We start from the raw sequence: 72,089 nt of genomic DNA on the forward strand, positions 1-72,089 counted from the left end.
TGACTGGCTGATTAGTTGGGTGGTTGACTGGTTGGTTGGCTGGCTACTTGGTAGATGAGTGGGTTGCCTGTGTGGCTGAATGGCAGCTTGGTTTATATCTAGCTAGCTAACTGGTTGTTTGATCAACTTTTGCAATTTTCCATTCAAAAATTTCCAAAAATTTATATTGACACAATTTTACTAAATCACAAAATCCCAGGAAAAACAAATTAAGCTTAAGTAGATGATTATAATCCCCCTCAGCAGCAAATTATAACAACTTCAAGGTGTGAAGTCAATCCCAGTTTTATTATTGGCCTAGCCCTAGGAGTATTCTCCAGTGCCGCACACGAGATATGATTGAGAGATTGAGCAGAATATTGTAAAGTTCATCACTTGTCTTTCTACCCTTATACACTAAGTTCTTCAAGTCTCTGATCATTTTGTCATTGGATATAGGTGTCTTTAAGCATGCCTTTAAAAAGTACCACTTAGGGGTGCCTGGGTGGCTCAGTCGTTAAGCGTCTGCCTTCGGCTCAGGTCATGATCCCAGGGTCCTGGGATCGAGCCCCACATCGGGCTCCCTGCTCTGTGGGAAGCCTGCTTCTCCCTCTCTCACTCCCCCTGCTTGTGTTCCCTCTCTCGCTGTGTCTCTCTCTGTCAAATAAATAAAATCTTTAAAAAAAAAAAAAGTACCACTTAAATACCTTAAGAAGAATACTGAAGCTTCACTAACACACTTTAGTTAATAGATAACACCTTACTATAGACCAACCAGCCCTGGGCAAATATAGTGTAAAGAAAGAAATTCACCTAAGAGAAGGAAATCGCACAAAATTCAACTGACTTTTCACTTTGTTTTAAGACATTCTAGGTCATAGTCATTTATGGTTGCTAAAACAGCTTACATGATAATCTATGACCATTCTTCAAAAAGTTGGGAAAAAATAAATTGTTGCGTGTACCTCATTGTCAATAGTGAGTTTTGAACATAAGAACCTGTGAGTGTTGGAAATGAATGCATATGCCAAGGCCCCTTAAAGAATATAAACAGATCTCAACTATGGTGCATAGTTACCCAAATAAATAAAAAGGGAGTTGTTACTTACATGTTTCCTAAAGCCCTGTGTTTTCTTTGGTGCTTGGCATTGTGGCTAAGTTTGAAAAAGAGCTCTCCTATATATGCTCCACATTTCTCAAAAATAAGGAGAAACGGGGATTAACCAGTATTTCAGGTAATTCATTCTCATTTTTTATTCCAACGTGGTTTTTGAGTAACTTTAATAGTAAATATTAGATATGTGATTTAAAAAATGAAAGTAATTAAAATTGATCAATTTAATTTATTGGTCATTTATTTAAAAATAAATGTTCATATACTGATTATAAAATCACTTGAAATATGGCTGGCATCAGCAGTGGAAAATAGCTTTTGAATCATTTAGAAATTTGGAGCTGTACAATACAAGTCATTGATGGGAAATTCAGCAGCCATGGGAAAGTAAATGGGGACTTACTAATAAGCAAAATTTTAGAGAGCCTAATTAAGGCTTGAAAATCATTGATAATCGTTCTAAGAGTTCGTTTCAGGTTTCTTAATAGCAAGTCTATGATTTACATAAACTGCCCTTAATAATTTTTAAAAACTTCAAAGTGTATATTCCAAAAGATATTATTATGATATAAAGGTACAAAAATGAAATGAATTTGGGAAGCAATGGTTACTGCAGTCCTTTTCAGAGCCTTTAACATGTCAATGTGCATTATAACTCTCCAAGAGGGAGTGAGGAGTCATATAGCATACATTATGTCCCAAACCCTTTTGACCACTACATCAGTTATCTATTGCCACAATAATTCTGGATGGCAAACCATATCAAATTCAGTGGCTATACACCATCAACATTTATCCTGACAGATCTACAGTTTGGCTGAAATAGCTCTGCTTCCAGCCGCACGTCTGTGGATCTGGGTACTCCACACTTCTCTCACCTTCTTCAGCCCAGCAGCTTAGCCAGAACATTCTCAGGGAGTAGCAGAGGACAAAAGGGGCAATGAAAAGGTGTGGCATCTCTTAAGTTGTAGTCTGAGAATTGTCACACTGTCTATCTAATCTAAAGTCAACTGGACAAAGCAAGTCACAGGGCCAGGCCCAAAGTAAAGGGGCGATGGAATACGCTCTGTCCACGATGAGGCCATTGCAAGCAAGTGGATCCAGAGAGGGCTAAAAGACCTGGACCAGTAATTCAATCTATCACAACCATAAAACCCTTTGTTTATAGGTCATTTAATGGCATTAGTGTTGTACGGAACACTTGCAGAAACATTGCAATATCTCATTGGTGTTTATGCAATGCTCCTGTGAGTAGACACATAATTACGTAAGACAGTAACACCCTGAGATGCAGCAGTCTGAGAGTTTGAAAACATCATAATCTACATTAGCATCCCCTGGGAGATTCCTAGCAAAGAAACAGTCTTTCTGTTGATGGGACTTTAAAATCCCTCCCACTGTCACAGCTCACTAATAATTCAACCTCTAGAGTGAATGTGAGCACAGTGAGTTCAGTGTGGGAAGAGAGCACTTCTTCCAGAATACTGAGCACTTCCAGAGCATTTCAGCCAGAATACTGTTAAGCTTTTTGGAGGGAGGCAGATCCTCCTATAGGAGTGAAAGATTAGAAGTCAGTTCTCAGAGCCTGTGCTTTGGGTAAGTGTAGAGCCAAAGACCAAGCTGACAGCAGGTGGATTATAGAGAGAAGTGACATCCCAGCCGAGGCCAGGGTCCTCAGAAGAAAGCCATGCCAGGTCAGCACGGAGACCTCTCTGAACACTCCCTTAATGAGGAAGAATAAACACGGGAACCCACTGCATGCCCTTGCTACCCACACCTCTCTACACGTGTGGAGCACAACCGACTTCATTCACCTCAGTATGTATGGTCTGTCAACTCATTCATTCCTTTTGCTGCTTTTATAAGACCAGAATCAATGAATCTCCCCAGAAATTCTTGAACTAGATGAAAGTTTATCTGATAAGCACAGTCAGAAATCGGTGTCCAGGGTGGGACAAAACCAGGCCAGCAGCAGCTTCCCCACACGCTACCAGTAACACGGAAGTGGTTTCTCTCGAACCCCCAGACCCGTTTCCAGCTGAGAGAAAAGGAACAGATGTTCGAGGGATGAGGTTTAAGTCTGACTTCTGGCTCCCCTAGTGCTCTCTAAGGCAGGTGACATCATCAAAAGAACTCATGGTTTAGGATAAGAACTATATGGGATTCTATTTCTGGATTATGCCTCTACTTCACTGCCTATCATTTATTCTAACTTTTACCTCAGCTTTGTATTAGTGAAATGGGATTAAACCCATCCTACATATCGTCCAAAATTGTTATAAGTATGTGATGACATTTTTAAAGTATATATAAAATAAAAGTGCCGCCACAATACGAGATGAGGCCACATACCCTCCCTCAGTGTCTATGAAGATTGGCAAACATAAACAAGGGCGCAATTCAATCTCATATGGTGATATTTTCCTGAATAGCGGTCTGTAACACAGGCCTTTCAACTACCAATGCCTAGTAAAACACAATGCAATATATTGGGCTAGGAAAAAAAGTTGGTTTCTTCGCTTTTCCAATATGTCAACAACAACAACAAAAAGAGATTTATTCAGCCCTCATGTAGACTACATAAGTAGATAGAGTTTGATTGTCATCATTCTCAATCACTGGAACAAAGAATTGAAGTGGTAAAAATTATTATTGCAGAGAGCCCTGCCTTTTTAAAATGGATGCCTCCAGGTGCGAACTACAAGACAAGCGTCCCCCCCCCCCCCCACCAAGTCCCTTGAGTTTACTTGGAAAAGACTCAGAATCTGGTCAGGGATAAGAAAGTTGTACAGGGAGGGGCGCCTGGGTGGCTCAGTCATTAAGTGTCCGCCTTCGGCTCAGGTCATGATCCCAGGGTTCTGGGATCGAGCACCACATCGGGCTCCCTGCTCACCAAGAAGCCTGCTTCTCCCTCTCCCACTCCCCCTGCTTGTGTTCCCTCTCTCACTGTGTCTCTCTCTGTCAAATAAATAAATAAAATCTTTAAAAAAAAATGCTTGTTAAAAAAAATAAAGTTGTACAGGGAAATAAACTTCAAGAATTTAATCTGGAGAACATGTAAGGTGTATGAACTCAGTACACTGTGTTTTTATAGTAACAGAGAAATAGTAAATGCTTTTCAACAAGGATATTGCAGTGGAAGTTTCAATAACAGGTAAGAATTAGCCCAAGAGATGGATTAGGTGGGTTTTTTTTCCTTTTTCCTCAAAGGTGCCCTATAAAATCTCACGTGTCACATTTGCTAATAATCACACACCCTTCTAGGATCTCGGCTGCTAAATCTCCCACTTTGAACTCTCTTTAAGTTCTCTTTAAATTCAATTTCCCATACTCCTCCCCTTGGCTTTTCTGCAAGAGATTTTAGAACACATACTCATTTTGAGGCAATATCTTTTCGCATAAAACGCTAAGGTAAGTTCCAGTTCTAAAATTTATAATCAGTGACTCCATACTTGCTTTTAAACATTCTGATCTGTTGAATTTTGGAGCCAATTTCTTTAATCTTTCAAGGTTTTTTATTTTTCTAATTTAATATGTACATACATGACATTTCACCATGGCACTCTGACCACTCAGATTCTAGAAGGAAGGAGGATTCTGAAAGGTGCTGTAATCACCATTAATCATCATAGGGACCACTTACTGAGCACTTACTACCTGCCAGGCATGGTTTAAGTGCATTTGCATATGCCATCACAATGAAGCCTCCCAGCATTCCTAGGAGAGAAGTACTTACAGTCATTTTACAGAAGGGGCAAGGGAGGATTGGAGACATTAACAAACCTGCCCAAGGTCAAACACCTAATAGTAAATTATGAGGCTGGGATGGAATCAGGACTATCTGTCTTCATAACCCTGTGAGGCTCTCTTGGGTAAGAAGAAGTGATCCAGGTCCAACTTTATAAATGTCACCTTATTTGCTAAGTAGCAACTGATCAGATTTGATCGATGGGAAAGCATGAAGCTCATGGTCACTATAAGCCGCTTTGTTGGTTCAAGTTTACAGTTTGGGAGGTACTAAAGAGATTTAATCAGGCTAAGCCAAAGTTCTAAAAAGAAACCAGCTCCTTGATGATATTGTAAGTTTCATCTCCCTCCTTCCCTCCCACCTTTCGATTGAATCTTTGGGCCATCAATAAACATTTGTTGAAATAAAAAGCAAGTCAGAATTCTATTCCCTCACTCTTTAGCTGAAAACACCTACAAATGTTCACAGGAACATGACTGATTACCAGTCACTAGAAACAATAGCTCCTCGAAGAGCAGAGACGTTTTAACATTGTATTCGCTAGGGCTTCCCAAGCTCCTAGAACATCTCAGGGCACGCAGAAGGTGCTCAGTAAAGGTGCTGATTGAATGAAGTGGCTTTCAGTGTTAAGAGTAAGCCTCCTGTTTGGGGCTGCGGCCGTTTCTTTCTCCTGACACTCCCTTTGGAAGTGGAGGTAGGTAGGGTTTGGCTCCAGACCTGTCTTAGACCGCGCTCCCGATCCAGACCCTCCCACTCCTCCCCACCTTCCCCCGGATGGACCGCTGCCCGCGGCTTTGCATCGAGGACCCGTCTGCTAGGTGTCCGGTCCCGCACAGAAGGGCGTTCGGGCCGCTTGCCGCCGTGTCATCCCAGGGGGAGGACAGTGAGCCCTCAGGTGACGTTTCAGCTGGCCGGAGCTCGGAGCTCGAAGCCACAGGCGCCTAGAGTGGGCGCGCCCGGGGTACTGCGGTCCGCGCTGGGGGGCTGTCCCCGCCGGCTCCACCCGCTGCTCCTCCCAAAGGGAGGGTTCGCTACAGGGGTCCGATCTCTGTGAGCATCTTCTCTCCAGCCCCGGAAGGTACAGAGTGTGCTTCTGTGGAGGCGCCTGCGGGGAGGAGCGGGGCGGGGGGCGACTAGTTTCATACTCGGTGAAGAAAATGGAAACAAAAGTGGGAAAAGAAAGGCAGTATGGCTTTCAGGGAGGCAGCAGCCTCAGCTCAGAAAGATGGAGCGCACGGAGCTCGTCTCCGGGAGTAAAAAGGGTGGAATAGAGTTGGCAACGGGAGGCATTGATCACTGGGTTGTTTTCCTAACCCGGAGTTCAGGATCCCTTTTCTAAACTAGAAAAGCCAAGTACAGTTCCACACCCTTGGTAGATCTCCCTCTCTGCCTCTGCCTGTGTCCATGTTCGCTCACCCGTTGGGACGGCCTTCTGTGACGCCCCCTCCCCACTTGGCTAACTTTATATTACTCATAGATCACAGGAGGTGTGCAGGGGCATCTGAACTCCTCTGATGGCCTCCCAGGTAGCAGGGAACTGGGGTGAGAGGGAAGGAGGCTGCCTAGGCTTTTACACATCAGTCTGGGGCTTCTTAGAGCCTTTGAGAAATGCTTTCTTAAAGTTCTTTCTTTAGCAATGAGAGAGCAATGTGCTTTCTTATGCTTCTTAATAAGGTTTTGCCCCAAAGTCTGGTATCTTCATTTGTAGTAGAATCTTCTTATTAAAATGCCCCTGAAGCTACTACTAAAGAATCAGGCAGAAACATGGAATTGTTTCCACTTGAGGTATGCACAGAAATTTCACCGAATTTAGCTCAGTGCAGATTTGGGGGTGGGGTGTTTTTGGTGAATGTTTTCTAACTTTTTAATACTGCGTTTTCTACTTAAATATATTTGTTAGTATAATATAGTGGGTGGAGATATGGGGAGGGTGTGCTGACTGGCTGGATATGACTGGGTTGGGTTGGTAACCCATTATTTGTATTTCATTTGGATCATGACATCTGTTTAATGTCACCATTGAATTGGCCTTTTGCAGAGCAGACTGGCCTCATCTATCGTCTCATGCCATGACAAGATAATTACAAGAGCAATATTATTTGACTCTTAGCCTAGCACTGGTTGTTAAACTGTCCAAAGCAATCCAATTCCAAGAAAAGAGTTTTTCAAGCCTAGGGAATAAAGTTCCATCAATACACAGGCCACCTAATGTTTCTGAAATATTAATATAGATTGTTAAACAGAGATCAAGTTGGGAAAGAAAACCAGCAGGCACTTTAAAGAGGAGCCAGGCATAGTCCTGTGGGACCAAGATGCTGTGAGAGAACCAATTTCATTTTTAGCATCAGCTTAGCTTTTCCCAAATACCAGAAATGGATTTGGGGGAGAGATCTATTGCAGTTTAGTGCTAAGTCCAGTATCAGTCAAGAAGTGAGCCTGGAGCACTTAACACAAGTGATGAGCTAAATGTATAAGGTGCAGCGGTTATCCCTTCGGACACTCCAAACTTCCCAGCTTACTAGGTTAGTCCCAGAGTAGGATACAGGGCTTTCTCTCAACAGGACCTTTGGAAGCCCATTGGACCTGATGGGTGGGGCAGTGCCTGGTCAGAGGCCCTAGGTGCCTTGGGAAGGATAGTCACATTTCCCACGCCACAAAGGACAAAAGATGGAAAATCCTCCTGTGCCCTGAAGACATTGCCTTTCTCCATGACACCCTCTCCAGAACTATGACACTGCCTTCTGTAATCCACCAGGAAGGAACCAAATCTGTCACTTACCTTCTGTCTCATATTTGTTCACCCCCAAAACTTTGTACATTTATCTTTAACATTCCAATCCTCAGAAGTGAAATGAAATAAATATAGATGGGGAAAATTGAGGAAAGCTGGAGATGGGGAAAGATCAGGCTGGGGCAGGGGGAGCCTTCTTTGTGCTTCAGGGGAGGAGAAAAGAAAAGAAAGAACTTTTGTCAAGAGCCTACTCTGTGTTAAGCAATGTCTGGATGCTTCATTTCATTAAATCTTCTCAAGAAATATGTAAGGTGGAGAGTGCCAGTCCTATTCACCAATGGGGAAACCATCACTGGGGAAAATGAGGCTTTGAGAGGTTGAGTGACTAGTGGAAGTCACAGAGTTAGAAAGTGACAGGACTAAGATTGGGCCTTAATCTGCCTGATTCCTCCAGAGAGGTAAGCGTGCTTTACCTGTGAGGGCTGGTGAGAAAAGCCCGAGTGGCTCTCTTCTCCCTGTCTATCCACCCCCTGGCTTTCTTTGGGAGGAGGAGCTTAGGCTAAATCTGCCAAAAGCTATGCCCCAGGGACATGTATGGACACAGGGTCTCTTACAGAGGTAGTGGACCCCAGAGGCTGCTCTACTCCCCTCTTTTCCCCATCCTTTATCTCCATCCCTGCTCTCATTCCTCTTAACCCCAAACTCAAATGCTGAGGTTCCCAAGCATTGGCACATGCCCTTTCTCTCCCTGTGGTCCCACATTCTCACCTCATGCTGTGTTTCTTCTTTCTGTCCCACACCAAAATATTAGGGATGTTATAAAGATCCCTACAAATAAAGCAGGAAATTTACATTTAAGGATCCAAATGAGGCATGGCTTCAAAGTCTGCTGAATCCAGGGCCTGCCATTTCCAAGCAGCTGGATTCCCTGATGAGGGTGGGGAGGGGGAGGGGGTGATGAATGGGAATGCTGAGCCAGATTTGGGGGAAAGGGCAGGAGGAAAAGCAAAAGGAGACAGAGAGGAAGAGAATGATTCTTATCTAGGCAAAACTGTATGACTATAGAGAAGTGTTTAGACATTAGATTTGACTGTAAAATGAGTGCTGACAAAAAATGAGTGCTGGCAAAATGACAGTCCTTTTACAGTTTCCTAGGGCTTGCAGCTAATTACCATGCAGCACAGTAACAACTGTGTTATTTCATTAAATACACATCAGAGTAACTTTGATACATTTTATTTAATTAAAATAAAAAATAAAATTCTTAACTCTATGTCCTCAAGTCTTTTTTAAATGTTTTTATTTAAATTCCAGTTAGTTAACATACAGTGTAATATTAGTTTTAGGTGTACAATATAGGGATTCAACACTTCCATTCAACACCTGGTGCTCATCACAAGTGCATTCCTGAATCCCCATCACCTATTTCATCCATCCCCCAGCCACCTCCCTTCTGGTAACCATCAGTTTGCTCTCTATAGTTAAGAGTCTGTTTCTTGGTTTATCTCTCTCTCTCTCTCTTTTTTTTCCCTCCATATATATAGCTCACTTCTTCTTTATCCATTCATCTATCGATGGACACTTGGGCTATTTCCATAATTTGGCTGTTGTAGATAATGCTGCTATAAACATCAGGGTGCATGTATCCCTTTGAATTAGTACTTTTGTATTCTTTAGGTAAATAGCTAGTAGCACAGTTGCTGGAGGGTAAGGTAGTTCTCTTTTTAACTTTTTGAGGAACCTCCATACCGTTTTCCAGAGTGGCTGCACCAGTTTGCATTCCCACCAACAGTACAAGAGGGCTCCCCTTTCTCCACATCCTCACCAACACCTGTTGTTTCTTATTGTTTGATTTTAGCCATCTGACAGGTGTGAGGTGATAGCTTATTGTAGTTTTGATTTGCATTTCCCTGATGATGAGTGATGTTGAGCAACTTTTCATATATCTGTATGTCTTCTTTGGAAAAATGTCTATTCACATCTTCTTCCCATTTTTTAATTGGATTATTCATGTTTGGGGGTGTTGAGTTTTATAAGTTCTTTATAGATTTTGGATACTAACCCTTTACCAGGTATGTCATTTGCAATATCTTCTCCCATTCCATGGATTTCTTTTAGTTTTGTTTATTGCTTCCTTTGCTGTGATTGTTTCCTTTGCTTTTTGTTTTGATGTAGTCCCAACATTTTATTTTTGCTTCTGTTTTCCTTGCCTCAAGAGACATATCTAGGAAGAAATTGCTGCAGCCTGTGCTCTCTTCTAGGATTTGTTATGGTTTCAGGTCTCACATTTAGGTCTTTAATCCGTTTTGAATTTATTTTTGTGTATGGGTAAGAAAGTGGTCCAGTTTCATTCTTTTGCATTTTGCTGTCCAGTTTTCCCAACATCATTTGTTGAAAAGACTGTCTTTTTCCCATTGGATATTCCTTCTTGGTTTGTTGAAGATTAATTGACCATGTAGTTTTGGGTTCATCTCTGTGCTTTCTATTCTGCTCCATGGATCCGTGTGTATATTTTTTGCCACTACCATACCGTTTTGATCACTACAGCTTTGTAATATAATTTGAAGTCTGTCTGGTATTGTGATGCTTCTGGCTTTGCTTTTCTTTTTCAAGATTTCTTTGGCTATTTGGGGTCTTTTGTGGTTCCTTACAAATTTTAAGATTCTTTGTTCTAGTTCTGTGGAAAATGCTGTTGGTCTATATACTGATATCTAATAGAATTGCTCATGAATCCAAGTATCTATCATGATCATCCATTGCAATAAACACACACATGCACACACACGATAGTGTGTTTATTTTGTGACTCTAACATTCTGAGAGAACTAGATGGGAACCATGCTTCTTAAGAAGAAGTTTTATCCTTAGGGATTTATATTAAGCATCTAAAGCACTGGTGAAACTTTTGCCACAATGAACTCTAGTCTCATACATTTAGCAGCTCATTGACACAATTTTCAAGTGTGTAAGTTAAGTATTATTGGGTTGTAAAGTCATCAAAAACATGAAGTCTCATCAACTGGTTCCCACCTTGTTCTAAATATATCCCATGTCCCAAACCTTCTAAAAAACTGAGCTACTCATTTTACAATGCTGTGATCACTCAAGTTCATTAAGAAGGAACTTAGTTCTGGGTTTTTTTAAGCCTATGACCTTGCAAATAAACTTGCATTAAAAAATGCCTTTTGATCTTGAAAATGTATAAAAATATCATGTATTGCCACTCTTTTTTAAAACTGTAGGTGAGGGAGGCTTGGGTGGCTCAGTCGTTAAGCATCTGCCTTTGGCTCAGATCATGATCCCAGGGTCCTGGGATCAAGTCCCAAATCGGGCTCCCTGCTCAGCAGGAAGCCTGCTTCTCCCTCTCCCACTCCCCCTGTTTGTATTCCCTCTCTTGCTGTCTCTCTCTCTCTGTCAAATAAATAAATAAAATCTTTCTAAATAAATAAATAAATAAATAAATAAATAAAAGTCTAAGTGAGTGTTTTCCTCCAACAAAATTATTCAGAAATTTAAAAGAGAAGCTACTCTCTTTGGTGGAGATCATTTCATAAAACACATATAAAAACATCTTTTCAAATACAAATATCATAAAATTAACTATTAAAGCATTTCATTGTATAAATTCTACCTAAAATACTTTATATTTTCAAAATCTAGAAGGGAATTTATTCAGTTTGTTCTTTATAAAGAGCTTCTATATGAGATAAGAGTAATTTTCTCAAAGTGTTTCTTGGTACTTTTCAAACAGCAATGACAAGGATAATCCATTAACCCAATGTCCCACAGGCTCTTTGGAGTAGTTTGGATCCCTAAAGGGAAGGGAACATTTCAGGAGAACTATGTCTATTGCTTCACCCATCTTTTCAGCAGAGGTCAAAGACTGACCACACAACCTTGGAGGCAGACAGAAATAGGTTTTTGGCCCTACCACTCATTACCAGGGTGAACTGAGCAATGTCCTCGTCCTCTTAGCCTCTGTATCCCCATTTGCAAAATGAAGATAGTAGTAGTATCTACTATGAATGTGATTGTAAGAATTGAGATAATATACATAAGGAGCTGAGTACAATATCTGACACATTACACATATTCTATAAATTTGTTTATTATTATAATTGACACTTCTCTGTGTTGGTTTTCATGTCTTCCCCTTTTTCATGAAAATCTAGGCAGTAATTTTAAATTTGGGGTGTATTTCTGTACATATGATCTTGGACCCTCTTCGACCATTGTAAATGCTTATTTTTAACAAGTACTTTATGTTTATTTTTCTCACTGGAGTCACAGGTGTGTTTGTGGGTATGACTGCACATGCGTGTATGTGTAAATATCCATCTAGCTCTTGGAGACATGAAGCCTGGTCTCTTCACTGACTGATAAAATTAGTCATGGGTAAATATTTATTATGGCCATTCTTGGAGAGAAATCCAGTGCGTTATTCATTATATTTAAAAAAAGTTATAGACCTAATGATAGCAACTTGTGCCCAAAACAATCAGCTGTTATAAGCAAAATAAAATAAAATAATAAAATAAAATGGAGTTGTGGTCTTCACCCAGCCTATCCTGACCCTCACTGGTACTTAAGAGTCAAAAGTGAGAGACAGACTGGTCAAGGGTGAAGGGTAAAATCTTTCTGTTCTGTCTCCACCTATGACAAATGCTGTTGGTTGATTATTTTCTTCTCCTTGCATTGGGTTTGTGTGGCTGTGTGCATCAGGTGAGTCTATGTCCATCCCTAGCCTCGGGGTGGCCAGGGGGGAAATCTAGATTATTTTAGACTAATCACTGTAATTGTGCTCCACTTACTACTTATTAGTTTAGCAATGAGCAAGTGGCACAGTTCCAGCCATTGGTACTTGTGGGGAAGTCTGCAGGACAGGCTGCTTGGAAAGGAGTGCATGTTCTCCAACACTGTCCACAAAAAAGGGGTGGTTTCTTTTCTGGTCTTTGTGGTTATGTGAAGATGTGGTGTTTGGAGCTGCTGCCTCCTTCTTGTATCCCTGAGGGGACCAGCCTTGGAAAAAAGCTTACCTGATGAGGGGGCTGCAGTGGAGAAAGATGGAAAGGACTTAGAACCTGATGTCACCATTAGGTCATCGAAATAAACAATCTAAGATCTACCACCGTGAATCTGGACTTATCTGCTATGTTTAAGCTGTTTAGGGTTGGTTCTTCTCAAACTAGAAGTTGAAGGCATCCCAAATGATTTACAAACCAGCCAAGGAAAACCAAACCAGAAATGTCTTGCAAGAAGCTGTTCCTTGGGAGAGTGAATAGGTTAAATATTCTGCTAGCATCTATAACTGTCTTTGTTCAAAGAATGCATATTATCCCTAATGATTTTTAACCTTATATTAATGCCTTTAAAAAAAAGATTATCTCTCTCTAGGCTTTAATCTCTTGTTTCCTTTTATTTGACTTTATTATTGGCTTGCAAATATCTTATAAAAAATACATATAATCTTTTGTATTACATAGAATTTTTAAAATAATTTTTATTTTTACATGTTTTGTATCAGTTAATTGTAGTCTCTTTTATATATTTATTTATTTAGATTTTATCATGTTTCCTTTTTATCTCTTTTTATATTTTTGTTTATTTTTCCTGTGTACTATTTTGATCTCTTTTGCTTTCAGTATAGTTTATCTTTTAAATATGTATGTGTTCCTACTTTCAAAAGAAGCATGATGTAGTGGAAAAAACACAAAATTTTGTGTCAAACTTTGATTTAAATACTGGCTCTGCCATCTGCTTTTTGTGGGGCTTTGGCAAACTCCTCACCTACAGAAAAGGAATGGCAGGGGGCACAGAATGTATTTACTGAGGAACCAACCCCAAACTGAGTGTAAGGATTAGGATGGCATGCTAGAGGCCCTGAACATTTGTAATTACATACCTATCAAAATTGGAAGAGGAAGAGGGAAAGAAGATGGGAGGTTTCTTGTGTGATACATGTGAGTCAAAGGATAATGTACCCAAGCTGACAAAGCAAGCATTTAAAATATAAAAATACTAAAATGTACAAAGCTAAAAACTAAAAGTACAATATATTGACCCAAAATGGAATAAAGAGGAGAGGCCAGATACTTAAAGGCAAAGAGAAGAGCAAGTGTGAGGATGCAAAGATGGAGCAGTTTGTGGCAGGTTCCAGGAGCTGAACCAACAGTGTGAGGAGCAGGTGCAAAAGCTGAGGCAGGAGAGAGAAGCCAAGTCTGTCATCTAGCCTCACTGAGGCGGTGTGCCTCAAGCCTGGGGGCAAGGTGGAGGCATTAAAGGGTATGTAAGCAGACAAATTATATCATCTGTTTAGTACTGGCTTCAGAGGGAGCAAGACAAGAAGCGAGGAAGCCAATTATGAAGTTATTATAGTAACAGAGACAAAAGGGTACTTAGAGTGTCCAAAATCAGGGTAGTAGCAATGAGGCTAGAGAAACGTAGTTGCATCTGGGGAAAGGAACAGAATGGAGAGAATCTGCTACCTAATTAAATAGCAGTTGAGAATGAAGGCAGAGACAATGCCGGTGTGCAGCTCGGCCAACTGGGCAGAAGTGGTGCCATCCTTGCAAACTGGGAACTATGGAGGATGATAAGTTTAGTTCTTAATGTATATTACTTGAGGTGCCTGTGGGAAATCCAAGGGTGATATTCAGGAATAAAGACAGAATTCTAGGATGGAAACAGGCACTGCAACGTGCTAACAGTGCACGATCCAAGGCCAGACTGTTTGGTCAGTTCCTGACTCTGCCCTTATCTGTAAAATAGGATTAATAATAGTTCTACCTCATAGGTTTACTGTGATGATTAAACCACTTAATACGAATGAAATTCTTAAAGAGCTTGGCATGTACTAAGAGCTCAGCCCATATCATCTTCATCAACACCATGATTATCATTTTAGCAGCAATATACACACACACGTGCACACACACACAAAATCGTTGAAATCAGGAATAGATAAGACCTTGCAGAGGAGGAGGATGGGTAAGAGGTAAGAGGTAGCGGCTTAGGACCAAACATTAAGGAGTGTCAACACTTTAAGGACTGGCAAGGGAAGAGAAACCAGCAAAGGAGACTGAGCAGAACATCCAGACAGTAACAAGAAAACTAAGCAAGTGTGATGTTAAGGAAGTCAAGAGAAAAGAGTGTTTTAAGGAGGAATTATGCAATGATGTTAGCTGTTGCCAGGAAATCAACTAAAATAAGAATTCACTATATGTAGTCAACCATCAGATTATATAAGCTTGACAAGAACAGTTTCATTGGAGTGAAGAGACAAAAGCTAGACTGTGATGATCTCAAATTCACTTTTTGGGGGGCATCTGGGTAGCCAGTGGTCAGTTAAGGGTCGGCCTTCGGCTCAGGTTGTGATCTCAGTGTCCTGGGATCGATTCCCACATTGGGCTCCCCACTCAGCGGGAAGCCTGCTTCTTCCTCTCCCTCTGCCTGCCACTCCCCCTGCTTGTGCTCTCTCTCTCTGTCAAATAAATAAATAAAATCTTTTTAAAAAATAACAAAAAATTCTCTTTTTGAAACAATTAGGAGAAGGCTTGCTTCCGAAAGTTCAGAGTAGCAGACGGAAGGATAATAAAAGAGAAGAGGGTTCTAGTTACAGGAAGGACGGTTGTCATGCATATTCTGCTGGCTTGGATGGCGCTTTGAGACATAATTCTCTACTCATGACATCCTCTATGAACAAACATCTAAGCATGAGGACCCAGGAGCAAGAAAAGTCCTTTTCCGGGGAGGGGGGGTCACTAACGTCATGGCTGGCACCAGCTACATACACCTTGAGGAAGACCACTCTCACCACAAAGTACCTTTTGAGATGTTACATTTGTAACCTGCCTTGGTACTGTTACATTTCTGAGCAGTCACCCTGAGTAGAGTTGGGGAGAGGTGAGCTGATGTGAGCCATTAACTAAGGCTTAACTTAGGAGGCAGCTTTGAGGTGGGCTATGAAAGACTGAAGAGGAATTCTGTGGTGGGAGAGGAAGCTGCCCTAACCGAAGGAAGCAGTGGGGCTATGAGAAGGAGAACCCAAAGAAGACCCATCTGAATGGAACACAAAGACGGTGGGGAGCAAGTTGCCTCAGGGGCCGTGAAATTACAGTCCGGAATGTGGAATTAGATGCAAGGTATATGGGAAGTTGTCAGGGGGATCAAGGGTTGGAGAGAGAAACTGTCTGTTCATTCAGTCAAAAAGCAGATGTTGAACATATGTCACGTGTTTACAGTAACTTACAGTTTGCGGGAAGAGGAATGTGAACATAGCACTAAAAATCATGAGATCCATACAAAACCTGAGAACATAGAGGCAAGTGAGACTCACGATCCTGGAAAAAAAATGGAGGCTACTTCTCCAAGAAGGTGAGGCATTCCTAAAAAGAGGAGTTCTCCACATCATCAAGGAGGGACAGGTACTTTCATGCAGAGAGAACATGAGCAAAGGCGTAGATAGAAAATTAACAGTAACTACAGCAATCACCAGCACTTATTTCACACTTACTGTGTGCCAGGTACTCCCCCTATACCATCTCATTTCCTCAAAACAGCATTAGGAGATGGGCTCTATTATTCTCATTAAATGGGTAGGAAACTGAAGTTACAAGAGGTTGAGTAATTTGCCCACTTCTCAGTCCTGGCAGGGTAGAAGCTGGATGCAGCCCCAGCGTCCCCAGTCTTATACCCACACTTCTTTGGCCAGGTCCCCTTTGAGGACAAGGACTTTCCCAGAGGCCAGACCCCAGTTTTGAGGAAAACAGCTCTGGTCACAAGCTGATGCCCAGGATTAGAATGTCTTTTTTTTATGGCCACCCTCTTCTTTGTTCTTGAAACTCTTACCTCTGCAGGGAAGTGTTTAGCAGAAAAATACCAATCATTTTTATCTCAACTCCAGTAAATAGAACATCTACAAAATCTCCTCTACAGGCCCTTTCTTTCCACAGCAATCTCCCAGATACATAGGAGAAGGAATTATAGAATATGGAGATGGGGTAGGAGAAGTGCTCCTTTCCATCTACAAACACTTATTTAATTGACGAGTCCTTTTTTTGCCCTCTGAAATCTTTTTTTTAAGATTTATTTATTTTAGAGAGAGAGAGAAAGAACACAAGTGGGAGGGGCAGGGAGAGGGAGAGAGAACCTCAAGCGGGCTCCATGCTGAGTGTGGAACCTGACACAGGGCTTGATCTGATGACCGTGAGATCACGACCTGAGCCAAAACCAAAAGTGAGACACTTAATGGACTGTGCCTACAAGCACCCGGCCCTCTGAAATCTTAAAGCAACACAGGGTACTCATGTGGGGGCAAGTCTGAGTGAGAGAGGAGGCAGAGAAGGTGCCAGAAAAAGGAAGGCAAAAGCACAAAATTTGGGGAAAAGAGTGGGCCATTATATCAACAGATATACTCCTATCATTGGAAATTCAGTGGGCTAAGAGGACGCTAAGGAAATATATTAAATAAACTAATAGTTGTCAATTTCATTTTCTGCACCAATACTTTAAAGACTCTGGGCATAGAACCGTGAGGAGAATTAAATTATTAACTAATATTTATGAGCATTTACTCTACATCTGGCATGGGGCTTTAAATGCATTATTTCATTCAATTCTCAAAACAACCTTAGGAGGTAGGTACTATTATTATTCTCCAATTTACAGATGAAGATTCTAAGGCATAGAAAAGTGAAATGACCTGCCCAAGGTCACAGATAGTGTCAGAGCCAGGATTCAGTCTCAGGCACTCAGGCTCCAGAGCTTACACTCTTAATCGTGAGACAAGCCTCTAAGTCCTCTTGTCTTTTGTGACATTATTTTAATATTTTAGTGGCTTCGGGAATGTTTCCTAGGCTGTGGCTGGGTTCATACTAAGCGTTCTTTCCCATAAGCACTCCTTATCATGGGGCACCATTCAATTCACTCAAGAGAGAGAGGGTCATGTCCTAAAAAGCCTGGGATGAAAATCAAATGTGTCGACCCAAAAAAAATTTTTAAAAAGGTGCTACGTTCACACGAGACTACTTAAATAAAGCTAGCAGATTTTCAGCAACTTTTTTTTCCCCAGGATACGGGCTCAGGTGCCTGAAATGGGGAGGTTAGGTGCCCATGATTATTTTTTTAAGATTTTATTTATTTATTTATTTATTTATTTATTTATTTATTTATTTGAAAGCGAGAGAGCACGAGGCGGGGCGGGGGGGGGGGAGAAGAGCAGAGGGAGAGAATCTCAAGGAGACTCCCCGCTGAGCACGGAGCTCAACGCAGGGCTCGATCCCACTATCCTGAGACCGTGACCTGAGCCGAAATCAAGAGTCAGACACTCAACTGACTGAGCCACCCAGGCGCCCCAGTTATTTCTTTATTATTAAATAAAACATCTTTGTTTTTTGTCTTCAGTATAGAATAGTAAGTGATAGATATATGAATTGGTAACTTTTTATTTGGACCACAGCTTAGAACAGTCTGTACTTTTGAATTAAAAATAATAACAATAGGGGTGCCTGGGTGGCTCAGTAGTCAAGCATCTGCCTTCGGCTCAGGTCATGGTCCCAGGGTTCTGGGATTGAGCCCCGCAGTGGCTCCCTGCTCCTCAGGGAGCCTGCTTCTCCCTCTCCCACTCCCCTTGCTCGTGTTCCCTCTCTTGCTGTGTCTCTCTCTGTCAAATAAATAAATAAAATCTTTAAAATAATAATAATAATAATAATAAACAAGCAGATGAATCATTATCTTTGATGACCAAGTTAAGGATTAGCAGTTAGGAAGACCCTTGTTTTTTTTTACTGTAGTAGATTTCTGATTGTCAAACTAAAATGTCTCTTATTTTATGAGCATTTGACCTATTTGAAAGAAGTGTAAATTATCTAACGGTTTCTTTTGTTAAATTCACAGCCCCATCTTGACATCTACTCAAATACATGGTAACTTTTTATCATAAAACCTGCAGCAGAAACGAATACTAAATATTTCATGCATCCCTTCTGGGATTGTACCATCTGAATGAATATATCTTCTCTTTGATGTTTTGGAAATTAGTTTTATGTGAGCCGTACCTGTAGGTGGACCACTGGATATTGACAGAATAAAGGATTCTTCCACATTGTCATTGCTGTTATATATCTCACTCCCACTTTTTAGGACAACCAGGGTTTGATTCAACCCTGAAAATCCCAATATAGATGGTGTTTTATTGGCAGTAATGTCTAGTCCTTAGAAAGATTATATCAGAAAGTTCTCTTTCTCTCCCTCTCTCTCAATCTCTCTCTCTCCATCTCTCTTTCTCTCTCTATCACACACACACACACACACACACACACACACACACACATACACCCATACAAAAGCAGCTTCAATCTCAGCCTGCCCTGACCTGACCTGGCAACCAGATGCTCCCAGGTAAGCATGAGAACAGTCCAGATTCAATAGAGTATATTGGCCTTCCTTTGGTCCATCTCACTCATGCCCAAAGGAGAGTCTGTGGTGCTGAGGAAAAGTCATATATCTAGAAATTGTATTTAACAAAGGTCCCTAGCTGGTTGAGTAAAGCTTGCTAGTGTGCTTTTAGAATGCTTACTTTCTCATTAGTTTATAGGTAAACTACAAAACAATAAACTATTACAAAATAATAAAACTGTAAAACCATAATCAGTAATAAATGGAAATGATCAAATTTAACAAAAATCTGTCCCAAACATGAGTCACTATGTTCATACATTTTTCAGAAATTTTCTTCTTTAACCCTATTTAAGATTATGCCTCATATCATTCTTAGAGATAATATGAAGTAGATCAGAATTATATTAACTAAAGGGTATTAAACTGGTGATAATATAAATGATTATTGTATAAATTATTATCAAGGATTTTTTTCTAGTCGGCTTTCTAAGGCCGAGTTCTGTTTAGCAGAAATAGGAGCCAACAATGCAAGCCACATCTGTAACTTTAAGTTCTCTAGTAGCCACATTTAAAAGGTAAAAAGAAACAGGTGAAATTAATTTTAATAATATATTTTATAATAATATACTTTCTTTAACCCATTATATAAAAAATTATCATTTCCATATATAATCGCTATGAACTAGTTATTGAGGAGCTATTTTCTATTTTTGCACACTTTGTCTTAAAAATTCAGTGTATTTGACACTTAATAGTGCATCTCAATTCAAACAAGCCATATTTCAAGTGCTCAGCAGTCACATGTGGCCAGTGGCTACCTTGGTTTTGGGGAAAGTACAATTTCACATGTAAACTGTGCTATATTATGTGATAGGAAAAAATGATGGAAAAAAACATGACTCCTGCCCTATAAGGGCAAAATGCAGGAATTCTTTCAGGCTGAAGAACTTCCTGAAGGGGTACAGGACTACTGGCCTAAATGTGCCTTTCTGCAATTTAGAGACCCTCTCCTTCCCAAGACACTTGACTTCCATCTGTCAGAAAATGGACAAAATATGCCAATTTCATTAAAACAAAGTACTCTACTACCATCAGCCAGGAAACTGTTTTAATAAATATATAAACCTATGATGTCTACAAAGTAAATAAACCACCCTCCCTTAGATGTGGCACCCTTGAGCAGTGCACGACCTGCAAAATTGTAGCAGGAGCACTGTTGGTTCTCTTGGCCCAATTCTAGCCATGGCACCTTCTCCTCTCCCCATTCTCTCCCTGCCCACACTCCAACCAACATCAGAAGAACAGGACTCTCTAACACTGCTTCAGAAAGCCCACTGTCCTCTCACTCTGATTATAGTACAAGTTATGAAGAAGGGTACCTGACCTCCTTTATCTGTAGCCCCCCCACCCCACCCCCAACACGCTGTAGGCCAACGGACGACCTATACTTCTAAAGAACTGTCTTGAATTCCCATCACCTCTTCCAGATTCCAAAAGCTAGGCAAAACCGGGACATTCCCCCTTAATGCAGCCTGTTTTCTGAGGAAGTTCAGATGGCAATCCTTAATTCTGTACCATGCATTCAGTACAACACTTCATTTTCTCAGGGGTGTACACATTATAAGCAATATTTGCACTATGGATATGAAAGTCGACATTCTCAGTTAAATTAGTTTCAAGCATCATCAAGCATTAGTGGAGGGGCATCTTTCTCGAGCTGCTGAAAGGTTGTCTTTGGGTACGCCCCCCACCCCGACAGGCTGTTCAGTTGCACTTTCTTCCTTCACATTTCTCCATGCCTTTGCCACCTAACGCTAGACTCTCCGCGAAGCTGATTCTTAGAGTGTTTTTTTTTCTTGCCTACTCAATTTGTGGGTATAATTATTGAGTTTACCACACATTAGAAGCACTTACATTCAGTTTATATTTATTTCCAGAAATAAACATAATATGGCCAAGACTGAATGGTAGCATGATAGAGTATCCTCATCATCTAGAAAACTTCACCGTGGTTCCACTGACTGGTAATAATAGCCTTGTTTCTAAATAAGTGAGTCGTCTTCACTCAAAGCTGAGGGAACAGCATGACATTTTGAGTTTCTCAGTCAACACTTTGTTGTATTTTTTTAACATAAGGGTAAGCGAAATTGATTTACCCATTAGGCATAGAAGCCACAAAGCCTTAGGGCCCACAAAATTTGGAGAGGCCAATAAAAATATTTTAATTTTTTCTAAATTCAAAAGGGAAAAATAAATAGAATCCAACCTGGATTGTATCTGTATTTATACCAATGCAATTATAAGATATAATGCTTAAGTTTTTATGGAGGAAGGGGCTTATGAAAGCAAAACTATCTAGGACGAATGAAAGTATTGACACGCCCTACTCTGGCTGGTACCACAACTCCCGTGAACAATCTCATGGATACTCTGTTCTTCCTAAGCAAAGAGTATATTTCCTTCAAAATTTATTTCCAACTATTGTTTAATAAAAAAAAAAAAGCCTTCTCTAGCAAAATGATAAGCTGGAGTTTTCCAAAGAATCTAAAGAGTTTAGAAAAAGGAGGCCTAGATGTGAGAGTCTGGACTCTTTAACCGGTTTTGAAATCTGCAAAGAACATTCTCTTCCAGCTAATACAGTTCAAGGTCAAAGGAGATTTTGAACGTGCTAATTAAAATGTTAGATAATGCTTGAGCAGAGGAAGACTCATTTTTATTCACACATTTTGAGAGTGATTCATGAATGAGTGGGATAACATGTCAAACTGTATCCCAGACCTTAATCACTTACCAAAAGTTAAGCATTTACTTACATCAAACCAAATTTACTAATATAACTTCATAATAGAAGTGAAATTAAACTTAAAACAAAATCAGTAAGTCAGGTAGGTATTAGCATTATGGTCTCTCTAAGCCTAAGATCACTTTTGATGTGGAATGTGTGAGTAGCTGAAGAAGAAATGTGTGTGGCAAGGGGCCAGCAAGTGTATGAGGCAAGAACTCTAGCGAAGGAGGCAAATCCCTTAAATTAAAAGTAAAACAAATGTGAGCAGCAGGCCTTGGCTTCCAGCCAGCGCTCCTTACCTTAGCAAGGCCTGAGCAGTCCAGACGTAGGGGCTGAAAGGTGCCCGTACAGAAGCAGCTACCAGAAAGTGAGCTGAAGCAGGACCCCAGGGCTCAAAGACCCTAGGTTCATCAATAAACATGAGTAGCTGGGGAAAGCTGTCAAAAAGCTACAGGTGAAGCTTCATGAAAGATGACAGCTTGGCCGGCCTGCAGCAGCCAGACCTAAGGCAGCATTTTGGAACAACAGCACGGGCAGCTGGGGGCTTGAAGGACTGAGCTGTGGAGGAGCCGGGCTACACAAGCAGTGCCCACAGCAACCAGGCTCCTTCACACCATTCATCCCCACCAGTGGCTTCAGCTCCTAGGGCAATGGAGCCAACCACAGATGCCCCAAACCCATGCAGAATTGGCGTCCACCAGCCTATAAGTGGTTTTTACTTAGGCTAAAAAAACTCAGACATTAAAAGGTTGAGACTTGTGCAAAATCACACAGTTAGCTAAAGCCCCTGGGTGGCTCAGTTGGTTAAGTGTCTGACTCCTGATTTAGGCTCAGGTCATGATCTCAGGGTCGTGGGTTCGGCTCAGGTCATGATCTCAGGATCATGGGTTCGAGCCCCGCATCAGGCTCCACGCTCAGCACAGAGTCTGCTTATCCCTCTCCTTTTACTCCTCCCCCCACTCTCTCTCTCAAATAAATAAATAAAATCTTAAAAAAAAGAAAAAAAAAGGTTGAGACTTGTGCAAAATCACATATTTTCCTAAGGCTATAGATTCTGACCTGTGACAGAGATGATATTTTATAATCATTGTCATTTGTAGAGATAATTAAAGATTATGCAACCAAAACATGTAGGACAAAGGTATTTGTTAGGCAATTAATAAAAATATTATGTTACTTTCCTGGATTTTGTGTTTAGAGTATTTTTAGCTTTTTAAAATTTGTAGTGTGTCATGTCTTTTCTCATTCTAAAGAAACATCTGCACTGAAATGTGTATTTGTAACTTTGTTTTTACTTAAACAGCACCCCTCCCCATTGAATAAGCTAAAGGACCCACAAATCTGCATCTGTTCCTGACCATCTGCATACCCACCACTAGATGTGAGATCCAATTCCTTCATCATTCCAATGAAGAGAACCTTCTTTGTGGTTAGTTGGGAAAAGAATCCAAATGAAGGATGGTGTGAATGTTTGAGGTAAAAAGTGAAATGCCTTTGTATCAATCAAGGATGACCATAAAGTTCGATTGGTTAGGCTGCATTGATTACAGTGTTAAGCTACTACTTACCCAAAGGAGACAGGTGACAGGTAGAAAGGAAGTGGTGTGTATGTTCAAAACACACTCCCAGCCAATCTGGCCATATTTGTTCATCATCATCACCAACTCATGGTATAATCTTCATTAGGATAAACTCTGTTAGTCCCTTCTCTCCAGCTTCTCCTTGTCACTTAGAGGTATATGGGAAGCTGAGAAGTGAGAGTAACCCCTATAAGGTTTTCTTTCTAGCTGTGAGAGGTGACCAAGCCTGATTTCCCATGCTTAGATCAGGTCATTGTAGCTGCTGTCTAGACAATCAATAGATAGAGACAGGGTCATGGGAGTGATCCCTTTTCTTCTGGTTCTCTTTACTGTCTGAAGTGTTTTGAGCTAAAAACTGATACTATGTGATTAACATAACATAATAAAATTTAAAAAATGTAAAAAAAAACCTGATACTATATTTTGTTAAAGTGATTAAATAAGGAGGCCATTCGACTGAGGTGGTCCTAATGCCTTGGTAGCTTATGTAATAAAAGCAAACCCTAAGCTGAAGTCAATGCACTTGAATCCAAGGAAGTAACACTTCAGAACAAACCAATCACAAACAGCAAACGAGGCTTTCCCAAGTAAGACAACCATAAGCTACAGCCAATCAAATAACTTTCTTGCGTTGCTTCTGTATCTTCTCTATAAAAACCTTTCCCCTTGCCCCTGTCAGTGGGGCTCTTCTAACCACTTTCAGTTTGATGTTACTTGATTCCAATGGATGTCTGCTCAAATAAACTCTTGAAAAAAATTTTAATGTGCCTCGGTTTATACCTTTGAACAGTTTCTAAAGCCACTCACTGTAGACTAAAGTTTAAAAAGTGGAGGGGCACCTGGGTGGCTCAGTCAGTTAAGTGGCTGCCTTCGACTCAGGTCATAATCCCAGGGTCCTGGGATCAAGCCCCACATCGGGCTCTCTGCTCAGCAAGGAGTCTGCTTCTCCCTCTCCCTCTGCCACTCCCCCTGCTTGTGCTCTCTCTCTCTGTCAAATAAAGAAATAAAATCTTTTAAATAAATAAATAAATAACAAATAGTGGAGCCTTGGCGCACCTGGGTGGCTCAGTCAGTTAAGTGTCCAACTCTTGATTTAGGCTCAGGTCATGATCTCAGGGTCTGAAATTGAGCCCTGGTTTGGGCTCTGCACTGGGTGTGGAGCCTGCTTAAGATTCTCTCTCTCCCTCTCTCCACCTCACCATCAGTATCTTGCTTTCTTCTCTCTCTCATCTCTCTTCAAAAAAAAAAAAAAAAAAAAAGTGGAGCCTTAAGCTCAGCCCTGCCTTGGTTCACAGCTCCTACTCCTACAACTCTTGTCACTCTGTTCCCGTCCTCAGGGATCCTCATAGGGAGGCTCTATTACATTTGATGATGATGATGATGATGATGACAACTAGTTTAATTGAACACTTACTAGAACACATTGTGCTCAACACTTTTTCATATGATCACATTAATCATCACAACCATACTTTGTGATAGGTACTGTTATTATTACTGTTTTACCGGGGGTGGACTGAGACTTAGAGAAATTACTTAACCAAAGTTACAGATTGCAAGTGACAGAATTCAGTACATTTTTATAAAGCATAAACCCTTATATATTAGAATAATTCCAGGAGGTGGAAATCTTATTGATCTTGTTCTTTGCTATAGACATCATAAAGTTTGTTGAATGAATAAGTGACATGAAATAGAGCATGCCTGGAGTTAATTAAAATACAGATTCCCCGGGACACCCGGGTGGCTCAGTCAGTTAAGCTCTTGATTTCTGTTCAGGTCATGATCTCAGGGTCCTGGAACTGAGCCCTACAACAGCTTCCTTGCTTAGCAGGGAGTCTGCTTGAGAATTCTCTCTCCCTCTCCCTCTACCCCTACCCCATTCACACTCTCTTTCTCTCTCTCTAAAATAAATAAATAAATCTTCAAAAAATTAAAATAAAATAGAGATTCTCCAAAGAGAGGTTTTAATAGAATGGAAAGAGATAGGTGAATTGGGTGAAAAATAAAGAACCCCGATGAGTTGGGCCATAACTTAGAAAGCAATTCTATACAACTTGGACCTGTAGGTGTGGGGGGGGAGGGGCAGGGGTATAATAGGTAAATGTAAGTGTTATATTTTGTGCTTTATGGCTATTAAAACATCCTTATTGATTTTGCTAGTTATTAGCAGCAGAACTTTTTCCCATATAATTTTTTTTTTGATATTTAACCTGAAAGGAGTAACAAGACAAACAGCCATAAAGCTGGCTCATCAGATTCACTTAATCCCATCAACATGATTATGTTCATTGAAATATAGTCGAGGATTATTATTTTAGGATTCACTTTTTAAAATAATCGAAATTGTGGGAAATATCATTGCAATGTATGTAAACTCATCATCTGTTCTTTTGATTTATTCTCTACATCATGCTCTTCTTTGCCATGTACGTTTTCCTATCACTTTTCAGACTTCTTAACACTCTCTCTTTTTCTTAAAAAAAAATCCAGTTTCCTTTATATCCATTCCTCCTTTTGCTTGTCCTAGTCATCATGAATAAATTGTGTATGTATGAAGATGTCAGTGTACATAGACGAACAATGTGAATCAGAATATATTAAACTGACACTGTCAGTCTTCTCTCAACACCAACCTCACAAGCATAAATTTCATCCCCTTTTTTTGTTAAGAAGAAAATCTTCCTACAAAAAGATGTCTTCAACTATTTAGGCCCAGATTTCTGGGGTTATATTTTACATAAGTGTCACAACTTGCAATTTAATAAATGAGAAAGAGTTTTACACCTAGACGTTTCAAGGGGAAATTACTTTCATTTAATACCTGGGTGGATGGATTTACCCTCGAGGTACCACATGAGAACAGATAGAGACAATACAGATAGTTTTCTGCAAAGGAGTATTTATTAAGTTAATCTTTTTAAAAATTTTACTGTTATTTCTTTTGAGAGAGAGAGAATGCAAGCACTTTGGGGGGGGGGACAGAGGGAGAGGGAGAGAGAATCTTAAGCAGGCTCCAAGCCAGTGCAGAGCCCCATGCAGAACCTCAACCTCAGGACCCTGAGATCATGACCTGAGCCAAAATCAAGAGTCAGACGCTTAACCAACTGAGCCACCCAGGTGCCCTGAAGTTAATCTTATTTAAGTACTGGTTTCCCTTTTTCATTTTTTTAAATTTTTATTTAAATTCCAGTTGGTTAACATATAATGTAATATTACATTCAGGTGTACATTTTAGTGATCCAATACTTAGGTACAACACCGGCTGCTCATCACAAGTGCTCTTCTTCATCCCCATCACCTATTTTATTGATCCTCCCACCAACCTCCCCTCTGGTAACCATCAGTTTGTCCTCTATAGTGAAGAGACTGTTTCTTGGTTTGCCTCTCTTTTCTTCCCCCTATGATCATTTGTTTCTTAAATTCCACAGATGAGTGAAATGCACCCTGATGTTTATAACAACATTATCTACAATAGCCAAATTATGGAAAGAGCCCAAATGTCCATCAACTGATGAATGGATAAAGAAGTTGTGGTGTGTGTATATATATGTATATATATATATATATACATATATACACAAAGAAATATTACTCAGCCATAAAAAAGAATGAAATTTTGCCATTTGCAACAACGTGGTTGGAGCTAGAGTTTTAATACTAAGCAAACTAAGTCAGTCAGAGAAAGCACTGGTTTTCATGATAAAATTAGAGGGACTTGTCCTGGATGAAAATGGCCCTCAGATATAATGAAATCTTACTTAAGAATTGAGAGATTCTCTGTCTAAAAGATTCTAAAAAAAAAAAAAGCTTCTGAGTCCATATTAACAATATTTAAAATATGAACATAATTTAAATAAATAATGCTTAAAACTCTTTCAACAGCTAATATTTACCAACCATCAGTGAATTAATACTTCATTTTTGTATATTTAACTAATGAGCAGTTTTCTATTCAGGATTCGGTAAGAATATGGCATAAGGATGAGAAATAGGGATAAGGAAGATGAGAATATGGTACTTGCTGAGCCTGAAGAAGCACCAAATATTGCCGGTCAGGAGCTTTTCATATTTAGTTTTCTCACGTTCATATACCTGGAGGGAGAGCAGGCCACTGCCTGCCACAGCTAACAGGACAAGGTAAAGGACAACAAGGTTATTTTCCTTGACATGGGCTTATTATTCAACTGATGCATTTCTCAAATTTGAAATTAGGTGAATTGGTAAAGCAAGAAATCTCTTATAAATATGATAGGAGGATTCATAAAATTTTAATTGTATAGAATTTTTACAGATTCAGCGATTTGAATTCCAACATTTACAGAAGATGCTACACAAAGGTTTTGGTTGACATTGAAAGAAAAACACTAACTGCCAAAGTAACAGGGCTCTTCACCTTGTCAGGTTTTTAATGACATGAGCAAAGGTTTTAGATTAAAGGTTACAGTTTACTTTCAGGGTTCTTTCCACACATAGTATTCTTTTATGGATAACTTCTTTTCTCACTCTCTGACATTCCTGTCTTCCTCAGAGAACTTGAGAACTGGGATAAATAAAGGAAGAGGTACAGAGAGATGGAAAGGTGAGGCTGAAGGGATTTGGGCTGCGATTTTAATAGCCCAGGAGTTGTCGATCACAGGTGAGCCTTCTGACTGCAATTTTTTTTTTATTAAATGTTAAAAAAAAAACACATAGGCATATCAATTATACTCCTAAATCTTAGATGTGAGGCCATTAGTCTTAGAAACATACTTATTAGCATGACTGTTGGCTAAAACTTGGGGAGTCATATTCCTGTAGATTATATTTGGAGAAGAGATAATTAAATACATAAATGATTTGGGAGATAATAGATATTGCTATACATAATTCATTGGAAAATGTTTACCCACGTCTTAAATTTAAATCATTTCCAAAAATGCATATACGTTCCCCAAACCTATTATTCTGAATATGTAAACCATATTTCCTTTATTGAACTTGTGGAAATACTTAAAAACAATTGTCGTAAAAGTTCATTTTCAGGGCGCCTGGGTGGCTCAGTTGGTTAAGCGACTGCCTTCGGCTCAGGTCATGATCCTGGAGTCCCGGGATCGAGTCCCACATCGGGCTCCCTGCTCAGCAGGGAGTCTGCTTCTCCCTCTGACCCTCCTCCCTCTCATGCTCTCTGTCTCTCATTCTCTCTCTCGCAAATAAATAAAAATCTTAAAAAAAAAAAAAAAAGTTCATTTTCACCTGTTAAACACTAGATTTTTGTGTGCCCCCCAAAATCTTTCTTAAGCATTGGTTTTCCATGATCTAAATAACAGAATGAAAACTGAAATAGATTAGTTATCTTGGCTTTTACAAATAGCCACATTTTTTGCTTTTAAAACAACATGAGGTACCTGACTGTGAATATGTTTCTCTGTGTGAGATTATTCAATGAGTTCAGCCAGTCAGTCATATAAAACTGTTTTGCTTGAAAATGGCTCTTTTGCAAAATTTTTTATATTTTGACATCAAATTTCAGCATAACAGAAACACAATCAAAGTTAACATTTATATTAGCTGATTTTTAACGGTTGAAATAACAAGATAGAAGAATAAAAGAGCACAGAGGTAAAGCAGGAAAATTAAGCATAAGGTAAGTGTTAATAAAGAAGAAAGAACAGAGATTCAGATTATTGCCTTGAAGCCATATGGTTAGCTATTAGACTGCATTTTAGAAGCTATTTTTACTGTTAATATAACCTGCAGAGCCATACATAAAACCCTCCCATTAATCTGACTTTTCCAATTATCACTCCTTTGCTTTTCTTTATATTTTTACTATTATTATATCTATCCCTAATCACATAGATTGGTTTTGCCTGTGTTGTTAAATTCTGCGTAAATGGAATCATGCTATGTGAATTGTTGCTCTTGCCTAACCTTAAGTCAATAGATTCATCCATGTTATTGTGTGTACTTGTAGTCCGTTCCCTCTCATACTGTGAAGTATTTCATTGTGTGGGTATATCACAACTGATTATCCATCCCATTGTTAATGGGCATTTTAACCATTTTCAGTTTAAGATATTTAAACCAAATATTTCTAAGAACACACGGGAGCACTCATCCTGGTACCTATAAACGTATCTCTAGGTATATCCCATCTAGGGGGAAATCTCTGGGTCATGGAACAATATGTATATATTCAACTATAATAAATAATGCCTCCTTGTTTTCCACAGCGGTTTATCAATTTCTATTCCTACCAGTGGGGGTTGTTTCTGTGGCTCCACATCCTCACCAACACTTGGAACTCTCAGACTTGAAAGTTTTTACCAACCTGATAGGTAGGTATAGATATCCCATTGTGGTTTTGATTTGCCTTTTCCTTATCACCAATGATATTGAATACCTTACAAAATGTTTATTGACCATTGGAAAGATGTTTTGTAAATGTCTATTGAAGTCTATGGGCATTTTTCTGTTGAGCTGTCTATATTTTTCTTATTGGTTTATATATATATTTTATATATTCTGAACAAGAGCCTTTTCCTGGCTATATGTCTTAGAAATATCCTGTGAGGCTTGCCTTTTTGCTATCTTAATAATATTTTTTTTCTACTTTCCATGTTACCTTTTATTTTTTGTGAACATATTTTACCAATAGGCTACTGACTGAAATATTCCATCTAGAACATGAAATAGTCACTCTGCCCCATTTCTCAAACATCCATTTTGTCCTTTCACATACCTTTTTTATTATCGAGTTATCAATCCTCTTAACAAATTTTTAAGTGAACTAGTGTTGAATGATAAGCATAATGTTATACAGCAGACCTCTAGAACTTTTTCATCTTTCACAATTAAACTTTATACCCATTGAACAGCAGCTCCCCATTTCCCTTTCTACTACCTTTGGCCTCCATTCTCTCTATTTCTATGACTTCAGCTTTCTCAGATTCCATATATAAAATGAGAACATACAGTATTTGTCTTTCTCTGTCTGACTTACTTCACTTAGCATAATACTCCCAAATTCTATCCATGTTGTCCCAAAAGGCAGGATTTCCTTCTTTTTCATGGCTGAATAATATTCCTCTGTGTGTGTGTGGTGTGTGTGTGTGTGTGTGTGTGTGTGTGTGTGATTTTCTTTATTCATTCATCCATTAGGCTGTTTCCATGTCTTGGCAATTGTAAATAATCCTACCATGAACATGAGAATACAGATATCTCTTTGAGATACTGATTTCCTTTCCTTCAGATATATACCCAGGATTGTGATGGCTGGATCTTATGGTAATTCTTTTTCTAATTCATTGAGGAAACTCCGTATTGTTTCCCATAGTGGCTGTACTAATTTACATTTTTCCAATAGTGCAAAAAAATTCCCTTTCCTCCACATCCTCGCCTACACTTGTTATTTCTTGTCTTTTTTATTTCAGCCATTTTAACAGGTGTGAGGTGATCTCATTGTGGTTTTAATTTGCATTTCCCTGATGATTAGTGATGTTGAGCATCTTTTCATGTGCTTGTTGGTCATTTGTATGTCTTCTTTGGAAAGATGTCTATTCAAATCCTTTGTCCATTTTTTAATTGTACTCTTTGTATTTTACTATTTGGTTGTATGAGTTCCTTATATATTTTTGATAAAAACAGCTTATCAGATGGAATGTTGAAAATATTTTCTATCATTCCATATGGTGCCCTTTCATTTTGCTGATTGTTTCTTTTGCTGCTCAGAAGCTTGTTAGTTTGATGTAGTCTCACCTACTTATTTTTGCTCTTGTTCCTTGCACTTCTGGTAACATTTCCAAAAAATTGTTGTCAAGACCACTGTTGAGGAGTTTTTCCCTACATTTTCTTCTTGTGGTTTTACAATTTAGGGTCTTACTTTTAAGTCTAATACATTTCAAGCAGTATATAAACAATGCTTATATCTTTGACTGCTTGCTGGCCATTAACCTCAAAAAATATTTTGAGAGTTCCCTGGGGCCTTGGGATAACTGTTTTCCCCTTCAAAAAGGATTTGCATTTGCATCTGCCTGCTACCTAGGGGCTTCACACTCCTGAACCATATCAGGCTAAATTCAAGTCTTGAGTGTCCCTGGTCTAATTAGGCTTTGCCTACTCAGGGTGCAAATCTGAGAGAGGATTCTTCTGGACCCTCCTAAGGAAGGGTCTCTGGAAGCCACAACCCCAGAGATCCATTTTCTTCTCCATTCCAAAGATAGCAAGGCAGCCATCTGAGCAGTTCCCAATGGCTGCAGAGGTAGGAGAGAAAAATCTAAATCCAATTCATCCATACCTGAGGATGTAACATCTGGGGCTCCAGCTCAGAGGAAGGGTTCTCCTGCAAAATTTTCCACTTTAGTAGGCTGTGGGCCTTGACTTCTCTCTGGACATGATTACAGACATGGACCCAGAGCTCAAATGGCTGTGGCAGCAATAAGTGCCTTCTGGATAAAGATAGCCTTGGTGCTTTAATGTTCTGCTTACCTCCCAGTTACAGGATCTCAACCAAACACTGGTCAGGGAGGTCCCAGTAACTTTTCAGATCTTGAATATTTTAAACTGCTGTATACACAAACATGCACCTATTCAAACATATACATATGAACTTTTGTCCAGCATATTTTATTGTTTTCAGTGGGAGGGTTAATCTGGGTTACCCAACTGACCATTACCAGAAACAAGACTTAGATGGTATTTTTAAGTGTCTTTGTCAAGCAAATAATTTTTCAGATCTATTTGGTTTTGTTTCTTTACTTGTTTTTTTTAGCACATTTTTTCCTGTGCCATAATTATACTTTGTATGTGGTACCCCCCTAGCTATAACACTTTTCCTTCCTGCATTGTCCTTTACTGAGCTCTTTTTTTTAATGTATCCATTTCTGTCTTTTTTTGAGAGGGAGAGAGAGCACGGGGGCGGGGGGGGGCGAGAGAGAGGAAGAGAGAAAATCTTAAGCAGGTTCCATGCCCAGCACAGTGCCCAACACAGGGCTCGATCTCATAACCTGAGCCAAAATCAAGAGTCAGACATTCAACCAACTGAGCAACCCAGGCACCCCTACTGAGCTAACTCTTATTCATCCTTTAAGATAGTCCAGGAATCATCTCAGCAAGTCTTATTGCATTCTATTCTCAAATAATCAGAGTTGGTGTCCCCATGCACTTTGTTGCAGAGAAGATATACTTAACAACCTAAGTATTGCAGAGGTACTAGTCAATACAGGTAGACACACAGACCAATAAGAACAGATACCAGCTGTAAACAACCACTACCAGCATATACTGAGTAAATATCAGCATGTTCAAAGAATGTACTACAATAAGGTGTGATAATAAATGTATATTATCACAGTACACTGTTCTCTAATTTGCTGTTTACATATCCCCTTTGATAATCTGTGAGGCCATTATGGACAGGGAGCAGTCATATTCACCTGGAATCTTATGTTGCATGGATTCTTGCTACAAAGAAGGCCCCAATAAATATTTTTTTTCAATTAAGTTAAAGAAATGCTATGTTCATGGAACTGCCTCAAAAATTCATTAAATAAATCACTTCTTATCCCTTCACAGCTTTAACCACTAGAAGTTCATGAACAATGAATTCATTGCCCTCATCCTGTTGGAACACCTCTGCTGAACTTTTGAACAAATCCTGCAATAAAGAGTTTGCTTATCAAACCCTCAGCATTGTAGATACAATCATCCTCCCTTCTATGATTGGGATTATCTGTTCAATGGGGCTGGTTGGCAACATCCTCATCGTATTCACTATAATAAGGTAAGAGCTTCTGCTGTTTTCCATAATTTAGGCACATTCTATACTCACTAAATGAATCCTTTTCCCTCTATAGGATTTTTCTTAATGAAATTGGTTTTGGAAATATTTGGTTAAGATCATTAAAGAAGATTCTACAGATATTTGCATCATGTATTAAGTAACATCTGAGTTGCAAAACTCAAAATGAAAAGACCTAAGCCAATGCTTACTGCTGGGTTAATGAATTTTTAGAGCAGTGATTTTCAATCTTAGCCCCATACAGGATCACCTGGGGAGCTTTCAAAAATCCTAATACATAGTTTCATCCTAGACTAATTAATTCAGAATCTCTAGAGCTGGAGTCCAGGCATGGAGTAAAACTGCAATGCAACCATTTTATTTTCAACTTTCAACAATAAGAGTTTTCCTGTGTACAGCCCAGAGATGTTTATACAGCCAATAAAGACAGAGTTTCTGTATTTATTTTAAAAAACAACAACAACAACAACCTGTCCTCCTCAGGTTGTGAAAGAGACTATTTTGTACTCATTTGGGCAAGAGAGAGAGACTCCACCTGATTGCCCAAAGATTCAGGCCGTCACAGAGCGTGGGCTGTTCCCCTCGGTGTAGACCAGCCCCATGTAGGTCAAACTGAGAGACATCTGCTCCCAACACCTCCTGCCTTTGCTTCACATCTCCCACCTCATTCAGGTAATTTCCTCCTTCCTCTCAACCCCAGGGCATAGAGCTCAACCTGGAAAATAAGAATAGATTTACTTGTTTCCCATGGTTCAGAGTTACTGTACAGAGTCAGTGTGCCCCCTCACTGCTTGATATCTTTGCTATCCTGATTATTTTCACATTTAAGTTTCACTTGTTTTAATCAACATAAGATGTTAAATGTTACCGCCCTAGTCTCTAATCATGCTTATAACCATCATTAAAGAAAATTTCATCCATGCTTCTCTATAAGAAAACACATTCAAAAGTACTTCCTAGTAGGTGTTTTCAGCATTATATTAACAAATAACTACAACGATCTTTTGTGTAGCATATTATACTTACAAAGCACAGTTGCAATCTCATTTAATCCTCAGAAGAGCAGTACTATTATTATACCCATTTAGGGAAAGAGGCCTAGGAGAGAAAATAACTTGTCCAGCATCACACAGCTAGTAAGTGATTGTCCTGGCATTGAACTCAGATCCCATGATTGCAAATTCCAGGCTATTTTCTCCACTGATAAAAACAAACAAATCAAGGCACCTGGGTGGCTCAGTCAGTTAAGCATCTGCCTTCCACTCAGATCATGATCCCAGGGTCCTGGGACAGAGTCCCACATCGGGCTCCTTGCTCAGGAGGGAGCCTGCTTCTCCCTCTGCCTCTGCTCCTCCCTGTTCTCTTTCTTAAATAAATAAATTAAATAAATAAATAATTTTTTTTTTAAATCATCAAAACTAGAAAGATGGTTGGATTTACCATGTGGATAAAAGAATCCTCACAGAACCAATTAAGAGTAAGAGCAGCCTTCAGGATGGTGATGGAGATGACACTCACCATCCCTGAGAAAGCTCATAACTGGTCACTTTCTCCAGGTAGCTTCTCACCAGCAAGCCCACTTTCAAATTTTTATTGTCATTATCTCTGCCGTTAAATGTAGCATTATGAATGGTATTTTTTACACCATCCATAATTGAAAATTTATTTAGTATATTAGAATTTTACTCTCAATGAATTCAGGCATTTTTTTATTGTATCCTGTAAAGCCATTTGTGAATATCAAACATTTTATTTTTTTAATTTAAATTTTAGGTAGTTAACATATGGTGCAATATTGGTTTCTGGAATATCAAGCATTTTACATTAATTTTTTTAAGTGCTAGAAGTAGTTCAACGCAATACGTATTACTAATGCTTATTGCAAACCCAGCACCAACGGTTATGAAAATACCAAAGAAATGTGGCAGCATCTGATTCTAAAAAGTTCATAGACTAGTGGAAAAGGTAAGATTTAAACACATAAAATTGAAAAACAATACAAGACATTATAAACACTCAAGTGAAAAAAAAAAAAAAAAAAAAAAAGGATGGTTCAAATAATGAGTTCCAGGAAGGGTAATAAAAGTAATCAGATATTCTCAGGAAGCCTCAAGGAGGCAATAGCGCCAAGTAGAAAGTTAATAGTCAGAAACATGAGAATGTTTCTCACTCGCTCCTGTTTGCCAGTTGCTCCTGTCCACTTCTCCTTCCATCTTCCCCTCATACTCCTTGGTATTTTTACTGTCCTCTCTTAGAGATATATGTAGCATGCCTCACACCCATACAGGCTTGGCCCCACTGAGGAGAAATCAAGTTCTTATAATGTGTTGCCCTGCAGAAATGGTTGCATTTTTTACAGGCAACTTTTATATGCAAAGACTCTTCAATGTTAGATTTCAGACCCTGTGACAAGCTGCTGAAGAGGTATTGGGGCCAGAGAAAATTCCTGGTTCCCCTCAAATTACACCAATAGATAATGGCCTGATCCTATGTACTCATCTGGAGACAAAGCTGGAAAAAAGAAGAAATGTGGAAAATGAACTCTTCTAAAAGTCAATACTGAGGTATAATTCCTGGAAACAGATTCTCAACATAAAGCAAATAATCATTTAACTGGAAAAAAGAAAACCTAAGCCATCATACTGACTAATTTATTTGCAATGATTATGAAAAACCTATCTTTTCTTTGTATCATTACCATTTTATAGATAATATGTGAGAAGATATATGTTAATGGAGCATTTAAGATGAATCTTTTAGTCTCTCAAAAAACATTTGGGAGCAACTTAATTTTAATTTTTATTACTAGGACTTTAATATTTTTCTTTGCAAATTGCTCTCCAAAAATGTATTAGTCTTTCAAAAGTCATGTGAAAGCAAATTAATTTAAATTTTTTTTGGCTTGGAATTTATCTAACCCTTCTTTTTTTAAATTGCTCTCCAAAAATTTTAAGGTAATTTGTATTAATATTTTCATCATGCCTTGCCATAACCTTTTATTTGTTACCTTCTTACCAGATGGGTGGCTTAATTAAAATACTAAGACTACACTAAAAATAAGGAGAAATAGATACATTTAAAGATTTAGGGACTTTCCCATTTATGATGAATAATTGTCTCAGAAGAGGATGAATAGAACTAAAAGTCAGTAAGATCATTAGCAATGCTGGGAAGCAAGCAATGAACTAACTCCTGACTTTGCAAAGGAATACTAGAAACATATATGAAAAAAATAGGTTTAAGGAAGATGGAGTTTCCAGAATAAGAGGTTCTATGTGGTTGTTTTTAAAAGTAAGAAGTAGGGCACCTGGGTGGCTCAGTCGTTAAGCGTCTGCCTTCGGCTCAGGTCATGATCCCAGAGTCTTGGGATCGAGTCCCACATCGGGCTCCCTGCTTGGCAGGAAGCCTGCTTTTTCCTCTCCCACTCCCCTTGCTTGTGTTTCTGCTCTCGCTATCTCTCTCTCTCTGTCACGTAAATAAATAAAATCTTTAAAAAATAAAATAAAATAAAATAAAAGTAAGAAGTAATTTGTGCATTAGGAAGGTGACTATAAAGTAGTGAGGCCAGATGATTCCTAGTCTGTCACGCATTAAATTCACAGCTAGTCAAAAGGAAGCCAGATTAGAAAATGTAGGAGGGAAATTGGGCCAATTATAACATAATCATTTCTCCCTTTTATTCTTCGGAGAGAGATTAGTGAACTCCATTACACAATTAGTTCCACAGTCACAGTGGGCCCTGGGAAGCTACTTCCACAAAGGGGAGGATGTTCTTCTCCATCAGTCCCTCACCCCCACCTCCTGAACACATCTTCCACCTGACAGACAGCTTCATGTGGGCAAAGACTCTAAGGGATGGCCTTCTTTCTGATAAATAAAAAGTCCTCGTTCTGTCATTCCCTGACCTCAACTCCCTGTCAACAAGTTCACACTAAATCATGAATTACTGAAACACCTTACTTTAAACCCGACCAATGGTATCTACATTTTATACAGAGATTACAAGAGGGTTAGTGCATTAACCTGAAGGAACACTAACGATCTAATGGTGGAAGACCAGTGCTAAGACAGGTGGGGAGGGGAAATACTTAGAACAAGGCCTCTTCCTTTCTCCCACCCAGTTTAAATCATAACTACTGGCTCCCTCTGACCCAGCCCTCAGCCATTCTCAGAGTGTCAGCCACATGTAAGCTCTTGCTGGGGTTGACCATACTCTTGCCGCACACATACACTATGTTTTAGATACTGCAGAACCTCTCAGTTACGTCTATTCCCCTGAACTGGAAAGTTGTTGAGAGAGCCTCCTTGCGATGGTCCACTGCACCAAGACAACTCTGGAATCTAAATGGGTTAAATGCCTTGCCCAAGGACACGAGGGTGTAGAAAGGAAAATGGAATACCCAGTCAGGTTCTCTTTCAACTGTATTATACTGTGTATCTAGAGCAAGGTTGGCAAATATGTCACTTGACCCTAAACTCTCCCATCCATGCCAACCATCTCTAATCTGTGCACAGGTTTGTCCTGTAACTAGTGCCTGTGTGTGTGAAGACTCAGAATTCTTCTCAGCACAGTGCTCCACAAAATCACTACTAATCCACTGGGGTTGGCTCACAATAGGAATTTAATTCAACTGGAGTTAAATGCCTAACAGGGGCTGGTAAGGCAACCCAGAGATACACAAAAGCAGGAAGCTACTACTGTGTCCTACCACCATCTCCCACCCCACACCACCACCCTTCTCCTGGCCCTGAGCTGGATGGAGAAAAGGAGGCAGGTGGGTTTACAGACCTCAGGAGTCTGGGCTGCTTGGTGGGACCTATAGCCATAATGGGATCTGGGACCATGGAATAGGGGCTACAGGATGAAGGTGGAGCCATGGATGGAATGCAGCCACTGCCCAGAGATGCCAACAGCAGAAGGAACAAGGAAATGCGCTGGTCTCCCCTCTCTTCCATCTTCCAGTTTCCCCTCCAATAGTGCTTCCCATTGGCCAAAACCAACCAAAAGCCAGTTGACAAAGATACCTAGGAACACAACCGGAGAAGGGTGGGAAATGGATTTGAGAGCAAGCTGATCAGCAAAGCAGCCTCCTGCATGTGTGGTGTTATATGTTTTAGCAGTTTTCTTTAATCCATAGCATATATTGTTATTTCCGACTACAACATGTAAACACATTTTTAATAGAAAAATTTTAAAGTCAAATCAGTCCTACTACTATCACCTAATAGATAATCATTGTAATCAATTGATACATGACTCCAGCATATTTTTAAACACATGTTGAAATAAATTATTTAAATGTTACATAAATTTATGCTACATACATAATTGGGACTTTTTTACTTCATCAGTATGTTTCCCTTTGATTAAATATCTTGCAAACTATGATTTGTAACAACTATATAATTTATTGTAGGATAATGTGGAATACCATAATTTATTTTATCATTCTTCAAATTAGTGAGCATCACATATGGCTATGTTAACCATATGGAAAACATGTTAGCTAAAATGATCACTAGTCTACATTTTTTATTTTAAATGTTTGAGTCATGAGAGAGAGAAATCTAATGAAGTCTGTCAACAGAAAATCTGGAGATAAATTAGATCTAAAAAAAGAATGTAAGTTGTATAGGTAGAGACTTTACAATTTCTCTTTATTTTTGTTTTAATTTCTATGTTGTCACTTTTAGTAAAGAAAGCAATAATAAACATAATGTGTTATTTTTATTGCCCTATTATCTTATGCCCAGATCATCGTTTGCTTCAGAATTCTCTTTTTCTATACAGAATATCATCTAGAAACACTTAATTTAATTCTTTTTAATTGCCAGTTAATAGCCTGTACTGTCCTCAACAATAGAATTACCATAATTTATTATCAGTAAATGATGGGTGCCTGTCTAGAGAAGAGCAAGGGCCGTGAATCTAATAGCTGCAATTAGACCCTAAGCAACCACTTATGGTTTATATCCCAATTCAAATGGAAAAAACATCTGTTTAGAGGCTAAGATTTATGGGGGTTTTTTGTGGTGTTTTTGCTTTGTTTTTTGTTTTTTTAATGTGGAACTCTTTCTACCTGACCTCTAGGGTCTATTCTCCTCCACCCCTCCCCTGCCAAAGGCCTGAAGAAGACAGAGGATGAGAGACCAAGGACAGTCACTTGGCTGCTCTTTTGGTTGACCGATCTTTTCTTCAAATCTCTTCTCATTTTGCGTCTTTCTGATATGAGTCACCACCTGCTGGGGACAAGGAACCAACATGCTTTATAGTGGCATCAACAAGGCCCAGAATGTGGTTGCTGAGTTAGGAACTCAATGGCAGTAACTTCCCACACAACATGTACTTGCCAGGGCCTGGGTAAAATATCCTCGCCGACTAGTCTCACAGAAGGATTCTCTGGCTTAGAAATAAAGGTCACAGGCTGTAGAATTTTCAGCCAACAAATAATAGAGTCACACATTAGCCTCCAATCCACAGAGCAAAGCCCTGAGCTAGCAGTTGTGGCATAATCTTAGGGCTAACTCTTATGTGCTCTTTAAAGTCTTATTTGTCCTCAGTTCAGATGCCACTTCTGCCAAGAAATCTTCTTTGACTGTCCCCAGGGGAGGGGGCAGAGGCCCCTTTCGTGTACTCCTTGTGCTTCCTCTAGCTTTCTCTCATCACTGCAGTGATCGTTTATTTAGACATATCTAGACTACAAGCTCCTCGATGTTACAATTTATAGATTACTTAGCTTTGCAGCCCCAGAGCACAATATAATGCTTGACATATAATTGGTGTTCAATAAAATATTTGTTGAATTAATGAATATTATCTCCCAGATAAAGATGTTACCTGTTTATTATTGAATGTTCCAACTCCTTGAACCTAGGGACCACCTGAATTTTAAATTTAAATTTCTGCTCTTAGAAAAATTCTTTTGCCTACAGAGTGTCATATCTAGATGGCATTGAATTCACTCTCCCCAGCAGGAACCATGAGATCATTCTCTGAGCCCTCTACCAGTTTACTCTTCAGATTCTGTCTCCACACTATCTGGACTTCAGGGTCTTAATTTATAGTCTTTGCTATTGGGTTAGATTTTGTTGGAATATTTCTAAGTAAAGGTTGAAATTTCTTTCACAATGACCTATTAGGATTGACTTCCACTTCAGTGGAGAAAAAAAAATGCATTATACAATGGAAACCATTTGTTCTCCCTGTTCAGCTGTTTTTGGTGCTAGCTTGAGTGAGCTTAGAGTTGGTATAATTTGTTACTATGTAGAAATTACCCCCAAAACTTAGTGGCTTAAAACAATAAACATTTATTATCTCACACCATTTCAAGGGGCGAGAATCCAGGAAGAGCTTAGCTGGGTGGTTCTGGCTCAGAGTCTCTCACCAAGTTGCAGTTAAACTGTCCTCCGAGGCAACAGTCATCTCGGCAGGAGTGGGAGCATCTACTTCCAAAGTAGCTCACTCACACACCTGGAAGACTGGTGCCGGCTGTTGGCAGGGGGCCTCATCTCCTCTCCATGTGGACCTCTCCACAGAGTTGCTTAAGTATCCTCCCAAGATGGCAGCTGGCTACCCCAGAGAAAGTGATCCAAGAGAGAGCAGGGAGGAACCCTATAATGCCTTTATGTTCTTATGTCATGCATTGTCATTTCCACCATATTCCATTTGTGAAAAGTGGGTTACTAAGCTCAACCACCCTCAAAGGGAGGGAACTAGGTTCCATCTTTTGAAAGCTGTATCAGAGAATTTGTGGCCATATTTTTAAGCCCCCACAGGTAGTTATCAGATATATAGTTCAGAATGTTTAAATATGCACAAGACTAGGCATCCGTATGTGCATTTGTGTAGATTTTCCTTTAACTTCTTTTAAAATTCATTTTGACAATTAACAATTTGTAACAGGTGGCAGTAATTGAAGAAGGTGCACACTTTCAATATCAATCCTCAGTTTCCGTGCTTTTCTTTCAGGTCCAGGAAAAAAACTGTTCCTGACATTTATATCTGCAACCTGGCTGTGGCTGATCTGGTTCACATCATTGGAATGCCTTTTCTTATTCATCAGTGGGCCCGGGGAGGAGAATGGGTGTTTGGGGGGCCCCTCTGCACCATTATCACATCCCTGGATACCTGTAACCAGTTTGCCTGTAGTGCTATCATGACTGTGATGAGTGTGGACAGGTAAGTGAAGAAACTTTGAAATAGCTTAACATAATTCAGAAGTGTCTGTGCTTCCCCACTGTCATCCCAATTTAAGCAACATCGGTGCTAGTTTGTAACAGCCACGTTCCTCTTCCTTTGCTTGTTTCATTGTAGGACTTAAAAATCTTTTTTCCAACTTTCATAGAAATATATATTTTTAATGGAAAACTTAAAACACTAAAATCTCCTTTTTGCAAATCATTCTTTTTAACTTCAGTTTTATTTATAATTCACTGCAAGATAAAGATATCTTGAAATCATCAGTGGCAGAGCTGAGAACTGAAGTAGGTCTCCTCACTCTGTCCAGGGCTATTTCTGGTATGTTCAATGTCTCACTGGGATGTTCAATGTCTCACAGACTCCTGTTATCACCTAGCAGCTTGAAGGAATCTGGGGAATAGATTTGGGCTCCTGAATAGTTATGAAGAGATGTTCCAGTACCAGGAAGACCGTATTTTATGTCTTTTACACCCCTTGTTATGACTGGTTAATGCAAATGCTGCCATTTTACATCATTAGAAGTGCTTTTGACTGTGACCTGGAATGTACCAGAACCATATTCACCAACAATGTAAACTAATGTTATTAGAGGAGATGATAGTGATGGTGGGTACTTGTGGAGCAAGTGAGTGGTGGAGCCCAGTTCAGACCCAGGCTGTCTCTAGAGAGGGCAGGTTGCTCATAACTACCTCCTTATTTGGCCTCTGTAGGAAGCAGGCAAGCTAGAATGTCCCTGCATCATCCAGATGCTAGGACCTCCAGACCAGGTCTTAGCAGCATTCCCCAAATAGAAACAAGCCCTAAAGACACAGTAATATGCATAACAGGAATTTTCTCAGAGAACAACCCACTTAAAATCTCCATCCATCTTCCCATCCCTACCCTAAGTTAGCACACTTGACTTCCCCCTTGCTCTGATCTACTTTATCTTTCTCCCTTGCTGCCAATATATCACATAGTTTAATTTACTTTGTGTGTAGTTGTATGTGTGTACTGTTTATTGTTCAGCTTCCCCTGCCCCTCAAATGTAAATTCCACAAAGGCAGTGTCTTTGATCACTAATATGTCCCAAGTATCTGCGTGACACTGCCTGGCACAGGGGTGCTCAAAAAATATTGATGAATGAATGACTGCCAATCTTGAGGACTATGTTAAATTTCCCTGGTCCATCCGGGACTCCTTCCTGAGCTCTGCCTCTTTAGCCTTCCACATCTGCCTTTGGGGTGGGGGAGTGATGAGCAGTTTTTCAAATGAATAAAAAAAGGAATAGCGAGGTTCAAAGAAATCATTCACTGAATCATTATTATTCAGACATGAATAATGATGGTGATGTTTAATGCATTTTTTATAACCTGTTGCCTTCCCGTAAAAGAATTCTCGAAATACAGAGTGTGCTTCTCAATTTATAATTAACACCACATTTTAAAATCAATGTACTATGTAGGCCTGCTTAGTTCAGCTGAAGCCAGCTAATGCTGACCCAGGGCAGGCCCACTGCAGGAAAGCAACCTACAGTACAGGTCCTAACCAATCGTAATCCCATTCTCAGAGATAAGAAAAGCTTCTTCATACCCTGTACCCTGAAGGCAGGAGAGTATTGGCTTTTTCTTTAAAGAAGGGAAATCATACCTCTTCTGTAAACCTCTTACTGCAAATAAAGAGAACGGACATTGTCTGCGTTGGAACAGACCAACTGTACACATTTCCTAAGGCTCACAGGTTCTTTTCTTTGAGGGTGTTTGTGTATGTGCATGTGTGTCTTATACACCTGAATGTCATTTTTTTAAAATCTAATGGACGCAGTGTGCTAAAATTTTACTTTAGAATTAAGACACTCAGGCCCTTATCCTTCTCTTGCCCTCCCTCTAGAGGATCACATGACCAAAGAAAAACGAAGATTCTATAAAACTGAACTTTTTCCTCTTCAGCATTTCTTAAAGTTCCAACTGTACTAAATGCATAAAACTTCAACAATATCTGCAATTTTGTAAAAAGAAATGGAGTTTTCTTTGCAAGGCCATAAACATGACATTGGTCATGTCAGCGCCATCAGTAAGCCTTATTATTTATACATTAAGTCATTTTAATTGCCAATTCAACAGAGCATAAATTTTAAGTGTTTCTAATAATTTTCATCCTTCTTTCTCTGATCAGTAATAACTACAAGTATGTGTAATATTTCAGTAGTGGGTGCCTACCTCCAAATCAACACCAAAAAATTATGCAAACACCCAAAATATTAAAAACATATACCTCCAGATGAAAGCTGCCTAGACTACTTTTGTAAATAAATTCTCTAGAACATCAAAAGTCAGTAAGTAGAAGCCAAATTCCCTATTCATTCATTCATTCATTCATTCAACAAATATTTGAGTATGACCGTAGGCCAGGAACTATGCTGGATACAGGAGATAAAAGAACATTAAACTAATAGTCAAGGTTTCTGCCTTTGTGGGGTTTTCACTCCTGAGATGTAGACAGACATTAAGTGAAAAGTCACACAGGTGAATGTGTATTGCCACACAATGATACATATTAGGAAGGAAAAGGAGAGTTCCCCTACGATCTGCATGTATAGTCATGAGCCCTTGTATAGAGTGAGTGGTCAGGGGAAGCTTCCCTGAGACACAGACTGTTAGATAGGAACTCAGAGGAAGAGCAGGAGGAATTAGAGGGAGATTCTGCCAGGCAGGTAGGACAGTATGCACCTGGCCCCAAAAGGGAAAGGAGCTTGAAGGAAGGCCAGAGAAAGACTGACACAAGTTACAGCCTAAGTGACAGGCAGGGCCAGGTGGAGAAAGACTTTGCAAAAGCAATGGTAAGAATTTTGAATTTTATCCAAAAGGCGATGGAAAACCAGTGAGGGGTTTTCAGCTGGGGGAAGGAGGATGTTGGGGTGAGGATATAATCAGAGAAGATTCGCTAATCTATTGATGCCATGACTCCATCATCCTTTAATCCCAGACAGAATGATGGCTGGGCTGCTGTGCAATCACTACCCCATCCCCTTCCCCAGCAGGGGCAGGAGGGGTGGGGAGGGGTCCTTCTCTCCTTAGCCGCAGGTGATGAAAGTGCAATATTCAGGAGGAGGAGCAGCGGGGGTGCCCTGGGCCGCAAGAATCTCCCTGCGTGCCAAAGGGTCCCTTAACTAAGTTTTCCCTTAAAAAGTCCTGCCTCTTATGCAAAATTGAAAGAACAGGGGATAGGAAATTTTTTATTTTTATAAATCTTCCTTAAGTAGCTCTACAAAAATTCAATGACCATCAAAACATATTTCACATTAATTTAATGTCTGCAAACGCTGCCTTCCAACACCCGCACCTCCAGCAAAAGTGCGCTTTCACAAATACTCTTCCTTCTGGGTCTCGGCTCTTTAGCTTTCAGTTGGCTCTGAAAAATTCTTCTTGGATTTTCTAGAGAACCAAATATATTTGGTATGTCAGGACTTCAAGTTTAATTAATGATTATCCTTTTTTTCTGAATCAGAAATAGAATAAAGAGAAGAAAGAAAACCCCTCTCCCTATGAAATTAGCCCATTTCCCCTCTCTGGCCTCCAGCCTGAGTTCCCTGAGGAATTTGCATTGTCTGTACTAGTCACGTTTGTGTATCCTCACTGTGATTTCTGTGAACTGAACCTCCAGGAGCCTGGGGCCCCACTGGAAAGCCATCTGGGCAAAATGTCTGTCCCGGTGGGCCAGAGCCTCATCCTGCCGGCAGACTCTCCTACCAGCCAGAGCACTCGCCTCCTTCCTGCCTCCATGGCAGTAAATCCTACTGGAAAGAGAGCCTCTCCCTCCTGGAGGAAACCCCAACTCAGAGACCACGTTTTCCAGAGCCTAGCCTGGGAAGCACCTTTGTAAAGAGAGAGTTTGCACAGGGCTGAATTTCACCATTATCAGTGTGTTCATGGAAATGACAGCTATTTCAGTGAGTGGTTTATTCAGACTTGCAGGGTCAAGAGTTGTTTTCTCTGCGGGTACCAGCCAGCTCTTAAAAAATATAACTTTCTTTTACCCTGATGGAGGTGTGCTTCAGGGAGGATAATAATACTAATAATTTACTCTTGTCATGAACCTTTCATCCTTGGAGCTCAGTGCTTTTATTGATTGTTCCCAAACCCTTCTTAACTGGCTTTGCAGGTACTTGGCTCTCGTCCAACCATTTCGACTTACAAGTTGGAGAACGAGGTACAAGACCATCCGCATCAATTTGGGCCTTTGGGCCGCTTCCTTCATTCTGGCTTTGCCTGTCTGGGTCTACTCGAAGGTCATCAAATTTAAAGACGGCGTGGAGAGTTGTGCTTTTGATTTAACATCCCCTGACGATGTACTCCGGTAGGTTGTTAAAACTTAAGAAAAATAGAGTTGAATTAAGTTGTGAAGTGCTTCATCCTCCTTGTCAACATGTGAGCAGCCACATAGAGTGTCCTTGGGGATCCTCTAAGGGGCAGTCTCCCGCTTACTTTTCTGCTTTCCACAATCAGGTTGGTAGCTTGATTTTAAGAGGAGGGTAACCTTTAGAAAAAGATTTGGAGTTTAATTATGTAGCCTCAATGGACACAAACATATTTAAATATGGATTTTAAAGATCCATGGCAACCAGACACAGCAGGAATGCAAAAATCAAGGGAGGGGCAAAATTTCCGAAATTGTCTAGGAGTTACTGAGACTCAGACCTTATTGGTATGCCACTGGAGTGTGGTTGAATGGTGTTTCCCCCCATATTCAAGTCCTAATCCTCAGTACCTGTGAATGTGACCTTATTTAGAAATAGGGTCTTTGCAGACATCATCAAGTTAAACGAGGTCCTGCTGGATTAGAGCCAGCCCCCAATCCAGGGATTGGTGTCCTCATGAGGAGAGCAAGATTTGAAGGGACACACAGGGAGAAAGCCTGTGAAGACAGAGGCAGGGACTGGGGTGATGCATCTACAAGTGAAGTAACAGCAAGGTTTTGCCAGAAACCAGCAGAGGCAAGGAGAAAGGCAGATTCTCCCTCAGAGCATCCGAAAGGAGCCAACCCTGCCAACAACCTTATTTTCAGACTTCTATCACCAGAATGGACACAATAAATTTCTGTCGTTTCAAGCCATCGGGTTTGTGGTATTTTGTTACAGCAGCTCTCAGTAACTAATACAGAAGCCAACACAGGGATTTCTCACATTTTAATTTGAAAGGAAAAATTAAGTCAAAAATTTTATTTGAAATTTTTGAAGTCTATGACTTCAATTGAAGTCTATGACTAAAATTTTTTGATGACCTACTAAGGGCCATGTATCGTGCTAGGTGCTTTTTACATACATTATCTCAAGTCAATCTGGAAGATTCCTTTTTCCCATCCACCACTTGTTAAATAGATGAGTCATTTCTGCATCATGTAGTCACAGCCCAAGAGGGATGGAGGTAGAGGCCCTTGCAAGGCTACAAATCCAGTAATGAAAATCTCCAGAGGACCGCAACATCAGTAGGATTAATTGTTTATTCATTATTTCTCCCACCAGCACTGGCTGCACTCACAGATAAAAACCATCTGCCAATTTAAAGGTGAAATGATATTTAATCACTGGTGGCCGATACATTAATATGGACCCCAATGTATCTTAAAGAGGAGCCCAACCTGAGATGACTGTAGAACTTCAGCCTGTGTCAAAGAAATAACAATGCTTCACTGTTTTGCACCAGCATCTGCTTCTGCTATTTTTGGTTGGTTATCATAAAGGATATTCTGAGGTTCTAGCCTCTGTTGATCTTCCCAGAATTAAGTTCTCATGGGGAACTGAGACTGGAACCACTGTGTGGCTTTCAGAGTCCCTCTAGTCCCAGGTGCTCTCTCTTCCTGCCACCCTGTCCACACCCACCCAACGTGGGCTGCCTTCTTCCACCAACGCCAAGGTTCTTCCAGGAAGGAAGACACCTGGCGTCTGTGCAGAAATGGAGTTGGCTTACCTGAGAATTTCCCCTGGGGGAGCACCAAGGAAAAGACGGGCTCATTTCACAACAGGCCCTTTGAAAGGCCATCTGGAGCATTGATTACAAGTGTGGGTTGTGCAGCTCAACTGTCTGTCTGGGTTCAAATCCCACTTCTGCTCATTACTAGCTGGATAACCTTGGGCAAGCCACTTAACCCCACTGTGCCTTAGTTTGTTCTTCTGTAACATGAGAATATTAATGGCAGTTGTACTCATGGGATTGCAGAGATTCAGTGGACTGAAGTATGTAAAGTACTCAGATCAGTGCCTATTATATAATAAATGCTACCTGCTAGTCCATATTGTTGTTAATAACACTAAAAGATAATGGTAATACATATCTCACCTGTTCATACTCAGTAGCCTCAGGCTTGGCTAGAGAAGAGATAAGCACTGTTGCTAGCAAACAATGAAGAGCAAGACTTTTTTTTTTTTTTGCAGTTTCTTTTATTTTTTTCTTTCAAGATTTTATTTAAATTTAAGTTAGTTAACATATAGTGTAGTATTAGTTTCAGGGCCAGAATTTAGTGATTCATTACTTGCATAATAACACCCAGTGTTCATTACATCAAGTGCCCTCCTTAATGCCCATCACCCAGTTACTCCATCCCTCCACCCACCTCCCCTCCAGCAACCCTCAGTTTGTTCCCTATAGTTAAGAGTCTCTTATGGTTTGCCCCCCTCTCTGTTTTTATCTTATTTTATTTTTCTCTATGTAAAAGCAGCAAAGATCCTTAACTTTTCCAAGAACTTTTATCCTGGGCCCTGAAAAATTAGAGAATCATGCCTCATAAACTGTAAAAGTTCCTGGCATTGTGAATATGACAGTCATGTCTTCTCTCTCTCTCTCTCATTTTACAGGTATACACTTTATTTGACGATAACAACTTTTTTTTTCCCTTTGCCTTTGATTTTGGTGTGCTATATTTTAATTTTATGCTATACTTGGGAGATGTATCAACAGAATAAGGATACCAGATGGTAAGTGTTTACCCTATCTTGCTTTATTTGTTGAAAGAACAATTCAGAGATCCTAAGACATCTACAACAGAATTTTAAACAACAATCACTTGAAACATACCACATTTAGACATATGGGCATTAATGTCTGCATGAGCAATTTGTGAAAACAGGACATGTTCTGAAGCAGCTATTTGAGGATCTCTCAGTGATAAATGTTGCAATCACTGATGTAACGGTTTCATAAAAATGTAAACAGAACTCAAGATACTATTTAAAGAATACTTTTATATTTGTCATCAATAATGTTATTTAAACGTTTTATTTGTACACTTTGCAGAGTTGTGTACATATGTAAATATCTTAGATGCCATGTATAACTTTCTAATTTTTGTGTTTTAAATTTTTAATTTGGAGGATAGGGATCTCATTAATATTTGAATACTTAGGACAAGATTAATTAGGACTAAATAAAACCGGAGACTTACCCTAAGACAATAGACTTGGGAAGAACCTTTAAAGATATTTGTCTCTAAAACTCTATGAATAAATCTAAATTATTTTCTAGGGGGGGCCTTGGTGGCTAAGTCGGTTAAGCATCCGACTCTTGACTTTGGCTCAGCTCATGCTCTCAGGGTCCTGAGATGGAACCCTGCCTATGCTCCACACTCAGTTGAGGGGTAGGGGGTTGGGAAGGGCCTGCTGAGGATTCTCTCCCTCTCCCTCTCTGTCCCTACCTCCCCTGTGCATGTCCTGTTTCTCTCTACACATAAATAAATAAATCTTTTTAAAAAATTATTTTCTAGGCGCGCCTGGGTGGCTCAGTCGTTAAGCGTCTGCCTTCGGCTCAGGTCATGATCCCAGGGTCCTGGTATAGAGCCCCACATCAGGCTCCCTGCTCCGCAGGAAGCCCACTTCTCCCTCTCCTTGTGTTCCCTCTACTTGTGCTCCCTCTCTTGTTGTGTCTCTCTCTGTCAAATAAATAAATAAAATCTTTAAAAATAAAAAATAAAAAAATTATTTTCTACTTGAAATTATCCATACCAAGTTGTTCAAGTGAGTGAGTCAGTGAATACATAATATGTTGGATTTTAAAAATATTATTAAAATTTGTCCTTACAACAAATTACTGTATTTGCTTTGGACAGACAAGATCACTAGATTTCCCACACATAACCCCCTCTTAATTAATCCCCTCTTAATCCCCTTCACCTATTTCAACCATCCCCCCACCCACATCCCCTCTGCCAACCACTAGTTTCTTCTCTATTTTTAAGAGTCTATTTTTTTATTTGTCTCTTTTTTTGCTTTCTTCATTTGTTTTGTTTCTTCCACATATGTGTGAAATCATATGGTACTTGTCTTTCTCTGACTGACTTAATTCCCTCAGCATTATACTCTGTGGCTCAATCCATGTTGTTGCAAATGGCAAGATTTTATTCTTTTTTATGGCTGAGTAATATTCCATCATATGTATATATCACACATTCTTTATTGTTGTCTATCAATGGACACTGCAGTTGCTTTCATATCTTGGCTATTGTAAATAATGCTGCAATAAACACAGGGTTACATATATCTTTTTCAAACTAGTGTTTTTGTATTTTTTTGGGTAAATACCCAGTGGTGCATTACTGGATCATATGGTAATTCTTTTTTTAATTTTTTAAGGAACCTCCATACTGTTTCCACAGTGGCTGCACCAGTTTGCATTCCCTCCAACAGTGCAAGAGCGTTCTTCTTTCTCCACAACCTCACCAACACCTGTTTTTTTCTTTTTTTTTATTTTAGCCATTCTGATATGTATGAGGTAGTATCTCATTGTGGTTTTGAAATGCACTTCCCTGATGATGAGTGATGTTGAGCATCTTTTCATGTCTGTTGACCATCTGTATGTCTTCTGTGGAGAAATATCTGTTCCTATCTTCTGCCCATTTTTGAACTGGAGTATTTGGTTTTTTGGTGGTGAGTTGTGTAAGTACTTTATATATTTTGGGTACTAACCCTTTATCAGGTATGTCATTTGCAAATACCTTCTCCCATTTAATAGGTTGTCTTTTTATTTTGTTGATAGTTTCCTTTATTGTGAAGAAGCTTTTTATTTTAATTTAGTCCCAATAGTTTATTTTTGCTTTTGTTTCCCCTGCCTCAGAAGACCTATCTAGAAAAATGTTGCCATGGCTGATGTCAGAGAAATTACTGCCTGTGCTCTCTTCTGGGATTTTTATGGATTCAGGTCTCACATTTAGGTCCTTCATCCATTCTGAGTTTATTTTTGCTCATGGTATGAGAAAGTGGTCCAGATTCATTCTTTTGTATGTAGTTGTCCAGTTTCCCAACACCATTTGTTGAAGAGAATGTCTTTTTCCCATTGCACATTCTTGCCTCTTTTGTCAAAGATTAATTGACCATATATATAATTGTGGGTTTATTTTTGGGCACTCTATTCTGTTCCATTGATGTATGTGTCTATTTTTTGTGCCAGTATGAGACTGTTTTGATTACTACATCTCTGTAGTATGTCTTGAAATCTGGAATTGTGATACCTCCAGGACTGTTCTTCTTTTTCTAAGATTGCTTTGGCTATTCAGGGCCTTTTGTGTTTCCATACAGATTTTAGGATTATTTGTCCTAGTTTTGTGAAAAAAATGCTGTTGGTATCTTGATAGGGACTGCATTAAATCTGTAGATTGCTTTGGGTAGTATGGACATTTTAACAATATTTGTTTTCCCATTCCATGAGCATGAAATATCTTTCCATCTGTTTGTCGTATTTTCAATTCCTTTCATCAGTGTTTTATTGTTTTCAGAGCACAGATCTTTTACCTCCTTGGTTAAGTTTATTCCTAGGCATTTTATTAATTTTGCTGCAGTTGTAAATGGGATTGTTACCTTAATTTCTCTTTCTAGCTACTCATTACTAGTGTATACCAATGCAACAGATTTCTCTATATTTATCTGTATCCCACGACCTGACTAAATTCACTTATCAGTTCTAGTAGATATTTTTAGTGGAGTCTTCAGGGTTTTCTAAATATAGTATCATGTATCTGCATAATAGTGAAAGTTTTACTTCTTTTCAATTTAGATGTCTTTTATTTCTCTTTGCTGGCTGATTGCTGTGGCTAAGAATTCCAGTACTATGTTGAATAAAAGTAGTGAAAGAGAACATCCTTGTCATGTTCCTGATCGTAGTGGGGAAGCTCTCAGTTTTCCTCACTGAGTATGATGTTAGCTTTGGGTTTTTCATATATGGCCTTTATGATGTTGAGGGACACTCCCTCTAAACCTATTTTGTTGAGGGTTTTTATCATGAATGGGTGTTGTACTTTGCAAAATGCTTTTCCTACATCTTCTGAAATGGTCATATGGTTTTTATCCTTTCTCTTGTTAATATGATGTATCTTATTGATTGATTTGTGAATATTGAACCACCTTGCATTCCAGGAATAATCCCACTTAATTGTGGTGAATGATTTTAATGTACTGTTGGAGTCAATTTGCTAATTTTTGTTGAGGATTTTTGCATCTATGTTCATCAGAGATATTGACCTACAGTTCTCTTTTTTTTGTAGTGTCTCTATCTGGCTTTGGTATCAGGGTAATGCTGACCTCAGAGAATGAATCTGGAAGCTTTCCTTCCTCTTATATTTTTTGGAATAGGTTGAGAATAGGTATTAACTCTTCTTTAAATGTTTGGCACAATTCACCTGTGAAGCCATCTGGTCTGGACTTTTGTTTGTTGGGAGTTTTTTGATACTAATTCAATTTCATTGCTGGTAATCAGTCCATTCAAATTTTTTATTTCTTCCTGATTAAGTTTTGAGAAACTATATGTTTCTAGGAATTTATTCATTTCTTATAGATTGTCTAATTTGTTGGCATATAATTTTTCATAATATTTTCTTATGATCCTTTCCATTTCTGTAGTGTTGGTTGTTATTTCTTCTCTTTCTGATTTTATTTGAGTCCTTTTTTTTTAAAATGAGTCTAGCTAACATTTTATCAATTTTGTGGATCTCCACAGAACCAGTTCCTGGTTTCATTGATCTGTTCTATTGTGGTTTTTTGTTTCTGTTTCATTTATTCTGCTCTAATATTTACTATTTCTTTCCTTCTATTGATTTTGGGTTTTGTTTGTTCTTGTTTTAGCTCTTTATGTATAAAAGTAGGATGTTTATTTGAGTTTTTTTTTTTTTTTTTTTTTTGCTTATTGAGGTAAGCCTGTATTGCTATAAACTTCCCTCAGAGAACAGCTTTTACTGCATCCCAAGGATTTGGGACCATTATGTTATCATTTTCATTTGTGTCCATATTTTTTATTTCCTCTTTGATTTCTTGGTTGACTCACTCATTATTTAGTAGCATGTTATTTAACGTCCATGTATTTGTGTTCTTTCTAGATTTTTTCTTGTGGTTGATTTCTAGTTTCATCGCATATGGTCAGAAAAGCATGCATGATATGACTTTGATCTTCTTTAATTTGTTAAGACTTGTTTTGTGGCCTAACATGTGATCTATTCTGGAGAATGTTCCATGTGCACTTGAAAGAATGTGTATTCCACTCTTTTAAAATGGAATGTTCTGAATACATCTGTTGGGTCTGTCTGGTCCAATGTATCATTCAAAGCTACTGTTTCCTTGTTGATTTTCTATCTGATCTATCCATTGATACAAGTGGAGTGTTAAAGTCCCCTATTATTAGTTTATCACTATCAATTACTTCCTTCATTTTTGTTTATAGCTGCTTTATGTATTGGGGTGTTCCCATATTGGTTCCATAAATATTTACAATTGTAATATGTTCTTGTTGGATTGTTCCCTATATGACTATGTAGTATCCTTTGTCTCTTGTATGGTCTCTTTTTTTAAGTCTATTTTGTCCAATATAAGTAATGCTACCCCAGCTTTTTCTTTACTTCCATTTGCATGATAAATGTTTTCTATCCCTTCACTTTCAAATTGCATGTGTCTTTAGGAATGAAATGAGTCTCTGGTATGCAACATATAGATGGGTCTTACTTGTTTATCCATTCAGTCACCCTATCTTTGGAGCATTTAGTCCATTTACATTAAAAGTAATTATTGATAGGTATGTACTTATTGTCATTTTTTAAATTATTTTATGGTTGTTTTTGTAGTTCTTCTTTGTTCCTTTCTTCTCTTACCCTCTTCTCTCATGGTTTGATGGCTTTCTTTGGTGATATACCTGGATTCTTCTCTTTATATTTTGCATATCTATTACTGGTTTTTGATTTGTGGTCATCATTATGTTATATATAACATAATGCATACGCAGTCTGTATTAAGTTGATATGTATTTATGCATATAGCAGTCTGTATTAAGTTGATGGTCTCTCAAGTTTGAACCCTAGATCTAAAAGCACTAAATTTTTACTTCCTTACCCCCAATATTTTAGGTATATGGTGTTAAACTTTACATCCTTTTATTTTGTGAATCCCCAGGCTGATTTTTATAGATATACTTATTTTTGCTGCTTTTGTGCTTTCTACTTTTCTTACTCCTGCTTATGGTCTTTCCTTTCCACTCAGAGAATCCCCTTTAATATTTCTTGTGAGGTTGGTTTAGAGGTGATGAATTTCTTTAACTTTTATTTGTCTAGGGAACTCTTTATCTCTCCTTCTATTCTGAATGATAGCCTTGCTTAATAGAGCATTCTTGGTTGCAGGGTTTTGTTTTTTTTTCTTGCAGCATTTTGACTATATCATGACACTCCCTTCTTGCCTGCAAAATCAACTCAAAGTCTTATGGGGTTTCCCTTATATGTAAATGTTTTCTTTTCTCTTGCTGCTTTTAAAATTCTCACTTTATCACTGTTTTTTGCCATTCTAATTATTATGTGTCTTGCTGTGTATCTCCTTGGGTTGGTTTTATTGGGAGCTCTCTGTGCCTCCTGGATCTGGAAGTCTTTTTCCTTCCTCCAATTAGGGAAGTTTTCAGCTATTATTTCTTCAAATAAATTTTCTGCCCCCTTTTCTCTCTCTTCTCCTTCTGGAATCCCTGTGATGCAAATATTATTATGCTTGATTGTGTTGCTGAGTTCTCTATTCTCATTTTTTATTTTATTTTTTCTCTCCTGTTCAGCTTGATTGCTTTCCATTATTCTGTCTTCTAGGTCGCTGATCCATTCTTCTGGTTCCTCTGTTTTACTATTTTGTGCTCATTTTGCCAGCACACATACCTCTATTCTACTATTAATTCCCCCTAGTGTATTTTTACTTTCAGTAATTTCTCAAGTCCAGTGAGTATCTTTATGACCATTACCTTAAATTCTCTATCAGGCATATTGCTCATCTCCATTTCATTGGCTCTCTTGCTATGATTTTGTCCTGTTCTTTCATTTGGGGCCCATTCCTCTGATCCTCATCTTATCTAACTCTGTGTCTGTTTCTATGTGTTAGGAAAGTCAGCTACATCTTCTGCTCTTGCAAGTAGTGGCCTTATGAAGAAGAGGTCCTATAGTGCTCTGCAGTGCAATGTTCCCTGTTCACCAGAACCTGGCACTTCAGGGGTGTCTCCTATATGTGTTGCATGTGCCTTACTATTATGGCTGAACTGCATTTGCTTTCAGTCTAGTCATCTGCAATGGCTCTCTCTGCCTGCTGTGGGCAGGGTTTGGTTCCCGTGTTGTTAACGGATCAGTATGGGGCTGCCTTGGGCTTGAGTTGGGTCAAACCAGGCATCTGCCAGAGTTGCAGTCACATTGAACTGGAGGGCACTCTCCCTGTGTTGTCCCCTGAGAAGCTTTCATTGGTGGGTGGGGCCTGCAGTCAGACCAGAGATGTCTGCCCCTAGCCCACTGCTGGGGCCACAGTGGAACTTGTGTGTGTGGTTATCTTCCCCTCTCCCCAGGGCAGGAGTCACTTTGTAGTGCTGCTGGCCACTGTCAGTGCTGTTTGCACACTGCCAAGCTTGTGGCAGTGTTTTGAATGGGCTCCAGCCAAAAGTATATTGGAAGAGGCAGATCCGCAGCATGTGGGGTTGGGGCATGCAGGGTTAGCAAAATTTGCATAGATCTGCTCTGGGAGAGGACCTGTAGCCACATTTGAGGACTGCCAAGGGCAGGTTGGAGAGGTCAGTTCTGAGGAGAGCAGGGGGGTGGGGCACGCTGTTAGCATACCAGGTAGAGAGTGTTCATGTTGGTTCCCTAGGTGTCCATTTATCTAGGCTGGAGGGCAGGAGAGGGAAATGGCACCACCAGCTCTTTTATTCTTGGAGAAGTCTCCTAATGATCTCTGCTCCTCCAGCAAATGTTCTGAGATTAGTAAATAAATCTTCCAGTAAGCCCCATGCATTTTTCAAACTGCTGCTTCTATTCTATATCTCCAAGAAACTGTTTATTGGCCTGTCTCCTTAAGGGTGGGAACTCAGTTCCTACCACCCTTTGGCTCTCCCAGAGCTGAGCCTGTTAATTTTTAAAGTTCCAGGTGTTAAGCCTCACTGACCGTAAAAATTTGTAAAGTTAAGCCCCTCTGGTTTAAAGCCAAATGTGGAGAATCATCTTCTGAGTTCAAATCCCCCCTGCCTGGAGTACCTGGTGTAGGGTCTGCTCCTCTGCCTTATTCATGCATGCAGCTTTCTGCTCTCCTGAAGACAGTCTCACATGTCAGTTTGGTTCTTCTTTGTCCTTCCAATCATTTTTGATATACTCTCTTCTCTATGATTAACCATGGAGAGTCTGTTCTGCCAGGCTTTGGGTCATTTTCTAGGCTATTTACACTGATGTGGGTGTTATGTAGGTGTATCCATGGGAGACGGTGAGTTTATAACCCACCATCTCCCCTAGAAGTCAAATGGGTGATCAATTTGACTATGAGTAAAAATTCATGGCAAACTCTGGTACCAAAATTTTAGGTGTTCTATTGACCCATGACACTTTTTCTCACTTAGCTTCTTGAAATTCTTTGGAAATATTGCATTCTTAAAGGGTGGTCTGTTTAGAATGGGAAAGGGAAGCAGCACAGTTATAGAAAAATAACTTAGCCTCTAAAATAAATGTATCACAGGCAGCTGAGCTAGTGAGACATTTGAAATGGAATCACATGAAATATTAAGACACTGACAGCTGGAGAGGATGCTTGAGCCCTTTGAAGACAGTTCTCCAAAGCAGATCATTTTGTTCCCAGCACTTTTCTCAGAAATGCAAAGAGCATCTTATGAAACAGAACTCATACTGCCAGTTATCCCTCAAAATGGAAGAACTTAGAAGAATGATGGTGCCTACTGTGATAAACTGCAGAGGAATCTTTACCTTACATAGACTTTCAGTTGCCATGCTTTTTTTATATTATTCCTCAGGCTTATTCATCTGCTTCAACTATGTCCCTGGCACATTTCTATTAAATGTCTAAATATAATATAACATGATAAAACTTGGGAATTTAAAAATATTTTTTATTTTGGAATAATTTTAAATTAATAGAAAAGTTGCATAAACAGTAGAGAGAGTTCCTATATACTCCTCACTTTGTTTCTCCATTAATATCCTACCTTACCATGATGCATTTGTCAAAGCAAAGAAAAAGGCATTAGTACATTACTACTAACTAAACTCTATCCCTTATTGGATTTCTCCAGTTTTTCCGTTAAAGTCCTCTTTCTGGTCTAGGATTCAATGCAGAATACCATATTGTATTTAGTTGTCATGTCTCCCCAGTCTCCTCTGGTCTATGACAGTTTTCCACTCTTTCCTTATTTTTCATGACCTCAAGGGTATTAAGGAGTACTGGTCAGGTATCCTGTAGAATGTTCCCAATCCGGATTTGTCTGATATTGTATCACAATTAGACTGTAGTTATGTGTTTGGGGGGAAAATCAGTTCTTCTCATCACAACATATCAGGGGGCACATGGTAACTGCATTACATCTCTGTTGATGAAAGTTCTAGAAAATCATTGCCCATAATTTCTATGGTTGTTTATGTTCTGTCTATCCTAATGTTTCCTTTGTAGTTACAACACCAGTGTTCCAAAGGAGAGAGTGATGAAGCTGACGAAGATGGTGCTTGTACTGGTGGCGGTCTTTATCCTAAGCGCTGCCCCCTATCACGTGATACAACTGGTGAACTTACAGATGGAGCAGCCCACGCTGGCCTTCCACGTAGGCTATTATCTCTCCATCTGTTTCAGCTATGCCAGCAGCAGCATTAACCCTTTTCTCTACATCGTGCTGAGTGGGAATTTCCGGAAACGCTTGCCTCAAGTGCAAAGGAGAGTGACTGACAGGGAAATCAACAATATAGAAAATATCTTGAAATCAAGCTTTTAGGAGAGTACATGAATCACCAAAAGTCTAGATAGACTTGTCTATGTTATTGGTATTATTAGAAAGCGCAGGTTAAACAGTATGCTTGTGTCCATCCTTCCTGTGTCCTTGTGACGCTTAGTAGCATGGAACGGAAGTGCAACCATTCAAATGCAATGAGTTTAATATGCTAACTTTAGTAAGATGTAAAATATTTGTCTGCATTGGGAGTAAGGAATGGAATAGTCTAAGATACCTGAGCTCCATGGTTGTGGATGTTATTTCAGCATATTATAAACTAGTCACTGATAAAAAGGCCATCCATGACTATTAACTGAAAACTCACCAAGGAAATCTAGCCTTGCTGGCCACACTTTGCTCACTGCAACAGTGCTCTTAAGGTTCCTAGGAGGGGAACACCTGACAATGAGGTCTGAAATTTGTCCATTTTTTATCTATAAAATTTCATATGGTCCAATCTAATGCCTTCGATAATCAGCTCCACCTGTTAGCATAACAGTTACCATGTACTGAACATATGCAATATGTAAGATCACATGTAACAAACCTATGAGGTACATATTACCTCAATTTACTTAGCCTCAGAAAGGTTAAGTGATAGCTTGATGCTGCACAGCTACATAAGAGCTGGGCTAAAATCCAGGTCTGCCCGTTTCTGTCCTTTGAAAGCACCACTTTGGCAACCTGTAACTATCATTCTGGAGACAGTCAACAATGTGGAGGGCTTTGCTTTCTTCTACAGCCCCCTAAGGAAATAATTATTATCTGTAAGAAATTAGTTGATGGTTTAGTATATTTTGCATTAGCTTTGTTCTCATGCTTATGAATTGTAGAAACCAGCATCTGCATTTTAATAATAGCATTCTTCAGGATGTTAAGCATACACTCAAGATACACTCTCTTTAGGTACAGTATGTGTTTGTTCCAGGGTACAAAAGTAATACCCCTTAAATTTGTAGATGTTCATTATATCTATCTCTTCCTCTTTGGGCTTATATAAAACATGCACTTTGTATAGAAAGAAAAGAAAGAAATGCTTCTAAAGCCTGTATTTTCAACAAAGGTAAACACTGTTATTTTGTTTGTGGATGAAATCTATAAACCCACTTCCTTCATGTAAATCATAAAATCACTTGCTCCATGGATGTCTTAAACTGATTTTTAATCTACCCTTTACAGAAAAGAGTCACAGAGACCAGCTTTTTTAACAACCTAATGTCCATTTTTTTATATCTCAATTGTCAAGACACATGACTTTTAACCCAATGTATTTGGTTCTAGATCTTCTAAAGACCACTTTGAAACAAGGTAATATATAAACACATATCTGGGTTAAAGGTCATATAAACAACATGAGACTGATGTAGGTCACATCTGAGATATTTTAGTTCTGTAACTGAGCTCTACAGAGCTACACCCAGAGCCTAGGTGCTCCTTTACAATGTCAGAAGAAGCTGGGTCATGGCTACAGTCCAGCGACCTTCCTTCTCACTTCCCTAAGGTGCAATAGTCAGGGTTCAGTGAGTAACCCTGACATCTGAAGACCCAACACCATGGGTCATACACAGATGTTGTCACTTGGTAATTGAAAAACAGTTGAAGAGTTTACCTCCACTGTCTTTTTTAATACAGAAAATATTATGAATTTAAAGATATAAATGATTTTAAACCAACAGACATTTTTCTAATAGCATTTCCAATAGGCCTCAAATAATTCCAATATGTAAATTGGTCAGTGATTTGTTTTAATTTATATGTATTAAGAGTTGTAAAGAACTTTAACATTTAATCGAAGTACAAAATAAAAAGGGTGGCTATTAAATTCATTTCTGTGCCTTTATACAGTTTTTCTATACATAAGTGGATACACACACACAAACACACACACAGATGCAAATTTGCTGAAGGGGTCTGATAGAGATTCTCTGTTTTGTATTTTTGCCCATGATATGTGTACATGTTTACTTTCAAGACAAGTTGATGATCAGTTTCCCATATCTAATTAATACTTGGGTATTTGTCATTACTTACAATCATAACTATATGCTTATTCAATTTTAGGTACCTCATTTAAATTTTGACCAATTAATATAAATCAATGAATAATGCTTACATATTTATTTACTTCTGGCTTGTAGCTTGTATTCTCAAGGCTTTCTTATATAAAGGATTTCATATTTCCTTAATATAGTTTATCCTTAGCAAAGCATAAAGAGTTCAGAATTAGTAAAATGTGTCCTAAATATGGCTAATAGTCAAATGACAGTATCACACCAGATTCTCAGGCACTTGTATTATACCTAAGTCCTAGAAATTACTGCTTTTCATGGGTTATGATATCACAGGGGTCATGGAATCTTGGACTTGAAAGATACTTTAGAGATTATCAGATGCTACAGATAAGAAAAATAATACCCAGAAAGATTGTTATTTTTGCACATTCAGAGAAACTTCTACAGGTAGCCTCCTCCCTTGCCTAAGGCTAGGAACAGCCCTACAGCTATGACTCCTTTATGACTTCAGCCCAGGAAGGATAGTATTAAATTATTTTATTTGCCCTTTCAGCAATTAGCTCAGATACAGCAATGTCCATCCAAAAGATTATGCTAAATTGGTATCTTGATTTTTGGTGTTTGTATATTCATTATTTAACAGGTATCTACATAACAATTTACCTCCAGGACACTATGCTGGGCTCCACTGGGCGGAAAAAAATTAAGGCCTAAAACATTACCCAATCTCAAGAATTAAAAATCCAGTGTCTCCTGTGTCCTGTAGATCAATTCTACCTCCTTGGGTGACGCAGAAAACATCTCCAGTGATTTCTCAATTCTAAAATACAATTCATGTGTAAAATGCACCATTAATTTAATAACTGCCTTTGGGAAATAAAAATACAACATTAAACATTCACATTCATAGTAAGACATACCTTAATTTCAAAAACACTAGCATGTGGGTAAAGTGCACATCACTGAATTGAGAAAAAAAATATATTGACAATTCATCGTTGCATTTTCTTCTAAGATTAAATGTACTCATCTCTATCATTCAATGAAACAATTCTCTACCAACTGATTTCCTCCCTACTAATGAATACCTAAACCCAAATACATAAAAGAATCATATAAAAGAATCTAAATTAATTAAACACCTCACAAAATGTTTTACTTTTTTTCAGGCACAGGATTGAGAAAGAAATGTAAATAATTTTGAAATTTTATTTCTATAGCAACAAAGCTATAAGTACTTGCTACCTGAACAGCTGAAAAACTTAACATGGCATCCTGAAAATAAAACTTGAAGTTTCTTGAGAAAAAAACTTAACTTGGGCTCCATTACTCCTTACTGGGAATGTAATTCTGGGAGACTGCTTCAAAGGTATACTCTTATATCAGAAACCTATTCAGGGGCACCTGGGTGGCTCAGTCGTTAAGCGTCTGCCTTCGGCTCAGGTCTTGATCCCAGGGTCCTGGGATCAAGCCCCGCATTGGGCTTCCTGCTCAGCGGGGAGCCTGCTTCTCCCTCTCCCACTCTCCCTGCTTGTGTTCCCTCTCTTGCTGTCTCTCTCTCTCTGTCAAATAAACAAATAAAATCTTAAAAAAAAAAAAAAAAACCTATTCAGAAGTATAAAGTCGCGTCCTAATCAAAAGCAAAAAACATTTCTAAAATGCATGATTTTTACTGAGAATACAGTTGTTTCTCTAACACATATAATAAAATGTGTTGTTCTTCTTAATTTTAATACACTTGCTATTTCTCTGAAAAAAACATTCAAGACAAGTATCTCTTTCACTAAAAGATTTAAGTAATAGTAGGCACTTTTTAATAACAGCTCTCTAGGGATTCCTGGGTGGCTCAGTTGGTTAAGTGTCTGCCTTCAGCACCAGTCATGATCACATGATCCCAGGATCCTGGGATCGAGCCCCGCATCAGGCTTCTTGCTCAGCGGGGAGCCTGCTTCTCCCTCTGCTTGTGCCCTCCCTCTCTCTCTCTCTCCCTCTGACAAATAAATGAATAAAATCTTAAAAAAAAAATAAGTTTTCTAAAATATCGTATGTAGATTTGTTCCTGTTAAGTAACAAAAATTCAAGCGAGTAAATTTTAAAGATTTAATTGACTTTATTAAAGGATTCATGAATCAGTTAGTATCCCATCTAGCAAACAGAAAGGCTCTCAAGGAGTTGTACAAAATGGAAGGTCCTTATAGAAGGAGCATGGGGCAAGAAAGTTACTAACAAAAGAAAGGGATTATTCCAGGCAAGACCACTTTCCCTTGGGGTAAAGGCAAGAGGTCTTACCAGGAAGATGACCTCATCTTCCTTTGGGGGATGGAGAAGGCCCATGCAACAAACTCGTTGGCACTGATCAAAACATTGCTGACCAACTAGTTAAGACGATGTTTCTGGGGAAGATTGAAACTGTAATGAGGTTAGGTAATAAGCCATGGTTTGGGAACCTGGTCTAAGTGACACTCTTTTGGACCTGTGGTTTTCTTTTTAACATTTTCAAACAGCTGACAAACTTATTTCCAGGAATAAGAAATAAGGAATGGGGTCCCTCTCCTCAGTTTTCAGTATTGTGCAAAAGCTCTGGAATTCCTAATGTGCAGTAGAGTTGGTTTCAGTTCCAGCCTCATTAGTCACTAGATATAAAAGACCTTTGGTAAAAACTATTAACCAAACTACTTAATTGTATGAATTAGAAAAGTTGGAGCCCAAAGAGGGGTAGACAAAGTCAAACAGCTTTTTCTTGTTAAAACAAGGGCAAAATTTTGAAGCTCCTTTCCTGTTTCCAGCGTATCATTCTTTCTGGGCTGCACTCAGACAGTAGGAGGCGGTAAATTTCATGCAAAGAAGTTTGGCTCACAAATGCAGTAAAATGCTAAGAAATGCAGTGGGAGGCCCTGAAGATTTTTGAGGAGAGCAGTATCACAATCAGATCTTTGCTGGTGGAAATAACTGGCACTGGAGTATAGGATAGAATGAATGGGAAGAGCCTAAAACTAGAAAAGCAGGCAGGAAATTATCACAATGGTCCATTGGGAGAAAAAAAAAAATGCTGCCAACTAGACAATGACAATAGTTGTGTATGCTTAACTAACATTTGTTGAGTACACAAGATGTGCCAGATATTGAACATAATCTTATATAATCCTCACACCAACCCTCAAAGCTACATCCTGTTATTGTTGTTATTGTCACCGTTTTATAGATGAGGAACTCAGAGCTTGAGGTAGCCAGCCTCAGATTACATAGTTAGCAAGGGGCACTCAGAATTCAAACCCAGATCTGATGCCCTTATCCATTCACTATGCCATTGCTTCTCAAAATTTACAACGCATGCATATCAGTTGGGGATACTGTTAAAATACAGATTCTTTTTCTCCCCCAAGTTTTAACAGAGGATTTTTTCGAGATATATTAAAGTGTAATTGACAAATAGGAATACTATTTTTAAGGTATACAACTTGATGTTTTGATATATGTATCGATTGTGAAATGATTACCACAATCAAGTTAATTAACATATCATACCCATCATTTAAGATCCACCCACTTAGCAAACTTCAAGTATACAATACAGTATTGTTAACTATAACCAGCATACTGTACATTAGATCTCCAGAATTTACTCATGTTGTAGAACTGACACTTTGTAGTCTGACCAACATCTCCCCCATACACCCCACCTCCTGGCCCTTAGCAACCACAATGTCGCTCATCGCTTCTATGCATTTGACTATTTTAGATTCCACATAAGTGAGATCATGCAGTATTTATCCTTCTGTGTCTTGCTTGCTTCAGTTGGCATAATGTCCTCCAAGTTCACCCATGTAGTCACAAATGGCAGGATTTCCTCCTTTTTTTTTTAAAGATTTTATTTATTTATTTGAGAGAGAGAGAGCACATGAGAGGGGGGAGGGTCAGAGGGAGAAGCAGACTCCCTGCTGAGCAGGGAGCCTGATGCGGGACTCGATCCTGGGACTCCAGGATCATGACCTGAGCCAAAGGCAGCTGCTTAACCAACTGAGCCACCCAGGTGCCCAGGATTTCCTTCTTTTTAAAAGCTGAGTAATATTCCTGTGTGTGTGTGTATGTGTGTGTGCGTGTGTGATCTGTGTGTATCATATTTTCTTTATCCATACATCTACTGATGGACCTTTAGGTTGTTTCCATATCTTGACTATTGGAAATAATGCTGCAAAAACATGGAAGTGCAGATATCTCTTCCAGATTTCATTTATTTTGGATATATACTCAGAAGTGGGATTGCTAAATCATATGGCTGCTCTATTTTTAATTTTTTGAAGAACCACCATACCATTTTCCATAATGGCTGTACCAATTTACATCCCCACTAACAGTGTACAAAGGTTCCCTTTTTTTCTCCACATCCTTGCCAACACTTATCTTTTGTCTTTGGGATAATAGCTATTCTAACAGGTGTGAGGTGATATCTCAATGTGGTTTCAATTTGCATTTCACTGATGACTAGTGAGTTGAGCAACTTTTCCTCTACCTGTTGGACATTTGTATGTCTTCTTTGGAGAAATCTATTTAGGTCCTTTGCCCACTTTTTAATTGGGTTGTTTTCTTCCTATTGAGCTCTTTGAGTTCCCTATATTTTTTGGATTTTAACCCCTTATAAGATTTATGGTTTGAAAATATTTTCTCCCATTCTATAAGTTGTTCCTTCACTCTGTTTATTGTTTCCTTTGCTGAGCAGCTGCATTTTACTTTGATACAATACTATTTGTTTATTTTTCCTTTATTTTTTTTAAGGATTTTATTTATTTATTTGACAGAGAGAGACACAGAGAGGGAACACAAGCAGCGGGGAGTGGGACAGGGAGAAGCAGGCTTTCCTCAGAGCAGGGAGCCCGATGTGGGACTCGATCCCAGGACCCTGAGATCATGACCTGAGCCGAAGGCAGACACTTAATGGACTGAGCCACCCAGGCATCCCTGCCTGTAGTTTTCTTGTATCTTTGGTATATGGGGATACTAGGCTCATTAAATAGTTTGGAAGTGTTCTCTCCTTGTGTTTTTGGAAGAGTTTAAGAAAGTTTTTGGAAGAGTTTACTGGTGGAATTCACCAGTAAAGCCATTTGGTTCTGGGCTTTTCTTTGTTAGGAGTTTGTTGTTGTTGTTGTTGTTTTACTGACTCAGTCTCTTTGCTCATTACTAGCCTGTTCAGGCTTTCTATTTCTTCTTGACTCAATCTTGAAAGGTTGTATGTTTCTAGGAATTTATCTCTTTCTATTAGGTTATATAATTTGTTGGCATATGATTGTTCATCTTCATTGTTCTTATGATTCTTTGTATTTTTGTGGTATCAGTTGTAATGTCTCCTCTTTCATTTCCAATTTTATTTGTCTTCTCTCTTTCTTTTTAAATGCAGATTCTGATTTAGCAGTTCTAGGTGCAGTCTGAGATTCTGCATATCAAACAAGATCCCATTTGATGCCAATATTGCTGGTCCACAGACCAGATTTTGAGCTGCAAGGAGTTACGTCCAATGGAAGTGCAAAAGAGGAGACAGACAGGAGAAACCTTCCAAAAAAACAAAGATGGTTATGCAGACTGAAGAAGACTAGAGAGAGAAACTTGTTTTGAGATTTCTAGCCTATGGGAAAGTTACCAATTGAAATAGTAACCCAAAAGGAGGACCAGCTGCAATCTGTATTCATTAAATAATTTCTGCCTGTCTTTTCTTAAATCAATTTTATTACTATTTTTTAAAGATTTATTTATTTATTTGAGAAAGAGAGAAAGCACGTGAGTAGGGTAGGGGCAGATGGAAAGAATCTCAAGCAGACTCCCCACTGAGTGTGGAGCCCAACACGGGGCTCAGTCTTATGACCCTGAGATCATGACCTGAGCCAAAATCAAGAGTTGGATGCTTAACTGACTGAGCCACCCAGGTGCCCCTTAAATCAATTTTTTTTAAATGGCTAAATAACATTCATAATAATAATAAAGATAAAAAATAAATAAAAAGGACTGAACCCTTGGGGCGCCTGGGTGGCTCAGTTGGTTAAGCGACTGCCTTCGGCTCAGGTCATGATCCTGGAGTCCCGGGATCGAGTCCTGCATCGGGCTCCCTGCTCAGCAGGGAGTCTGCTTCTCCCTCTGACCCTCCCCCCTCTCATGTGCTCTCTCTCTCCTCTCATCCTCTCTCAAATAAATAAATAAAATCTTTAAAAAAAAAAAAAAAAGGACTGAACCCACTCTCTTAGAAGTTATTGAAATCAGTAGTAGTTAACAATGCATAATCATCAACTTATTTATTCAACTCTATTGTTTATTAGCAACCCAGCCACAACAATAATCTCTGGTTACTTAAATCAGGATTGATGGTGACATGGAAAGACATACCACAGACAGCAGGGATTAATTACTTCATAAAGAGTACAGAGAACGGGAAGGAGGGGAAAACTATGGCTATAAAATTAGTCAACTTGTGTTTGCATCCCTAAATTTGTGTAATGCTTTGAGCAAATTCTTTAGCTGTTCTAACCCTCAGTTCCCCGTCTATAAATTGAGGATGATGATATCCCCCAATTCATACTTCTTTTGTGAGTTGTAAACACTTAGAGCACGTAGAACACTGCTTATTGTAAATACTTAGTACTTTTAGTATCATCATCACCCTCATCATCTTCATTATCATCATCACTTCAAAATACTCGACAAATTGAAAAATGTATGAACAATATTTTACAATCCCTCCTATTGAGAAGTAGTCTTTTTCCCCATGCTTGAAGCTATGCTGACCTGGTGACTTCCTTTGACCGAGATTTTGGCAGAAGTGATGTTGTGTCAATTCCAAAGTGTAGGCCTCAAGAGAGCTTGCAGCTACTATCTGTGCCCTCTTAGAATCCTGCACTGAGACACTGTGTAAAAAGCCAGTCTAGCCTACTGGAGGATGAGAGGCCATGGGAAGGAGAACTGAGGCATCCAAACTGGTAGCCAATACCAGCTCCCAGATGTGAGTGAGACCATCTTGGACCTTATAGTTCAGCTGACTGTCCAGCATTCACAGTCATATGAGTGACCCAAATGAAAGCCGCAGAGGAACCACCCAACGAATCCACAGAATTATGAAAAATAATACTGTTGTTGTTTAAGTCATAGCTTTGGGGCAATTTGTCCCACAGCAATAGGTAACCGAAATAGCATCCATGAAAGTAAAAATTAATAAAATGGCCCTTGGTGATAAAAAAAAAATTGTGAGCCTCTAAAGTACTACAGTTATTATAAACCTTGATTCCTTCCTTTCTTCCTTCATTCTATGAAGATTTATTGAGCATCTAGCATATTCCAGATAATATACTAAGCTTCAGATTAAATTGATGAACAAAACATTTTCCTGCCCTTACAGAGCTTACGGTTCAGTTAACATTACAAATGTGAACACCGAAATACGTATATAATTATAAATTGTGGTAAGTGCCGAGAGGAGAGAATAACAGAGACATACCTTAGCTGTACTGGACAGTTTTTTGTCAGTGCTTAGACACAGAGATGCTGTGAAATAAATTCTCTCCCATTGATTTTATTTTAAAAGAAATGACTATTACATCAAACTCAAAACATTTAAAGTATGAGGAAACTGTTGTTCCATCTCTTTTCTATTTAAAATAGTAGATATAAATAAACTATCTCCAGAGATGGAGAAAGCAGATGGATTTGAAAATTCAAGCTCACACTGAATATAATTAACTTGGAAAGGGAGAGAAGCTAATGACGCCTGAGATTATAGGTGCCCAGGAGACAGGCAAAGGGCTAACATATTTTTAACACTACACTAGTCTCAGCAGTAAGGAAAATTCAAACTTGATTAAAGTCTCTGAGGAGGTGAAAAAGCAAATGAAGAGAGAAAAAAATGTGGCTATTGGAGACTAATTAACATTTTGACCCAGTTGCCAGCCTGAGTAGGTGTTCACTGCTTATTAACAAAGCTGGGTTTCTTGGGTCATTGCAAATGAGAAGGTCTTGTGAAAGCACTCTGGGGATTGTTTACTCTTTGATTCTGAAGAAGGTACACCTGAAGAAACAAATGGGCTTAGGCAAAGCACTTCCTCAGCAGGAATGGAGAATTGCTTTCTGCACCAAGGAAGCCTTATTTGCATTCCCAAACAGAACCCTCTGGGATATTAGATCAGGCAGAGGAGAAGATGACCGTTGGCCTTGAAGAGCTTGATAATGGTCATGTCCCAGGTCACTGTGACTGAGACTTAAATATAGCCTGGTCTACAAAGCCCTTCACAATTGAACCCCAAGGGCCATTCCCCTCTACTCACCCTACAATTTGGTCAGTCATATACATAGAGTATACATTCACAAATCCATTCTTTTTTATGTGCCATTCCTGCTACCTAGAATACTCTTTTCCTCTCCACATAACAAACTCCTGCTCTTCAGACCCAATGTAATTGTTATTTCTTTACACTTCCACTCCCAAAGCAAGCCAAATTAATCATTTCCTTGTTGGTATTTTCATACTACTCTGTGGTGTCCTCTATTATGTATAGCATAATCAGTAATAGCATGATGTACTTGTCTTACCCACTATATCTGTAAACTCCTCAAACCAAAACATATCTAACTCATCTTGGTATGGTTATACTTAAGTATCTATCACATAACAAGTGCCCAGGAAACACTCAATTGATGGAGTAAATAAATAAGGAAAGGAGACAAAGAATACTTGAAGAGATGTTGGGGTGTCTGTGTGTGTTGTGTGTGTGTGTGTATCCACAGTCATATGTGGGCATGGAAAAATATATATCTAAATGTTAACATATAGGAAAATTTCTCATATAAACTATGAAAAGACTTTTGTGATTGAAATATGTTACAAATCTCTTTAAACCTTTTCATTTTTTATTTTGAATGTAGCAATAAAGCACTGGTATATCACTTGTGTATTAAAATGCTTGCAGACATTTTGCCTTAGTTAGGTTTTAGCTAAGGTTTTCTAAAAGGCATCTGATTTGCACTTCTTAAGATTTAATGTGAAAAAATATAAGTAAATGAGATAAAAGGATTTAATGTGGTTTCAAATGCCTTACTGTGAATCTAAGAGAACAATATTTGATAACTGTTGCAAGTGCTTAACTTAAAGCTTGGACCTCTGTAAACCAATTTCTAAACTTCAAAAATGCCTAGTACATTTAAGAACATTTGAAACTTCAAAGAATAACCTTTTCAAAATTATATAGTTACATCAGGTATCAAGCAGAAAATCCTCAATTCTGTCTTCTTTTTCAATGAATCAAAATCCCATAAATGTTATCAAGCAAATAACTACAGGTTCTAAAGATGGTTGGTTCTACCAAGTGTCTTCTCTACATGAATAAGTTCTTTCTTGCTTCCACAGAATTATTATAATTTGATGGGCATTTGAATATATTCTTGCTGTCAAGATATGTTTTTAAACATGCTTATTTCTTCTCTGAATTTATAAAAGATATAAAAATGCTCACTATAGAGAATTTGGGAAGCAAATAAGTAATTTTCTTTAGGAGAAAATAAAAATCATCCCAAATTCAGCACCCCAAGATAATTATTGCTAATATTTTATTATAATAATATTTAATTAGAAAAATAATATAGTGGGGCGCCTGGGTGGCTCGGCTGGTTAAGCGTCCAATTCTTGATTTCTGCTCACGTCATGATCTCAGGGTTGTGAGATCAAGTCCCACGTCAGGCTCTGTGCTTAGCCAGGCGTCTGCTTGAGATTCTCTCTCTCTCTCTCCCTCCACCTACCCTCCTGCATGCTCTCTCTCTAAAATAAATAAATAAATATTTCTAAAAAAAGAAAAAGAACATAGAAAACTTAGAAATACAAAATCAAAAAATAAAATGAAAATCACAGTGTTTTCTAGATTAGTTTTTCCTCAGTATACATGTTATTTTAACACATATTGGATCATGGTATATATTTTTAAATAGAATTTAAGTTACTCTCAGTGTTGGTTTTGTTTTTGTTTTTTTTTGTTTGTTTTTTTTTTGTTTGTTTGTTTTTTGAGGTTATAACTAATACTGCAGTGGACTTTGTGTGTAGGTATTTGAGTTTTTAACTACTTCTTTAGAACAGATTTATAGAAGAGAAATAAATAGATCAAGAGCAACCAGTTTTTAAAACTCTTAATACATGTTGCAAAGATACTCTCCAAAAAGTTGCCACTATGGAACTTCTTACCTGCAATAGATAAGAGCATCTAGGGGCGCCTGGGTGGCTCAGTCGTTAAGCGTCTGCCTTCAGCTCAGGTCATGATCCCGGGGTCCTGGGATCAAGCCCCACATTGGGCTCCCTGCTCAGCAGGAAGCCTGCTTTTCCCTCTCCCACTCCCCCTGCTTGTGTTCCCTCTCTCGCTGTGTCTTTGTCAAATAAAAAAAACCTTTAAAAAAAAAAAAAAAATAAGAGCATCTATTTCCCATCTCCTCAATAATGCTCAGTATCATTTTTTTTGTCTCTGCTATTATGACAGGCCAAGGTTGTTTCTTAATAATTTTGCACACTTCTTCAATTATGAAGTGAAGTTAGGCATTTTTCACAGGTTAATTGGTCATTTGTATTTCATTTACTGTGAATTAAGCCCCTTGAGGACGGGGTGTTTTTCTGCCACACTGTAATCACTCAATAACTGCTGTAAAAAAGAATCGTATTTTTACATATTCTGACCATTTGGTTTTTAACATTTTTCTTTTTGATTTCTAAAAGCCATTTTATATACTAGATATTTATTGTAATTATTTTCCCCCAACTTCTCATTTTCCTTTTAATCTTGTTTATAGTTTCCTTTGATGAACAGTCTTTCATTTTATATAGTCGTCCATTAGCCTTTTTACTTTGAATTTCTTCTATTGCTTTTAGGGCTTGATGAACTCCTCTTCAATTCTGAGATGACTTTTAGTGTAAACATAACTCACAGTTATTGTTGGGTGGGAAAGGGTATTTATTACTTCCGTTAAGGTATTTAATTTTCAGAAAAGGACTCAGTGCCTCATGAGAATAACTTGAGGAGTAATTGGTGTGTTCTGGCAATCCCTAAGAAGTGAAAATATGAGACTTTAGAAAGTATATATTTTTCCTTACAAGTATTCTTAATCTGGGGTGAGTCCTCTGAGCTGTTAAATTCAATGTGACTTTTCTGTATAGATTCTGAAAAGATCTGTGATTCCAAAATCAAGTTAAGTTTATGAGATTACATTTTTTTCTTAAATAAATGGGAATCTATCATTTATTGGTCTCTATCTATTCTCTAATCTATAAAAGAATGTCTTTCAAATATACTTGATTTTGACCTAGAATAAGAAATACATTTTCTTAAGAATGATGAGAAGTTCTTCAAGGATTTTTCACATTTGACACTGTCTGGATTCCCTAGTCTTTAAACTTTAACAACCTTTCTTCAAATCCAGAGTTTGACATCCCACAAAGAAGAATAGGCTGAAGAATAGTGACTGATGTTTTTAAGTCAAAGAATAAATTTAGCACAAGCTTTTCTGAAGATGCTGTCATGCTGAACCCAAACTTAGCCGGTGATAACTTAGAACACTGGGTGCCAGCCTTACATGGGCACCAACCCATGTGTATGTCATTGAAAATTCAATAGATGCTAAGGCCCAGTGTGTCAATCTTTTCACATAATTTAAACTCATAAAATCTCCCAATTGGATATGACTATATAAGCCTATGAGCCTTACAATCCCATATCACCATCCTCTCCAAAATATCTCCAACAGCAGTCACCAAATCTATGATTAAAGATTTCTAGGGATAGGAAGCTCTTTGCTTTTTAAGACAGTTCACTGCAGAATTTCTCCCTCCAGCCCTTATTTCATGAAGATCTAAGTTTTCCATTTATCTTCCTGAAACAATGGAGCCCAGGTAATCAGGCACACCTGCAGGAAATCTGCTGAAACAACTTTTTAGCCTTCTCAAATGGATGAGCTGAGACATAATCAAAACAGCATGTCACTGCTCTATACAGATTTCTTGCTGAAACATTGTGAGATTTTGAATACAGAGTGCTCCTTAAAAATGAAGGCAGAATTTAAGTTTTAAAAAGCATATAGTAGGGGCACCTGGGTGGCTCAGTCATTAAGTGTCTGCCTTCAGCTCAGGTCATGGTCCCAGGGTCCTGGGATCGAGCCCCACATTGGGCTCCCTGCTCGGCGGGAAGCCTGCTTCTCCCTCTCCCACTCCCCCTGCTTGTGTTCCCTCTCTCACTGTGTCTCTCTCTGTCAAATAAATAAATAAAATCTTAAAAAAAAATAAAAATAAAAAGCATATAGTAAAGTATAAGCTATACTGGTGTTTAGACCTTCTAATTTGGGGAAACAGAGATGGTAGTTAATTTCTGTGTAGACAATCATTAAAACATAAAGTATAAAGTCAAAGTATAAAGTCATAGATTAAAGTATAAAGTTTCTGTGTAGACAATCATTAAAGCATAAAGTATTTCCACAAAACTGGCCAATCATTTTGACAAAGCTAAGCAAATGAGCAGACATATTATTGATTTTGACTTGGAGAAATGTTC

At 38.9% G+C, this 72,089-nt stretch overlaps 1 protein-coding gene across 6 annotated transcripts; it reads left to right on the plus strand.

Annotated features, from left to right (window-relative positions):
- The first annotated feature begins 5,413 nt into the window (after window positions 1-5,413).
- On the plus strand, window positions 5,414-59,520 carry MCHR2 (melanin concentrating hormone receptor 2). 6 transcript variants are annotated; one of them, XM_078054944.1, is made up of 9 exons: window positions 5,581-5,919; window positions 23,058-23,230; window positions 27,866-27,973; window positions 29,550-29,654; window positions 32,890-33,097; window positions 41,085-41,294; window positions 45,456-45,650; window positions 48,145-48,264; window positions 57,217-59,519. In XM_078054944.1, the coding sequence occupies exons 5-9, from the start codon at window positions 32,916-32,918 to the stop codon at window positions 57,530-57,532; spliced, it is 1,023 nt and encodes a 340-aa protein (XP_077911070.1). In that variant the 5' UTR covers window positions 5,581-5,919; window positions 23,058-23,230; window positions 27,866-27,973; window positions 29,550-29,654; window positions 32,890-32,915; the 3' UTR covers window positions 57,533-59,519. The 6 variants fall into 6 exon arrangements, with proteins under 6 accessions (XP_035975240.1, XP_077911072.1, XP_077911073.1 ...); XM_078054945.1 differs by lacking the exon at window positions 5,581-5,919 and adding an exon at window positions 15,822-15,945; XM_036119347.2 differs by lacking the exons at window positions 5,581-5,919; window positions 23,058-23,230 and adding an exon at window positions 5,414-5,535.
- The last annotated feature ends 12,569 nt before the right edge of the window (window positions 59,521-72,089 follow it).

This window comes from Halichoerus grypus, chromosome 9 (assembly GCF_964656455.1).
Source record: "Halichoerus grypus chromosome 9, mHalGry1.hap1.1, whole genome shotgun sequence".
In the NCBI taxonomy this organism is placed as follows: domain Eukaryota; kingdom Metazoa; phylum Chordata; class Mammalia; order Carnivora; family Phocidae; genus Halichoerus; species Halichoerus grypus.

Coding starts and splice junctions, on each gene's coding strand:
- MCHR2 (XM_036119347.2), top strand. CDS start 32,916: ATGAATTCATTGCCCTCATCCTGTTGGAACACCTCTGCTGAACTTTTG. Junction 41,295..45,455: donor ACTGTGATGAGTGTGGACAG/GTAAGTGAAGAA, acceptor CTGGCTTTGCAG/GTACTTGGCTCTCGTCCAAC. Junction 45,651..48,144: donor TCCCCTGACGATGTACTCCG/GTAGGTTGTTAA, acceptor CTCATTTTACAG/GTATACACTTTATTTGACGA.